Consider the following 69649-nt stretch of genomic DNA (forward strand, 5'->3'; position numbering starts at 1 on the left):
CCTCTGTCCATGGGATTCTCCAGGCAAGAATACTGGAGTGGGTGGCCATTTCCTTCTCCAGGGAATTGAACGCTGGCCTCTTACATCTCCCACATAGGCAGGCAAGTTCTTTACCACGAACACCACCTGGGAAGCCAAGACCTGATGCAGCCAAATAAATAAATAAAATTTTAAAAATTAAATAAATGAATTTCTGTTTGAATCGCCCAGTCTGTGTCACTTTGTTGGAACAGCCCTCACAAGCTAATGCGTAGGGATTATCCTCATTCTAGAGATGAGTAAAGCGAGACCTAGGAAGGAGAAGATACTTGCCTAAAATCACAGAGCTGACATACAACAAACTCAGGTTCAGGGTTTGGTTTATCTGCTGGGGGTTGCAACCACAACATTACAAATGGCTTGACATTCATGTCGGTGTTAAGCAAATGACTGGAGGAGGGAATGTAGACAGACCTTATCCTATTGGTCAGTAAGCAAACAAGTTTGGTCAATGAAATGCCTCCCAGTCTCACCCAGGTGAGAGGAAGGGAAAGCCAGATAGGCCTGGATCAACTTCCTTCACCTTCTGGCCCAGAACTCTTCTGGCAGTGGTGACCATAAGTGGTCAGTGACTGAAGATCGTTCTTGATTTCATTTAAAATGAGCAACAAATCCTGTCATTCTAAGAGGGCATTCTTTTTTTTTTCTCTTTATCTCCCACACCCAAATTCCCTCGATGGGCAGGATCCTTTATACTGTCTTGTAAATGTAGGGCTGGCTAGAGACCAAACATAGGGAAGCAAGTCAGCAAATAGAAGTTTGGATCACACACTTCACTTTTGATCTTGTGGAATGCCTGAGGGGTTGTGGTCCAGTGACCCACGGGCAATTGATAAAGACATTTAGACCAGATGTAGAATGTATGAATTATGAATTGACCCATTTGCTTACATCCCAATGAGGGTCACCATGTCTTATCAATTAATCGAGGTTATTTAACTTACCTGTCAAACCTTCAACCAGATGAGTGGGCGTGGTAGAGCCAGCATACGCACCGATCATATCTAGACACCTACCGCCACAGCAGGAATGCCTGTCATTCCTCCACTCTCCTGAGGCCCAGGCAGCAGCTGGAAAAAGAGGAGCTTCCATAATGGCACCCCACTCCAGTATTCTTGCCTGGAAAACCCCATGGATGGAGAAGCCTGGTGGGCTACAGTCCACAGAGTCGCAAAGAACTGGACAGGACTGAGCAACTTCACTTTCACTTTCCATAACTGCAAGGCAACTCATGGACCCAATAGAGGCTAAGATGCTATGGTCTATAACCTCATTCCAAAGAAGTGTGTGTAAATGTAAAGTGAATTAATGGAAATGTTAGTCTAGAATAGGTAGATTGGACATTTTATATTGGAAAATCTGTTGTTGTATTAAATAATCCTATAATAAAATCCGTAAGTTTTTTTCAAAGGCTACCTCTGATCTGTTTGCATTTTATATATTTCATATATTAAAGCCAATTGAGTGAATACAGAACAGTTCACTGCACAGACACTCTGTGGCTTTGACACCCTGGAGTTGTGGAGGCTGACTTTTCATTTCCCCTGAACATTTAAGAGACACACCTGAACTGTCTTTCTTGCTTCACTCCAAGTTCAAATGGAAGATTCCCTGGAGAAGGGAAAGGCTACCCACTCCTGTATTCTGGCCTGGAGAATACCATGGATGGTATAGTCCATGGGGTCGCAAGGAGTCAGACATGACTGAGCAACTTCACTTTCACTTTCTTCCAGGGAAAGGGAAGTGTTTGAAATTTTGAGCCACAAACATTGGGTGGGAAAGGAGGGTAGAGTTCTATTTAGATCTCTTGGGTTGTTTTGAGGGTTGCTATAGAAAATTGGATTTTATAGATAATTTAGTTAATAGCATATGTCAAAGTTATAATCTTGTTCCAAAGGAAAAGGCTTTTAGTAGGCCAAATAAAAATTTTGCTCCAGGGACTTCCTTAGTGGTCCAGTGTACTGGTGCAGGTTCCATCCCTGGTTGGGGAATAAGATCCCACATGCCCATGCTGCATGACCAAAAGATTTTTTAAAAAGATTTGCTCCATTATGGAAAAGAGAAAATGGATAGACAACCATTGTTTGATCAGATAGAGAAAAAAAAAAAGAGTTTCTAGACCCTTGATAGAAGACTCACAGATAGAAATCAGTTGGGTAGTGTGTGTGTGTTAGTCAATCAGTCATGTCTGATCCTTTGTGACCCCATGGACTGTAGCCTGCCAGGCTCCTCTGTCCATGGAATTCTCCTGATGAGAATACTAGAGTGAGTTGCCATTTCTTTCTCCAGAGGTACTTCCCGCCCCAGAAACTGAACCCTATCTTCTGCATTGCAGGCAGATTCTTTACTGACTGAGCTGTGAGGGAAGCCCTGTAAGTGCTCTCTGCAGAGTACATCAAGCAAAATGTCAGGCTGGATGAAGCGCAAGCTGGAATCAAATTTGCTGGGAGAAATATCAATAACCTCAGATGTGCAGATGATACCACCCTTATGGCAGAAAGCAAAGGGGAACTAAAGAGCCTCTTGATAAAAGTGAAAGAGGAGAGTGAAAAAGCTGGCTTAAAGCTCAACATTCAAAAAACTAAGATCATGGCATCTAGTCCCATCACTTCATGGCAAATAGATAGGGAAACAATGGAAACAGTGACAGACTTTATTTTCTTGGGCTCCAAAATCACTGCAGATGGTGACTGCAGCCATGAACTTAAAAGCCACTTGTTCCTTGGAAGAAAAGCTATGACCAACCTAGACACCACATTAAAAAAACAGAGACATTACTTTGCCAACAAAGGTCTGCATACTCAAAGCTAAGGTTTTTCCAATAATCACGTATGGATGTGAGAGCTGACCATAAAGGAGGTCACTCAGCTGTGTCTGACTCTTTGTGACCCCATGGACTGTAGCACACCAGGCTTCCCTGGTGTGAGCGCCAAAGGATTGATGCTTTTGAAATATGGCATTGGAGAAGACTCTTGAGAGTCCCTTAGACACCAAGGAGATCCAACCAGTCAATTCTAAAGGAAATCAACCCTGAATATTTATTGGAAGGACTGATGTTGAAGCTGAAGCTCCAATACTTTGGCTCCCTGATGCAAAGAGCTGACTCATTGGAAAAGACCCTGATGCTGGGAAAAATAGAAGGCAGGAGGAGAAGGGGATGACAGAGGATGAGATGGTTGGATGGCATCACCGGCTCAGTGGACACGAGTCTGAGCAGGCTTGGGGAGATTGTGAAGAACAGTAAAGCCTGGTGTGCTGCAGTCCATGGGGTTGCAAAGAGTCGGACACGAATGAATGACTGAACAACAACAAGAAACTAGTTTCCAGAATGTCTTGATCCCATTAAAATTCATCAGAAAATTGCTTTAAACTGTGTGCTCAGTTGCTCAGTCATGTCTGATTCTTTGTGAGCCATGGGCCCTCCCAGGCTCCTCTGTCCATAGGATTTCCCAGGCAAGAATACTGGAGTGGGTTGTCATGTCCTTCTCCAGATTTAAACATTGTCAACTACAAATTGGTACCTGCCAAAAGTGTTTGTCAACGACTGAACAGCAACAAGGCCATTTGCCATCTGACTCTGTGGAGACTGGATACTGTGCTGGTGCAGTTGTTGACCTTTGACATGCCCTGAAGGCAGTTTAGGGTGGAGAGTGAGGCATTCTGTGTTCTAGGGAAACTGGTGGAACAGGTCTTCGTTGTTTAGTTGCTAAGTTGTGTCGCACTCTTTGTGACCCCATGGACTGCAGCAGGCCAGACTTCCCTGTCCTTCACTATCTCCTGGAGTTTACTCAAACTCATGTCCATGAAGTCTGTGATGCCATCCAACCATCTCATCCTCTGTCACCCCCTTCTCCTCCTGCCCTCAATCTTTCCCAGCATCAGGGTCTTTTCCAATGAATTGGCCTTTCATATCAGGTGGCCAAAATATTGGAGCTTCAGCTTCAGTATGAGTCCTTCCAATGAATATTCAGGGTTGATATCCTTTAGGATTGACTGGTTTGATCTCCTTGCTGTCCAAGGGACTCTCAAGAGTCTGCTCCGGCACCATAGTTTGAAAGCATCAATTCTTTGGCACTCAGCTTTCTTGATGGTCTAACTCTCACATCCATACATGACTACTGGAAAAACGATAGCTTTGACTATACAGACCTTTATTGTCAAAGTGAGGTCTCTGCTTTCCAATATGCTGTCTAAGTTTGTCATAGCTTTTCTTCGAAGGAGCAATGGTCTTTTAATTTCATGGCTGCAGTCACTGTCTGCAGTGATTCTGGAGCTCAAGAAAATAAAATCTGCCATTGCTTTCAGAAACTGATTTCATGATCCCAATCCTTGTATCTCCTCTTATCTAGAAAAGTACTAAATCCTTTCATGGTAATCCCAGCTCCTCTTGACTAGTAGAAAACCTTTTGTAAGGCGCTTGATTGCACTGAACTCCCCCTTCACCAACATCTTACATGTTGACCTTCCCCCTCTGCCTCTTTGGAATAGTTCCTCAGAGTTGGCTGAGGTGCTGCAGTCTCCCAGGCTGCAGTTCTCATTCTGCCCCAAATAAAACTTAACTCTCACCCTGTGCACCTTTTTAGTCGACAACATGTTCTCAAAAATGTTGTTTTTGTTTTTCCTAGAGGGAAGCTGTGAATTAGATCCTACAAAAGCATTTTGCCCTAGATCAATTTGGGACAGTTTGTCTTTTACTCTGATTAAACACGTTTATATTCCTAAAATGTCTAGTATAGTTCTTGATATATAGAAAACTCTAGAAGTCTTCAAGAGAGAGAAAAAGAGAGGAAAGAAAAGAAGAAAGAGAGGGTGGCTCAGCGGTTAAAGCATCTGCCTGGAGTGCCGGAAACCCGGGTTCCACCCCTGGGTCGCGAAGATCCCCTGGAGAAGGAAATGGCAACCGACTCCAGTACTCTTGCCTGGAGAATCCCATGGAGGGAGGAGCCTGGTAGGCTACAGTCCATGGGGTCGCGAAGAGTCGGACACGACTGAGCGACTTCACTTTCTCTTTTTAAGCCTTAGGTCTTAACTTTTGTTAAGGAAAAACTACTCAAAGTTTGGAAATAGGCTAAAAGGAATTATTGCATTTCTTTTTAATATTTCGGGGCATTGCCTAGCAGGTCTTATCAGTGATTATCCAATTCTTTAGAGGAGTGTACTTTTATTTCATTTATTATTTAGAACATTTAAAAACTATGGGTTTCCCTGATAGCTCAGTTGATAAAGTATCCACCTGCAATGCTGGAAACTCCAGTTCGATTCCTGAGTCAGGAAGATCAGATGGCGGAGGGATAGGCTACCTACTCCGGTGCTCTTGGGCTTCCCTTGTGGCTCAGCTGGTAAAGAATCTGCCCGCAATGCGGATTATCCAATTCTTTAAAGAGGTGTTCTTTTATTTCACTTATTATTTACTATTGATGGCTGAGACGGTAAAGCGCCTGCCTGCAATTCAGGAGACCTGGGTTCGAGCCCTGGGTTGGGAAGATCCCCTGGAGAAGGAAATGGCAATCCACTCCAGTACCATTGCCTGGAAAATCCCAAGGACAGAGGAGCCTGGTAGGCTACAGTCTATGGGGTCGCAAAGTGTCGGACACGACTGAGCGACTTCACTTTTCATTGATCAAAACACTTAAAAAGTATGTAAGGCTAGATGTTAATTTGTAGAAGGCTGAGACTGAAACCGAGAGAAGGGCCGTGTTGGGATCCCAGGCATGGAAGGCTTTCTGATCCCCTTTTCTCGTAGGCAAGACTCCTGCCTCCGATCACCTTCCTTGATTTAGAAAGGGCTGATTTGAATAGTTGCTAATTAAGGGCTTCCTTAGTGACTCAGGAGTAAAGAATACCTCTGAGTCTCTTACTCTGTCTTGCATCGACAGGATTCTTTACACTAGCGCCACCTGGGAAACCCAAAAGTATCCTTCTTCCCACACCGGGAGTCGAACCCGGGCCGCCTGGGTGAAAACCAGGAATCCTAACCGCTAGACCATGTGGGAGAAAACAGAGGAGTAGCGGCCAAGAAGCTACTTGAGGTACGATGAAAGGGACCAGAGTTGTTCAAGTTCAGGAGAGGAACCACCCGATTGGAGGTTAAGGGAGTGCAAGCAGTTTCACACCCAATCTTGTCAAGTGGTGGTTTAGTCACTAAGTAGCGTCCAACTCTTGCGACACCATGGACTGTAGCCGCCCAGGGTCCTCTGTCCATGGGATTCTCTAGGCAAGAGTACTGGAGTGGGTTGCCACTTCCTTCAAAGACCCTACATTTGACCCACTGTTATAAAAACCATCATTAAGTTCTCTGGATTTGAGACACATAGGTTTTCGAGACAAAAGCCCCGTGTGTGTCTCCCTTCGTCCGGCAAAGCAATAAAGCTATCCTTTCCTGCTTCACCCAAAACTTCTGTCTCTGGGCTTTGATTCGGCAAGGGTGTACAGAGAGGCCGAGCTTTCGGGTAATATTAACCCAAATGCTTTCTGTCTAGAAAGAAAGAAAGTGAAGTCGCTCCAAGTCGCGTCCGACTTTTTGCGACCCCATGGACTGTGGCCCACCAGGCCCCTCTGTCCGTGGAATTTTTCAGGAAAGAATGCTGGAGTGGGTTGCCATTTCCTTCTGCAGGTGGTCTTAACCTAGGGATCGAACCTCGGTCTCCCGCATTGCGAGCAGACGCTTTACCATCTGAGCCACCACGGAAATCCCCTGCTACTCTGTCCAATAGCAATACAAAACATTTTTTTTTACTAGAAAAAGATAATTCCAGGGCTCTAGTTGCAGCTCAGTGGTAAAGAATCCTCCTGCCAATGCAGGAGACACGGGTTTGATCCCTAATCTGGGAAGATCCCACACGCCGAGGAGCAGCTAAACCCGTGCGTGCGTACTAAGTCGCTTCAGTCGTGTCTGACTCTTTGTGACCCCAGGGGACTGTAGCCCACCAGGCTCCTCTGTCCATGGGATTTCCCAGGCAAGAATACTGGAGTGGGCTGCCATTTCCTCCTCCTGGGGATCTTCCCAACCCAGGGATGGAACCAATGTCTCTTAGGTCTTCCTGAATTGGCAGGCGTCTTCTTCACCACTAGCGCCCCTTGGGAAGCTAAGCCCGTGAGCCGCAGCTATTGAGCCTGTGTTTTAGAGCCGGGGAGCCCCAACAACTGAGTCCACGTGTTGTAACTACTGAAGCTCGCCAACTCAACAGGAGAAGGCACTGCAATGAGAAACCTGCGCACCGCCACTATAGAGCAGCCCCCACACGCCGCAATTAGAGAAAAATCCTAGCAGCAATGAACACCCAGCGCAGCCAAAAATAAAATAAATTAAAAAAGAAAAAGACAACTCCAAAGATTATTGTGTTATTGCCCTTTGGGCATTAATTGGATTTTCTTCCTTTTTTTCCTTTTTGATTATCGATCATTCGTTCTCTCTGTTGAGACCGTATCCACTGATCTGTTTCCCCCTCCCCGTCCCAACACCATGCAGCTTTCAAGATTCCAGTTCCCCTGCCAGAGATTAAACCCGGGCAGGCCACAGCAGTGAATGCCTTGAATCCTAACCACTAGGCTACCAAGCAACTCCCATCTCCTGATCTGTTTTTATGTTCACTGATCATTTCCTTGGTTATATCCAACTTAATGTTAATCACACCCAAAGCATTTTTGACTGCAGATACAGCATTTTCAGTTTGGGGATTTCAACTTGGTTTTTCTTTTATAGTTTCCATCTCTCTCCTGAAATTTCCCATCTCTTCAGTCATGCAGATCTTCTGATAAATTCATCCATGTTATTTCAACTTTTTGCTAATTTCAACGTTTGAGTCATTTGTGGGTATCTTTAGATTGACTGATCGTTCTCCTCATTACAGATCACAGTTTCCTGTTTTGTTGAATGTCTAATCACTTTTAAAAATTAATTGATTATTTATCTTTGGCTGCGCTGGTCTTCATTGCTCTTTCCTCGGGCTTTCTCTCGTTGCAGCAAGTGGGGACTGCTCTTTGCCATGATACACAGGCTTCTCGCTGCAGTGGCTTCTCATCATGGAGCACAGGCTCTAGGTGCCCAGTGTTCAGGAGCTGCAGCGCCCGGGCTCATTAGTTGCTGCTCTTGGGCTCTGGAACGTGGGCTCAGCAGTTGTGATGCACGGGCTTAGCTGCTCCACAGCATGTGGAAGAAGAAGCCCTTCCCAGACCAGGGATCAAACCCACGTCCCCTGCATTGGCAGGCAAGTTCTTATCCTCTGCACCACCAGGGAAGTCTGAAAGTCTAATAATTTTATTATATACTTGACATTGTGGAAGATATGTCATAGAAACTAGATTCTGTTATCTTCCTCTGAAGAATATTTTTTATTCTAACCAGGACATGGAAGTAACCTAATGCTCATTGACAGATGAATGTGGTACATATATACAGTGAAATATTACTTAGCCATAAAAAGGAATGAAATTGGGTCATTTATGAAGATGTGAATGGACCTAGAGTTTGTCATACAGAGTGAAGTGAGTCCAAAAGAGAAAAACAAATATTGTATATTAATGCATATATGTGGAATCTAGAAAAATGGTACAGATGAACCTATTTGAATGGCCAGAATAGAGATGCCAACAGAGGACAGATGTGTGAACACGGGGAGGATGGGCGCGGGGTGCATTAGGAGATTGGGATTGATATATGTGCACTGTCGTGGATAAAAGAGATAGCTAGTGGAAACCTGCTGTATAGCGCAGGTTGCTCAACTTGGTGCCCTGTGGTGACCTAGGTGGCTGGGATGGTTGCTGGGGAGGAAGATCCATGAGGAAGTGGATAAATGTATACAGCTAGCTGAAGTGAATGGACATATTCACTTCATTGTACAGTGGAAATGAACACAACACTGTAAAGCAGCTATAACACAATTTAAAAAAAAAAAAGGAAATTTTACAAACACTTCAGAAAACAATTTGGCCTTACTGAAAAAATTAAAGATGTGCAAACTTTATGACCCAGCATTTCTACTCCAAACAGTTGTATGCATGTACCAAGAGACATGTTTAAAATATTCATAACAGTATTCTTTCTACTGTCAAAAACTTGAACCTAAACCTAAATGTCTGTCAGCAGGATAAGGGATAGATTGTAATATGTTTCCAAAGTGGGATATTTTGCAAAAAGAAACAGGATTAAGTACAGCTCCATTCAACAAAATAGATGAAACAGAAATCTAAAGTTGAGTTTAAAAAAACAAGTTGCAAAGACTTTCCTGGGGGCTCCAATGGTAAAGAATCTGCCTGCAATGTGGGAAACCCAGGTTCAGTCCCCAGGTAGGGAAGATCCCCTGGAGAAGGGAATGGCTAACCTCTCCATCATTCTTGCCTGGAGAATTCTTTGGAGAGAGGAGCCTGGCAGGGTATAGTCTGTGGAGTCGTAAAGAGTTGGACACGACTGAGAGGCTTTCACTTCAATTTCGCTTCACATGCACAATATGAGCTCATATATTAAAAGCTGAAAAAAACCCAGCAAAACTAAACAATGTATTATTTTAGGAAAGCACACGTTTATGACAAAATTATTTTTAAAGTGAGGAACATTCAGGAAAGTGGTTCGCTTATGGGCCGATGGTGGAGAATAGAAGATAAGATAGGGAAGGAGTGAGGAGGTAGATTATTAAACAGCGCTGGTAATGCTCCAACTCTTGAATTAGGGCATGTTCAGAGCCACTTTTTAGAAATGTTACTTCTTTTTTTTGGCTGCTCTAGCTCTTTGTTGAGGTACAGGGGCTTCTTCCAGTTGTGGCGCACAGGTTTAGTTGCTCCATGGCATGTGAGATCTTAGTTCCCTGACCAGGGATGGAACTCCTGTCTCCTGCATTGCAAGGTGGATTCTCAACCACTGGATCACCAGAAAAGTCCAAAAATGTTCCATATTTCACTTAGAAAAGAAAGAGAAGTCGCTTAGTCGTGTCCAACTCTTTGTGAGCCCATGGACTGTAACCTACCAGGCTCCTCTGTCCATGGAATTTTTCAGTCAAGAGTGCTGGAGTGGGTTGCCATTTCCTTCTCCAGGGGATCTTCCTGACCCTGGGATTGAACCTGGGTCTCCCTCATTGCAGGCAGACACTTTACCATCTGAGCCACCAGGGAAGCCCCCACATTCACACATTTCACTCGGTATTTTACAAATACAGCACAATGTGGCAGAGAAAAATTCCTGGCCATATTATATCATTGAACTCCCTAATAGCTGGGATGCAAAAGACTAATATTTTCAAAGTGCTGAAGGCAAAGAACTTTGGAACAAGAATTTTATCTCTAGTTATACTGTCATTTAAATACTCCAGGAAAATAAATATTTATTCAAGACCTCAGGAATGTTGCCATGAAAGACCTTCTTTGATATCCCTCCTAAAGTAAACACAGAGCAAGAAGAGAACTGAATCCAGGAGAAAGCGATGAGATATGGGGAATAAAGGAGAATATATGACTTAATAAATTTTATCAGTATCTAAATAGTGATTTCTCCCCTTCCTCCCCTCTCTCCCCTCAAAAAACAAAGCAAAACAAAAATAAACAAAAAAACCCCAAATATTGCAAAAGTCAGAACTTAAAACTCTATGAGCTCTTAGCTAGTAATCAGAGAAATCCAAATGAAAACAACACTTAGATAATATTTTATATCTGTCATAATGCCAAAAAGTAGAAACTCAAGGCAATTCAAACACCCAGTAAAGATACGGAGAAAACAGAATTTTCCACAAATTGCTGATGGAGGGAGGCATAAATTATGTGTGCTTTGTCCCAAAATGCTGTACATAGATAAGTATATCTATGTTTGTCCTGTGACTCACCAATTCTACTCCTGAGTATATATGCATATACCATCTCACTCCCTCCACTCCCCACCCCCCAAATACCAAAAAGACCTTTCACACATATTAATAAGGTGTAAGTTTCAGAAGGGAGAAGGCAATGGCCACCCACTGCAGTATTCTTGCCTGGAGAATCCCATGGATGGAGGAGCCTGGTAGGCTACAGTCCATGGGGTCATTAAGAGTCGGACACGACTGAGCGACTTCACTTTCACTTTTCACTTTCATGCACTGGAGAAGGCAATGGCAACCCACTCCAGTGTTCTTGCCTGGAGAATCCCAGGGAAAGAGGAGCCTATTGGGCTGCTGTCTATGGGGTCGCACAGAGTGGGACACGACTGATGCGACTTAGCAGCAGCAGCAATTGCAGAAGAGGGCGTACCTGGTGCTTCAGTGGAAAAGAATCTGCCTACCAATTCAGGAGACGTATGCTCAGTCCCTGCACTGGGAAGATCCCCTGGAGAAGGAAATGGCCACCCACTCCAGTATTCTTGCCTAGGAAATCCCATGAACACAGGAGCCTGACAGACTACAGTTCTTGGGGTCACAAAAGACCTGGACCCACACAAAAACATAATAGTAAAAAAGAAGAGTCAGACACGACTTAGTGAATTCAAACGACAATAAAGTTTCATGTTGTGTATGTAGCTGAAGCTGGAGGCAAACTGTGCGTCCACCATTAAGGAGACAGATGAGAAAATGTGGCCTTTGATGACACACTATACAGAGATCAAATTGCCAACATCCGCTGGATCATGGAAAAAGCAAGAGAGTTCGAGAAAAACATATATTTCTGCTTTATTGACTATGCCAAAGCCTTTGACTGTGATGAAAGTGAAAGTGGAGAGTAAAAAAGTTGGCTTAAAACTCAACATTCAGAAAACGAAGATCATGGCATCCGGTTCCATCACTTCATGGCAGATAGATGGGGAAACAGTGGAGACAGTGGCTGACTTTATTTTTGGGGGCTCCAAAATCACTGCAGATGGTGATTGCAGCCATGAAATTAAAAGACGTTTACTCCTTGGAAGAAAAGTTATGACCAATCTAGATAGCATATTCAAAAGCAGAGACATTACTTTGCCGACTAAGGTCCGTCTAGTCAAGGCTATGGTTTTTCCTGTGGTCATGTATGGATGTGAGAGTTGGACTGTGAAGAAGGCTGAGTGCCGAAGAATTGATGTTTTTGAACTGTGGTGTTGGAGAAGACTCTTGAGAGTCCCTGGGACTGCAAGGAGATCCAACCAGTCCATTCTGAAGGAGATCAACCCTGGGATTTATTTGGAGGGAATGAGGCTGAAGCTGAAACTCCAGTACTTTGACCACCTCATGCGAAGAGTTAACTCATTGGAAAAGACTCTGATGCTGGGAGGGATTGGGGGCAGAAGATGAAGGGGACGACCGAGGATGAGATGGCTGGATGGCATCACTGACTTGATGGACGTGAGTCTGAGTGAACTCCGAGGCCTGGCGTGCTGCGATTCATGGGGTCGCAAAGAGTCGGACACGACTGAGCGACTGAACTGATACAGTGGTTAGAAATGATGAACCGGATTTACAGTCAGCAGTATGGCTGTACCATAAATATGTTCAGTGAGAAGGTAAGAAGCAGAATACCTATACCACATTTTTGTAAACTTATGTACATTCAAAACATTTATTCTTAAATGAACACTATATTTTTCAAGACACATTCATTCACTCCATCACGTATTCAATAGCATTCTTCAGTACTTATTATGTGTCAGGCACCACTCCTGACATTGAGGATATGGTAGCAAACTAAGAAAATTGGGGTTTTATAGAACTTATATTCTACTAGAAGAAATGAGATGATAAAGAAAAATCAACGAGAAACACAAGATGGAGATCGTGGATGCAGGAGACGTGGTATCTTTTTTAAGAGACTCACTGTATTTTTCGCTTATTTATTTTTGGTCGCACGGTTCTTTGTTGCTGCATGTGGGCTTTCTCTAGTTGCAGCGAGCAGGGGCTACTCTTCGCTGTGGCTTCTCTTGTTGCGGAGCACGGGCTGTAGAGCACCCGGGCCTCACTAGTTGTGGCACTTGGGCTCAGTGGTCGTGGCGCATGGGCTTAGTTGCTCCGTGGCACGTGAAATCTTCATGGACCAGGGGTCCAGCCTGCATGAGAAGGCAGATTCTTATCCACTGTTCCACCAGAGAAGCCAGATATGTGCTATTTTGTAATACAGGGTGGCCATGGAAGTCCTCTGTGGTAAGGGAAACTCTGTAAGAGAAGGAACAAGATTGGCCACGTTGGGGAGGAGAACTCTGGGCAGAGAACAGCATGTGCAAAGGTCCTCATGTGGAAGTGCGTTTGGCATGTTTTAGAAACATTAAGGAGGCCAGTGTGTGGTCAGAGTGGAATGAGAAAGTGAGTTATAGGAAGTGAGAGGTGTGGTAGGCGAGGTCACACAGGACTTTACAGGCTGTGGTATGCACTTAGGGTTTTGCTTGGAGCAAAATGAGAGGCTTTTAGGGGAGGAGTGAAATGATCTGGCTTATTTTTAAGGAATCACCATGGTTTTTGTGCAGAGCTAAGACTGGGGAAGCATTAATGAGGGATTACAGTGATCCAGGACAAGGTGATGGTGATTTAGAAGAGGGTGGAACGAGAGGTGTGAAAGGCCAATCTTTGGAGAAAAAATGAAAAGCTACCAGAGAATATCTTTAAGGACTAGGGAAGGGGAATAAATACCTCAAACAAAATATTTTCAGAAGTGCTAAGCATAAAAGAAACAAATTTGACTACATTAAATGAAAAACATTTGTTCATCAACAGATAACACCAAGAGTAAAAGGACCAGCTGTAAACTGGGAGAAGAGAGAGGATTTTTAAAAAGAGTAGACAATTTATGAGCAAATGGGTGTTGAGGAAACTGGAGGTACCACGGATGTTCTTGAGGGTTTTGGCCTGGGCACTTGGAAGATTGGGAGAAAGACTGGGGAGGAGAGTAAGTTTAGGTGAAAAAACCAGGAGTTTGGTTTGGATGTTCAGGATGCCCATTAGACATCAAAGTGGAGATCCTAGGGGTCTATCGCCCATTTGTCTAGAATAGAATTCAGGGGAGAGGTCTGAGGTCACACTTTTGGAACCTGCAGTAGATAGAAGGTATTTAAAACATGGGATTATTATTTTTGGATACAGTATGTACTCTTGTATCTCACTTCTTCTTCTTTTTTTAGTATTTATTTATTTGACTGCACCAGCTCTTCGTTGTGGCACCTGGGACCCTCGAGCATCCTTGCGACATGTGGGGTCTTTAGCTGGGGCACACAGTGTCCCCAGCTGTAGCACACAAACTCCCAACCGCAGCATGTGGGATCCAGTTCCCTAGTCAGGGATGGGACCTGGGCCCTCTGCATGGGGAGTGAAGAGTCTCAGCCACGGGACCAGGAGGGAAGTCTCTAAATCAGGGGATTTTTTAAAAAAAGTTTATTTATTTATTTTTAAATGAAACAAAGATGAATATTTTTAATGATAAAAGGTACAATTCACAAAGAAGGTAGACATCTTAAACCATTAGACACTTTAACAACAAAGACACAAAGATACATAAAACAAAAATTAGAAGAAAAATATAAGGGAAAAGAAAACATATAATCATAGTGAGACACACTAACATTTCTCTGAGAATATTTTATCAAATGCAGAAAAAATAAGAATAGGAGCATCTTGACTGATGTCATTAATAATTTCAATATAATAGGTTTGTATTTAATTAATTTATATTAATCATACCCTACACAAAAGGTCAATGAATTAAATGAAGTCACCAAGGGATGAGCAAGAGAAACTGAGAACAAGCACAGAGACAATTCTTTATATAGAAGGAGGGAAGGTGGTGAGGAGCCAGCAAAGGGGGCTGGAAAGAAATGGTCGCTGAGGTTGGAAAAGAACCAAGAGAGGGGAGGGTTCTGGAAGGCAAGCAAGAAAGCATTTCCAGAAGGTAAGAGTGATAGACTGTGCCCAATTCTACTGATAAGTTGATAAAATGGGCCAGAACTAAATAGTTTTGGTAAAGTTAACTTAATGCAATGATGAAATTAAAAGCCTCACTAGAAAGGGCTTTAGAGAGATCAGGAGAAGTGGGTAAAGCAAGTAGAGATAGCACTTTGTGTGTGTGTGTGTAAGGGGTGTTGGAACACTTGAGAACTCTACTTCGAGTTACCACCTCTGCTCTCCATTCAAACAGTGATATAAAAAGAATACAAACACACACACTCACTCACACACACACACTCATATACAGATCAGGTCATGAGATTAGCAACTAATCCCTTACCTCCCCAGTCCTGGAGCAGGTCAAAGGTTTTTAAAAAATATTTATTAATTTATTTGGCTGCACCTGGTCTTAGGCGCCAAAGAAAGCTCAAACTACCGTACAATTGCACTCATCTCACATGCTAGTAAAGTGATGCTTAAAATTCTCCAAGCCAGGCTTCAGTAATACATGTACCGTGAACTCCCTGATGTTCAAGCTGGTTTTAGAAAAGGCAGAAGAACCAGAAATCAAATTGCCAACATCCACTGGATCATGGAAAAAGCAAGAGAGTTCCAGAAAATCATCTATTTCTGCTTTTTTGACTATGCCAAAACCTTTGACTGTGTGGATCACAATAAACTGTAGAAAATTCTGAAAGAGATGGGAATATCAGACCACCTGACCTGCCTCTTGAGAAACCTATATGCAGGTCAGGAAGCAATAGTTAGAACTGGACATGGAACAACAGACTGGTTCCATATAGGAAAAGGAGTACATCAAGACTGTATATTGCCACCCTGCTTATTTAACTTATGTGCAGAGTACATCACGAGAAATGCTGGGCTGGAAGAAGCACAAGCTGGAATCAAGATTGCCGGGAGAAATATCAATAACCTCAGATATGCAGATGACACCACTCTTATGGCAGAAAGTGAAGAAGAACTAAAGAGCCTCTTGACAAAGTGAAAGAGGAGAATGAAAAATTGGCTTAAAGCTCAACATTCAGAAAATGAAGATCATGGCATCCGGTCCCATCACTTCATGGCAGATAGATGGGGAAACAGTGGAAACAGTGGCTGACTTTATATTTCTGGGCTCCAAATTCACTGCAGATGGTGACTGCAGCCATGAAATTAAAAGACGCTTCCTCCTTGGAAGGAAAGTTATGACCAGCCTTGACAGCATATTATAAAGCGGAGACATTACTTTGTCAACAAAGGTCTGTCTAGTCAAGGCTATGGTTTTTCCAGTAGTCATGTATGGATGTGAGAGTTGGACTATAAAGAAAGCTGAGTGCTGAAGAATTGATGCTTTTGAACTGTGGTGTTGGAGAAGACTCTTGAGAGTCTCTTGGATTGCAAGGAGATCCAACCAGTCCATCCTAAAGGAGACCAGTCCTGGGTGTTCATTGGAAGGACTGATGTTGAAGCTGAAACTCCAATACTTTGGCCACCTGATGAGAAGAGCTGACTCATTTGAAAAGACCCTGATGTTGGGAAAGACTGAGGGCAGGAGGAGAAAGGGACAACAGAGGATGAGATGGTTGGATGGCATCACCGACTCAATGGATATGGGGCTGGGTGCACTCCGGGAGTTGGTGATGGACAGGGAGGCCTGGTGTGCTGCAATTCATAGGGTTGCAAAGAGTCGGACACGGCTGAGCGACTGAACTGAACTGAACTGGTCTCAGGTGCGGCCTTGCAGGATCTTCAATCTTTGTTGCAGCATTCAGGTTCTTTAGTAGAGACATGGGAACTTTGTTGCGGCAGGTGGGATCTAGTTCCCTGATCAGGGATGGAACCTGGGCCCCTGGCATTGGGAGCACAGAGTCTTAGCCACTGGACCATCAGGAAAGTCCCAAGTTTAACTGATGTTTATCCTCAGCTCCTTCTGCTTCCCTCTGTCTCCAGGGCTCTGGCTTTCCCTGAAGGCTGCACCATCAGGAGGGAAAAGAGATGCAGACCTTGGAAAAGCCTGTGTGTGGCAGCTTGGCCATCTGAGAACAGGTCAAGGGGCACACGGAGTGGGCTGCCATCCCCTCTCTCTCTTCCAGCCTTCTTCATGGCCCCAGGTACCCTGCCCCCCAAATCCAACGCCATGGCCAGCCCGTCTCCAAAGGCACCATCCCTCTGGCCTCTCAATTTCATCTCTACAGGCCCTGTAAGACTGCCAGACTCTAATGGTCCTTGTACCAAAGCCACTGCTTCCTTCAGATAAGGCTCCTTCCTTTAGCAGAGGTGCCTGGCCAGGTCCCCCAGCCTCCACAGACCCCTGACCTAGAGGAATCGGAGGCTAGAAGTTTGGGGCGGTTTATCCCAACTCTCACCTGAATGGACTGTCAGCACCATCATGCCAACCTGTCCCGGCATATTCCGAAGTGATTGCAATGGCGATGCCTCCTTCAACAGCTCAGGCCGCCCGCACACAGGGCAAAGTTGCTCCGTAGATGACGCGGTGAGTGGCAGAGCCCAGCTAGGATCCGAACCACCAGCACGTTACTGCCCAGGCCCCTCCTCGAGTGAGGAGGGCACAGGCTGTACCCACCGGAGCCCCTATTTCCAGACTGGAGCAACAAGGCAAAGTTCTCGACGCCATGGGGCACTTCCTGCAGCAGGACAATCCACTGTGGTCAGCCCTGGACTTCCAGACCATCTGCGAAGTTGGTGCCCCTGGGCATCCAGGTTCAGCCTAATGCTTGCAGGTCTGAACCTGATTTGTCCTCTGGGGCTGCGGGGTGTGCGGGCCCATCTTCGAGTCTTGTGCTCCTCCCTCTCCTCATCTGAGACCACCCAGCTCCCGCTTCCTTTGCTTCTTCCTCTGAGCTCTGCTGCTCCTTCAGGGGACTCCCCCACGTCTTCCATGCCTGTGACTTCCGCGTGTGATCCAGAGCCTGCGCTGATCCTTCTAACACGTCTCACAAAGAGGCGATGGTTCCCCTGAGGACCCGTTGTCTCGAGACACAGCAAGGACCTCCCGTGGTGCTCCAGAGGGTGGTGGGGATGAGGTTTCAGGAAAGGGGGAAGGCCATGGTGCCAGAAGACAGCTCCCCGGCGCCCACCCCAAGCAAAACCGAGTAAGATCGGGGGTGGAGAGCAATGCTGGGGGAAACTGGACTCCTTGGGGATAAGGAAGGGGAAGAAAATGCAGCTGCAGAGCAGAGATCAGCGCTGTGGCCCCAGTGCACAGGCTGTGCTCATGGTCATGTCCACGTGCTCTGTGGGAGAGGCGGTCACGGGAGTGGCCAGTGGGGGTGTGGGGCAAATCCTCCATGGTCGTGACGTGGGTGTTCCCGTGCTGATGCTCCTGTGAGTGTCCTGGGTGGAAAGCCACACCGGGGTGTCTAGCTGTGACCAGGGAAGTCCTCATGCAGGTCTCCCTGACCCTCATGTCTAGCCACCAGCAGCCCCAAGGCCACCCAGTGCAGACCCCCGGGCATCCAACCACCGAGCTGATCAGAGGGACAGAGACAGTGACCCCACTTAGCCTTCAGCTCTATACCTGTGCGGGGTCGGCCTTATTCCACTCAGGCGCTCTTCTGTGGGTCACTCCTCCATTTCTCTCTGTCCTCACCTGCATTGTTCCCAAGACTGTTCACAGAACTTTGGAAGAGTTTTGCTATCAGGGAAAGCAGAGATATGGCCCAGTGCCAGGAGGGACTTGTGTGATCAATGGAACATTTTTGCTCATTTGTTTTCAATGAGATAAATTTTAAAAATTAAAAGGAGTGTCTATGGTGAAGAAGAAAAGCAGGGGTGGGGATTCAGGGTGAAATTGCTACTGTTGTTAAGTTGTGTCCCACTCTTTGGGACCCCATGGACTGCGGCAGGCCAGGGTGAAGTGGAAAACACAAAGTGGAGGATGACAGAGCTATAATCTGGAGAGAATGGTGGCGCTGTCTCTGCAGGACGCCAGGCAGGGTGGAGAAGCAAACACACAGAAGGAAACAAAACAAAACAACACCCTCTCTTCCCCTCCTGTTCTTTACTATACACCGCAAACTGCCCAGTTCACAGTTCTTCCATTCAATGCTGTGAATCCTCAGACATTAATGTTTTCTGTCTCTTTTACTCCATATGCCTCCTAAGACAAGAACTGAAAAGCTAGAAAGAATGAATGAATTGGTTGCTCTGTTTCTCTGAGATCAATTAAGACACTGCAGCATCTTTAAAGAGCATCTGGGCTCCCAGGTACCATTCAATTCAAGAGACTGAGTTTGAGCCGGGAAGGGGCCCTTTCTGCTAATACCTGGGCTGTGATCAGACTGAGGATTTTATGTCACTAGAGACCTGAAGGTCATTTTTGTTTTTACCTGCTCCTTCCGAACGTGGGCAGACCATCAGAGTCCAGGACAGTAGTATCTGCTGAACCACAGTAATTCGTCTGTTCGCCAGGAAATTTTTTGTGCAGGGAATGGATGTCTGAGGACAAAGGGCTACAGAGCTGAGACAATGCCCCGCTGTGTGCTACCATCCAGTGGGCTCGAGACGATTCCTGGAGACATTTTTGTTGGGTTACTGCACACCCACAAATAGCTACTTAAAAACAAGGAAAAGAACAAAACTTCATAATTCGAGGGTTATTTAGAAAAGGCATTTAAAAATTAACAGACGCTCCTGTTGCTTCTTGCAATAGACTCAAAATTGTCCTCCCAGCCTCTGGTCTCTCCCACACCAACCCATTCTGCACACTGTAGCAGGATCCATCTCCTGAAAGCACAGCTCTGATCTGCTCACTTCCATGCTCCAACACCTTCCATGGCTCCACATTGCCTTTAAGACAGAGAAGCCCTGAAGATCCTTCATCCTGGAACCTCTTGTCTCTTTCCCTCACCCATCTCCCACTGCTTCCCTGAACACCTGCTCAGCTGCAGTTTCTTTCTCTTGGAGGACTTTCCTCTTCGTCTCTTCCTCTCCTCCTACCCTTCCCTGCTGACTCCCACTCAGTCTTTCTCTCTTCACATAGATGTTTCAACCGAGGAAACTTCTTCCCTATGTGCCAACCTCTGGGCTGAGCTAGGTGCCAGACAAGAGGCTTCCATAACACCCTGAACTTCCTTCTATCACGAGAATAATTGTTCCATATTGCAGGTGTTTGTTTAATTGTCTTTCTTGCTACACAGGAAGTTCGGTGATGTCAGGGGCCACGTCTATCCCACCCTCTTTGTCTCTCCAGTGCCTGTGAATGTGAGCCACAGAGAAGGAATAGGTGAACTCAACCCTCTTCTGGAATCTGATAGTGGTGATGGCTGTCCAACTCTGTGAAAATGCCAAAAGCCACTGAAGTGCATACTTTAAAAGGGTGAACTTGATGGAATGCAATTTATATATATAAACTGTTAGTTTTTAAAAAGGCAAGCCATAAGATGACAGAGGACTTATATCCAGAACAGATGTACAACTCCAGCAACTCAATGATAAAAAAGGAAACAACCAAATACAAACAATGGATGGACAAATGGAAAGGCAACTTTGTAAAAGAGGAAATCTAATGAAATTGAAATGGCCAATAAACATGAAAGTGATCAGTTCCACTCATCATCAGGGAATGCAAGTTAAAACCGTACTGACATGTTGATACATGGCAAAAACCAACACACTGTTGTAAAGCAGTTATCCTCCAATTAAAAATAAATAGGTTAAAAAGCACAATGAGGGACTTCCCTGGTGATCCGGTGATTAAGACTCTGCTCTTCCAATGAGTGGGATTAGGGGCATGGGGCCAAAATCCCACATGTTGCATGGTAAGGCCAAAAAAAAAAAAAAAGAAAAAAAATTAAACTTAATTTTTGTCACATGATGAAATACTACCACAATGAGAATTGATGTTCTTCAACTACAGGTGACAGGATGAACACATATTATAAACACCATGCTGTGCAAAACAATCCAGAAACAAGAGTCTACACTATAATTCTACTTACAGACACAGTTGTTCTCTGGTGGTACAGGTAGGATAGTGGGTATAGGACAGTGGGTACCCCTTGCGGGAGGTGAGTAGGGTGGGAGGAAAAGGTGGGAGGTGCTAGGGTGCTGGTAATACTTTACTTCTTCATTTGCATGCCAGTTACACAAGTGTGCTCAATTTGTGAACATTTTTTGAGCTGCATACACACATCGTGTGTGTGTGTGTGATATTTCAATTAAAAAATAACCTACCCATTCTTTCATGTACTTTAAAAATACTCCCTCAATAGCATTCAAAAAGTCACACAGTCTCTAGGTTAAGAGGAATTGATGGTAACTAAACCTCCTCTATGATCTCACAGCACTTTGGGATCCTTTGATCCCACACCTGGAAGCATCTGCATGGAAAGAGCAAGAGCTTTGGGGACCTGGGTTCTAGTGCCAGCTACTTCCCATGCGGGTGGCCATAGACAAGTCCCCCACAGCCACACGGTACTTAGCCACAAGCAGCAGGAAGTGACTCTTGATTTAAGCAGAAAAAGGAGTCAGGTAGTTGCCAGAATTCCTAGAAGGCCAGAAGCAGGCTCAGAGGCATAATACCCAGCATAATGCTTAAAATTACACTACAGAACCAGTCCGGCACAGATCCCATGGCTGTGGTGGTCAGGTAGAGCTCACACAGCCAGTTCCAGTGGGCACTGGGGCTGGACTCCAGGATGCCCCCTGGGACTTTCCTGGTGGTCCAGTTGTTGAGAATCTGCCTGTTCAGGGGATTCTATGCAGGGAACATGGGTGCAATCTCTGTTCTGGGAACTAAGATTCCACATGCCTTGGGCCAGCTAAGCCCGTGCACCACAAATACTGAAGCCTGTGCACCTAGGGTCTATGCTCTGCAACAAAAGAAACCACAAGGAGAAGCCCACGCATCACAATGAAAAGGAGCTCCCGATCGCTGCAACTAGAGAAAGCCCACACACAGCAACGAAGACCCAGCACAGCCAAAACTAAAATTAATTAATTAATAAAACAAAGAAAAAAAGAAAATGCCTGCTGTGGCGGCTTGAATCCCCGACGTGGCTGCCCCTGTGTAGGGTGCCAGCACCTGCCACTGGAGCAGATTCTGCACAGTTCCTATCCCTTGATGCTGCCAACTCTAGATTCAAAGTCCACAGCAGGAGTGTCTGATTAGCAGAGCCTAGGTCATGTGACCTCCCCCTAGCTGCAAGGGACTCCGAGGAAAGAAGCGTCTGGCCTTTCGAGCTTTTACAACAGGAGGTGGCCTGATGCCTCTATTTAAGTAGAAGATTTCCCAAACATAAGAATGGTCACTGTTGGTGCTCAGAGTAGCCTGCCCCAAGCTACACCGCAATGGCATCTTGATTATTTTGAATTAAGGTTGCTTGAGAAACAGCTGGTGGAAAAAAAAAATGATACTTATAAAAACCTAACAGCCCTTTCTCTCCTTGATAGTGGGAAATAAATCTCCTATGTGAAGGTATCCTCCCTGTACCAGGAAGAGAGAGAGCATCCTTATCAGCAGAGTTAGGGAAGTCAAGGCTAATAAGACTGTATAAACAAATGTTGTCACTTCTTCACTCATCTGTTACTCTAAGCCGAAGCCTCTTTGTTTCATTCTTGTTGCTGTTGTTTAGTCGCTCAGTCACATCTCATGTCTGACTCTTTTGCGACCCCATGGACTGTAGCCCACCATGCTCCTCTGTCCATGGGATTTTCCAGGTTAAGAATACTGGAGTGGGTTGCCATTTTCTTATCCAGGGGATCTTCCTGACCCAGGGTTCAAACCAGGGTCTCCTGCATTGCAGACAGACTCTTTATCATCTGAGCCACCAAGGAATCCCCTCACGATGAACCAAAAATGATATTGCATAAACATCCTGCTTTGTTCAATTCAGAGGTCTCATTTCTGACCTCTGTGCATATGAATTAATCTTTTTCTCCTGTTAATCTGTCTTGTGTCGATTTAATCATTAGACCAGCCAAATGAACTCAACATCACCTAAAGGACAAATGTCAATGATACTGAGACTGTTCACCTCAGCTTAGGACTTGAATTCATGTGCGGGGGCTCAAATCCAGCCAAAATCCATGATCTTCCAACTGAGATCACACACCTGGTTTTAGGACTTAAAGAAGCTCAGGTTCTTGATGTCTCATGGCAGAAAGAATTCAATGAGAGCCAAAGTAATAGGTAAGAAGTGGATTTATTTAGAGAGAGAGGAACAGATTCCGCACAGAGGATGTGAGTCATCTCAGAAGGCTAGAGTGGCATCGAAATACGGTGTGGCTAGCTTTTATGGGCTGGGTAATTTCATAGGCTAACGTGTGGAAGAAGTATTCCAGCTCTTTTGGGGAAGGGGTGGAGATTTCCAGAAATTGGACCATCGACCACTTTTTGACCTTTAAAGTCTGCCTGGGAATTGTCGTGGCACCTTTGAGTGTGTCATTTAGCTTGCTGATGTGTTATAATGAATGCACACTGAGGTTCCAGGTTTAGTGGAAGTTGAAAAATCCACCATCTTGAACCTATTTAGTTCTGATAAGTTTACCTCGTGTCCTTGGACTATACTGTTCTTTTAAAGGTTGTGCCCTGCCCCCTTCCTTCCTGTTTCACTTGCACCTGTTTCCTCATCCAAAAAATAGAAATAATGCTCACCCTTTGCATGGGAGCTGTAATGGCTAAAGGAGCTAGTGGGTAGAGGGGACTCATCCTATGCCTGGCACACAGAAGAGTTTAATTCACGATAAACATCATAATTGGTGATTTGGGTTCCATTCTAATGTCTCCTCCACTCCTAGCGGTCTCCAGACTTTGGCATCTCAGCCTACTGTGAAATGGAATTCCCTTTGTAATATTTAATGAAGTTAACAAGTTTTCTGGCTCACAGAACAGTCCATCTTTTCCACCATCCTTTAGAACTGAGAGTGCAATGTTTGAAACAGCTCTGGCCTTCCCTCAGGATCCTGTTTACATTGTCAAGGAAAGGAAGTTTCCAGAAAAGGCATTTGTTAGCTCCGAATTGAAATCAACTCAACAAATATTTGATTTAAACATTTTTTTATTTTTAGACATGTAAGCATTTAATATCTTTCATTGATTCAGTGGCCAAATAAGGCACCATCTGCTCAGTGCGGAGAGGCACCTGTCAGAAACAAAATGCAACTGTGTTGCAAGACGCCTGTCTCAGGAGGCCAGCTGCAGCCTCCCTGAGAGCAGGCACCATGCTTACTGTGTGTAGTAGCTCCTCAACTGGCTCACAGGAGCCCTAAGGACGTTTCTTGAGTTCATCAGTGAAAACCAAAACACAACAATCCTTTTTCCTTTGCCTCCCCTTCACCTCTCTACCTTCCTTTTCCATTTCCAAACTTTCATTTATACTAGAGGAATATGCTTTTCTTTCTTGGAAGATTCCACTGTGGGCAGAAGAGTTTGGTTTTAGAGTTGTTTTTCTTGTTCAGCTGCTAAGTCGTGTCTGACCCTTTGCAACTCCATAGACTGCAGCACACAGTCCTTCACTATCTCCCAGTGTTTGCTCAAATTCATGTCCATTGAGTCAGTGATGCCATCCAGCCATCTCATCGTCTGAGGTCCCCTTCTCTTACCTTCAATCTTCCCCAGCATCAGGGTCTTTTCCAATGAATCAGCTCTTCACATCAGGTGGCCAAAGTACTGGAGTTTCAGCTTCAGCATCAGTCCTTCCAATGAACACCCAGGACTGATCTCCTTCAGAATGGACTGGTTGGATCTCCTTGCAGTCCAAGGACTCTCAAGAGTCTTCTCCAACACCACAGTTCAAAAGAATCAGTCCTTTGGTGCTTAGCCTTCTTTATAGTCCAACTTTTTTTTTTTTTTTTTTAAAGCAAAGTACTTTGGGGAAACACATCTGTGTGGGCTTGAGCCTTAAATGGCTTTGCCCTGCTTTGAGGCATCTCATGCCTTGCTCCTTGAGACTAAGTGGTAGGGGGAATGAAGCAGGACTCCTTAGAGCTTGGATGGACTTGGAAAAGGCCCCCTTGGGTACAGAAGCCCAAAGAAGCTACCAAAGTGAATTTACTCCACTTTTGTTGTGGAAGCTAGACCCTGACCTCCACTCAGACACGTGAATAAGCCTGTCCTCCTCTTGTTGAACAGAAGAATCCACATTCTTTGAGCCAGGATGTTAGGGAAGAATGTGACACAGCACAAAAATGGACGTTGGAGTCAAAGAGAACTGGATCTGAGTCTTGTCTTTGCAACTTTAGCTGTGAGACTTTTGGCAAGTACTTTTTCTCTTTGAGTTTGAAATTCTCAATGGCAAATGGAAAAAATAATATCTCCCAGGGTAACTGGGAAAGATAAATCCCAGGAGAAAACTTACATGAAAGCTCCTTGCAAAGTGTCTGGTGGATATTTAAACACAGGATGGAGAAGAGATGTCTGGGAAGAAAGAATTTGCCAGTGTTTCTCCAGACATATTCTTGTGTGTGTGTGTGTGTGTGTGTGTGTGTGTGTGTGTGTGTGTATGTGTGTCTGTGTCTGTTTGGCCACATGGCCCTCAGGGATTGTAGTTCTCTGACCAGGGATCAAACCTATGCCCCCCTGCACTGGGAGTGTGAAGTATTAACCACTGGGCTGCCAGGAAAGTCCCTCTCCAGACACACCGCAGTGAGCATTTTTATAGTGGGATGACAGGAGCTGTATAGTCTTCCTACCTCCAAGATCCTCAGTTTTCCCTCAAAAGGGATATCTGACTACAAGGAGAGACTCCTAGAATTTAAGATTAAATGTCAGAATGTGTCACTTTCTGCAACAGAATACAGATTTATTATCTTGTTTCCAAGATGTTGTCAATTATAAAATGTACAATTGGTTAAAAAACAGCTTTTTGAGAGGGAAAAAAATACAACTTTGTTAATGGACCCATCAATTTTAAAACATATTCTGACTTCAGAATCATTAAAATGGGAACAAGTGTATGTCTTGCAATGGAAGAAATTCATGATAATAATGGTGGTTCCCATTTGGAAAGCATCTGTTGGGTGCCAGGCACCACCTGAGTGACTTGTTATAGTCACCCAGTGGGGCAGACATTATTCCACTTCATGTTAGGAAACAGAATAGGGAGGAGTCAAGTCACTCTCCCAAGGTCTCACGACCAGGAAGTGGGGCTTAGAAAACAGGTCACTTTAATCCCAAATTCTTTCCCTTTTCAACTCTTCTCCAGGCTAAGGAGTCAAAGAGATAAGTTCTGTCCAGGGGAATGGTTTGTGAATACGGTACTTTGAATATATCCAGAATCTTTGTAAAGTGACCAGGAAGGGTAGCTGCTACTGCTGCTAAGTCGCTTCAGTCATGTCTGACTCTGTGCGACCCCATAGATGGCAGCCCATCAGGCTCCCCTATCCCTGGGATTCTTCAGGCAAGAATACTGGAATGGGTTGCCATTTCTTTCTCCAATGCATGAAAGTGAAAAGTCAAAGTGAAGTCACTCAGTCGTGTCTGACTCTTAGCGACCCCACGGACTGCAGCCTACCAGGCTCCTCCGTCCATGGGATTTTCCAGGCAAGAGTACTGGAGTGGGGTGCCATTGCCTTCTCCAAGGAAGGGTAGTGGTAACATAAATAGAGTTGTAATCTAATCAGTCTCTAAATACCTGACCTTGGAGGGAAGGTGGTAACTGGAGAGTGAGGACTGCTCAGAATCCAGATAGAGGCAGCCAAGAAATGACCCCGAGTCCAGGTTAACCCAGCCACACCACCCCCTGGGGTGGGAAGGGCCCTCACCCTGGCCAGTCTCCAGGCTCATTCTTGGCGTGGACACTCCAATACACTTTCATCCCAGAGGCCAGTCTTCCCATGTTTTCCTAAGGTCATCCTGTGTCCTTGACTTTGACTCTTTGCTAAAGATGTAGACACCTTTGGAGAATTCAGTTTTTTCTATAACCTTTCTTAGAGATGGAGAAATATGCAGATCAGTTGTCAGAAGCTAGCTAGCGTTCATTTAGTCCTAGAACAAGTTATATATGAACAAGTTGAGTTTTGGTTAGTTAGTCCCAGTTAGTTCCCCTGTGCCTGATTACGGGATCAAGTATTTTGGGCTGCAAAGCTATGGATAGGGCCCTTCCTCTGATATGACCTCAGCAGACCCTCTCAGGAGCATGCCCTGACTCCTGACTCCTAACCAGAAGAGGCCTGGGCTATCTGCTTGCCTGCCTACCTGTCTGTCTGTTTAGCTGTTGCGTTTAGAAGAGACAGCTAAACCCACATCAGTGGATTCCCAAAGTTAGCAGAGCTTTTAGGAAGGGTGGTGGCAGGGATACGGATGAAGCTGGGCTGGGGCCTGGCAGGATGGGGCTGGGGGTCGCCAGAAGCATAAGGGATGGAGTAAGAGATGCCCCCGTCAACCTGATCAGAAGGGACTCATCGTGAAGCTGCCAGAGAAAAATGTGCTTCTTAGTCTTGACCGAAGGCTCTTTGGACAGTGGCCAAGACAACACTAGCGTGGGAGTCACCGAGTCTCCATGTGGACATCAACAGGGCTGAAGGTCACCGTTGCAGGCTGTTGGCTGCTATTGCTGTTTGCGCCCAGGGCAGAAGGGGAAGCTGGCTTGGGGCCCTTGGGTTCCAGCTCCCGTCTCGTTCTCATTTTCCTGTAATGAGATACCAACACAGGGCTGAGTCTTCCTCGTTGTGTGCCCTGCGGAACAGGCTGTGTAACCACAGCTCCAGCGAGGAGATTAATGTACTGATACCGAATATAGTTTCCTGTGCTATACAGTAGGACCTTGTTGTTTATCTATTTTATATATAGTATCTGCTAACCCCAAACTTCTAATTTATTCCTCTCCCCCAACCCCCACCTTTTCCCTTTGGTAACCATAGGTTTGTTTTTTATGTCTGTGAGTCTGTTTCACTTTTATCTTATTTACTTACTTCATTTTTGGCCACACTGCCAAAAAGAATCCCTGACCAGGGATCAGATGGGCACATCCTGCACTGGAAGTGTGGCCTCTTAGCTACACTTAGGGAAAGCCTCTGTTTCTGTTTTATAAATAAGTTCATTTGTATCAGATTTTAGATCCCATATGCAAGTGATGTGTGTGTGTTAGTCATTCAGTCAGTGTCCAACTCTTTGCGACCCCATGGACTGTAGCCCGCCAGGCTCCTCTGTCCATGGGATTCGCCAGGCAAGAATACTGCATTGGATTGCCATTCCCTTCTCCAGAGGATCTTCCTGACCCAGGGATCAAACTCTGGTCTCCTGCATTGCAAGCAGATTCTTTACCATTTGTGCTACAGGGAAGTCCTTATATAAATGATATCATGTGTGATATTTGTCTCTTTCTGACTTACTTCACTTAGTAAGATAACCTCTAGGTGCATTCATGTCCTGCAAATAGCATTATTCCATTCTTTTTCATGGATGGGTATATTCCATTCTGTGCGCATACCATATCTTCCTCATCCATTCATCTGCTGGTGGACATTTAGCCTGTTTGCATGTCTCGCTGTTGTTAAGTAGCGCTGCTCTGAACATTGGGGCACATGTGTCTTTTTGAAGTATGGTTTTTCTCTGGATATATGCCCAGGAGTGGAACTCCTAGTTCATATGAACATCAGCCCTGAATACTCATTAGAAGGACTGATGCTGAAGCTGAAACTCCAATAGTTTGGCCACTTGATGTGAAGAACTGACTCATTGGAAAAGACCCTGATGCTGGGAAAGACTGAAGGCAGGAGGAGAAAGGGATGACAGAGGATGAGATGGTTGAATGGATTCACCGACTCGATGGACATGAGTTTGAGCAAGGTCCAGGAGTTGGTGGTGGACAGGGAAGCCTGGTGTGCTGCAGTCTGTGGGGTCGCAAATGATTGGACATGACTGAGCGACTGAACTGAACAGATGGAAATGGCAACCCACTCTAGTTTTCTTGCCTGGAGAATCCCATGGACAGAGGAGCCTGGTGGGCTATAGTTCATAGGGTTGCAAAGAGCTGGACACAACTGAAGCAACTTAGCACTCACGCATGGATACTCTCACTTTAAGATTTTAAAGAAACCTCCATACTGGTCTCCACAGTGGCTGCACCATTTGCATTCCCACCCACAGTGCAGGAGGGTTCCCTTTTCTCCACACCCTCTCTAGCATTTATTATTTGCAGATTAAAAAAAATTTTTTTTTCTAAAAAATATATGTGTATTTTTTCATTCCACACACTGAACATGTTTCTCTTGTCCAATTTAATCTGTGTAGAGTTTAACTTCGGAGAAGGCGATGGCACCCCACTCCAGTACTCTTGCCTGGAAAATCCCATGGACGGAGGAGCCTGGTAGGCTGCAGTCCATGGGGTCGCTGGGAGTCAGACACGACTGAGTGACTTCACTTTCACTTTTCATTTTCATGCATTGGAGAAGGAAATGGCAACCCACTCCAGTGTTCTTGCCTGGAGAATCCCGGGGACGGGGGAGCCTGATGGGCTGCCGTCTATGGGGTTGCACAGAGTCGGACACGACTGAAACAACTTAGCAGCAGCAGCAGAGTTTAACTTACAGTGCCTGGAGGAAGCAACATGACGTGGTACTGGGCCAGCACATTTTTAAAGGGAAATTGCTATTTTTCCTTAAAAGTACTTTTAATTAAAGATATTCAAAAATACAAATGGGACCACTAAACTATAATGATCAGTATGAGGTGATACCTCATTATAGGTGTTTTTTTTCTTCACATTTTTATTGGAATATAGTTGTCTTACAATACTGCGTTAATTTTAGTTGTACAGCAAAGTGAATCAGCTATATATATACATATACCCACTCTTTTAGACTCTTTTCCCATATAGGTCATTACAGAGTACTGAGCACAGCTCCCTATGCTATACAGTGGGTTGTTTTTTTTTAATTAATTATCTCTTTTATATAGAATAGTATTTATGTCAGTCCCAATCTTCCAATTTGTCCCTCTCTCCTTACTAACTGGCAATCCTAAGTATATTTAACACATCTGTAACTCGACCTCATTATAGCTTTGATTTGCATTTCTCTAATAGTCAGTCATGTTGAGTGTGGCCATCTGTGTGTTTTCTTTGGAGCAATGCCTATTTAGAGATATTTCCACTCTAAAGATGATAAAATCAAGGCATGGAGAGCTTCCGTAACTTGACTGCTTTTGACAGACTTAAGACCAAATCCAGGTGTCTCAGTTCCCAGCTCAGGCATCATTGTAAATAGGATGGGCTGAGCGGAGCCTCCATCTCGATTTTAACCTAGAAAGGGGCTCAGAGTTCCAGCAATGATAGAGAAGAATGATAGGTAGACCGTAGGGTTGGATGCAACTTGGTTTGAAATATACCCAAATTGTAAATATTTTTTAATATATGAAATATTATTATTATTATTATTATATGTGTACTGGTGGGAATATTTTCTCTGAAACAAGATGGATGAGTTCGAATCCCAACTCTATCAACTAGGGTTGAGTAAACTTGGACATGTCATTTAATCTTCCCCTGCCTGTTTCAAACGTATAAAACTGGGGATATAGAATACCCACTTTCTGACACTGTTATGAAGACTAACTGAGTTAACACATGTAAAGAGCTTAGAATTGTCCCAGCACATAGTAAGCTTCCCTGGTGGCTCAGCTGGTAAAGAATTCGCCTGCAATACAGGAGACCTGGGTTCAATTCCTGGGCTGGGAAGATCCCCTGGAGAAGGAAGGTTACCCACTCCAGTATTCTGACCTGGAGAATTCTATCAAGTGTATAGTCCATGGGGTCACAAAGAGTTGGACACGACTGAGCGACTTTCACTTATAGTAAGAGATCAATATATGTTAGCTACCTTTACAAATAACATTGTCATTATAAAAACAATGCAGATATCAAGAAGCACACCCCCTGACCATGCAAAAGCCAACCTACCAACTAACCTACTAGCAATTCCATTATGCAGACATACCGGTTGTTAATACCTTGCTGTGTATTATTTGAACTTTTCCTGGGTGTGTGAGTGCAACCCATGTATATGATCATGATATACCTACTGCCTTGCAAATTTTGACAGTATGTTGTAAACAGTTTTTCTCATCAATAAATACATTTCTACAAAATCTTTTTTTTTTAATGGCTTCTAGGTCTTCTATGGTGTAATTGAATGCAGTTTTTTAATTTTGATTTCTTCCCTCACAAGAACAACCTTCTAGCAAAGTTGTGACTAGAGGTGATAACACAACATTTATTCTTTTTGCAATCAATCTATATTATTTCCTCTTATTTGATGCCAGAAAATAAAGTCACAGGTATGTACATTTCAGTGTTTGTCACACCAACTACTTACATGGGCCACTCAGTATAACCTCACAGAGGGCTCTCCAACAGAAGAGGATTGAAACACCACTTTACTATCTGTAAATTACACATGAGTTTATCACAGAGCTCAAGATCATTATCATGGGACTTCCCTGGCAGTCCAGTGGTTAAGACTCTATGCTCCCAATGCAGGAGGCACGGGTTTGATCCCTGGTTAGGCTAAGATCATGTATGTCATACAGGGTGGCCAAAAAAAAGAAAAAAAAGTCATTATCATTATTGTATACCAAAAATCCTTCTCCAAATATAAAAATCTACGGTCACTATGAAGTTCTTCCAGTAGTGAAAGTGAAAGTGAAGTCGCTCAGTTATGTCTGACTTTGCAACCCCATGGACTGTAGCCTACCAGGCTCCTCCATCCATGGAATTTTCCAGGCAAGAGTACTGGAATGGGTTGCCATTTCCTTCTCCAGGGGATCTTCCCGACCCAGGGATCGAACCTGGGTCTCCCACATCACAGGCAGACGCTTTACCGTCCAAGCCACCACACAAGTTTATTCTTCCAGTAGACTAAACATCAAAAAAGGACCCACAAAAGGTAAGAGCATTTGAAAATGGACTCAAAGATACTGCTGTGCACATAACAGGCAACTACAAACACTAGCTTCCATTCATTCTAGCATCACTGAAGGGACCAGATGGTTCTAAAGCCCAGGGCATCCCGTACCTGTTGTACATCTTCAGTAAGATCAGAACCACGGTGAAGATGATGATGACAACCACCACAACAGCAGCAATGATGGCGCCAGAACCTACGAGGAAGAGAAGAGTGGAGATGGCCAGTGTGCAGTGAAAGTGTTAGTTGCTCACTCACATGCAGCTCTTGGTGACCCCATGGACTGTAGCGCACCAGGGAATTTCCAGGCAGGAATACTGGAGTGGGTAGCCATTCCCTTCTCCAGAGGATCTTCTCTACCCAAGGATGGAGCCTGGGTCTCCAGCATGGCAGGCAGAGTCTCTGCAGTCTGAACCACCAGGGAAGCCCAGGCTAGTGTGCAAACGGAGTCCAAAAAGGATTCAGAAGATGGGAGCGGGACCCACGTGGCGGCACCCTGCGCCCCCCCCGGGTCAAGGAGAAGAGAGAACGCCACACTCACTGCTGGAACACTCACTGTGGACCCCAGGGGAGAATCGCTCTAGAGCAGCAGAGCACCTCTACCCGCTGTGTGTGTGAGGGCCCTCAGCACACTACCTGCCAGAATTCTGCCGTAGGTCCAGTCCCGCTTTTATCATCCCCAACATACTTCAAACTGGTTGCATGAAACAAAACATCCTTGCTTCTTTTTGATAATACAAGAGTAATATGCAATTTTTGTATATTTATATATATATTTGACTGTACCACACGGCATGTAGGATCTTAGTTCCCTGGCCAGGGATTGAATCCATGCTTTTGCATTCAAAGTGTGAAGTCTTAACCACTGGACTGCCAGAGAAGCCCCTGTAGATAATTTGGAAATATAAACAAACACAAGCCAAAAAGGAGGGGAGGATAAGACCTCCTTGCCCCGAGAACCACTGAGAGTCTACATATGTATACATTCACCAATGTGATCATATTTTTGCATATATACATATTAAATATCCACACCTTTTGAATAATTTAATAATCCTATGTCTGAAAATCTATCTTAAGAAAATATTTATAAATATGGAAAAATATGTATTTGATAAAAATGGAACCATGTTCCATAAACTTTTATAACAAAATATCCTGATTATATTGCTATACAGGTATATGTTTCTCTTCATGACTTTTGAAGGCTGTATAGTACTCCATTGTTTGGCTGGCCATAATTTATTTGCCAATTCTTTACTGAGGATATTTATGTTGCATTCAATTTTACACTATTAAAAACAAGGCTATAATGAATGTCCTTGTAGCTTAATATCTCAGATTCTACTTTCAATATCAGCACCCAGTCCTAATGTCAATTTCTAATTTTAGGTTCAAGATCAATATCTTTGCCAGAATTGATATTGAAAGTATCAACAATCATAAAAAAGCTTCACACTTTAAACAAATCTATTCGATTTTGGATAATTGATCATAGGCAGTAATCCCTAATAAAGAAAAAGCTGTATAAATGAAAATGCTTATTACATTCTGAATATTCTAAATATGCAAAAGGTTAAAAAGATATGGTATACTTATCCCTTGAAGTATTATACAGTAATTAAAATAATGATTATGAAGACTCTGGTACATGGAACACTTCTGATGATTTAAAAGTGGAAAATAGAATATGATACTATACACATACCCACGTATACATATATACACATTATATTGCAACCATTAAAATATGTACACACAAACATAACGTTAAGCAAAAGAAGTCAGATACAAAACATACAGATACATGATTCCATGTATACAAAGTTCAAAACCAGGGTAGAATTAATCTACGGTGGTAGAAATTAGAAAAATGTGGGTTCCCTTGAGTGGGCGGGGGCTAATGCTTGCAAGGAGCACTGGAACTTCCGGGACCCTGATGGCAGTCTGCTCCTTCATCTGGGTGCTGGTTACACAGCTGTGTGCACTCTGTGGAAATTCATCCAGCTGTTTGCATGTATGTAATGCTCTTATCGGAGGAGGCAATGGCACCCCACTCCAGCACTCTTGCCTCGAAAATCCCATGGACAGAGGAGCCTGGTGGGCTGCAGTCCATGGGGTCGCAAAGAGCTGGACATGACTGAGCGACTTCACTTTCACTTTTCACTTTCATGCATTGGAGAAGGTAATGGCAACCCACTCCAGTGTTCTTGCCTGGAGAATCCCAGGGACGGGGTAGCCTGGTGGGCTGCTGTCTATGGGGTTGCACAGAGTCGGACACGACTGAAGCGACTTAGCAGCAGCAATGCTTTTATAAAAAGTTTACTTTTGGACTTTCTTCCTGAAAGTCTAGGGGTTAAGACTCTGCGCTTCCACTGCAGGGGGCACAGGTTTGATCCCTGGTCAAGGAATTAGGATCCCGCATGCCTCCCACACCATGGCCAAAAAAAAGTTTACTTAAACAAAAAAAAGACCTGTGCAATTATTCATAGGAAGAAAGACTGGGAGGGACAAAAGGAGGGGGTGGGAAATCCATCACAGAGTTTTCCTTTCCTTCCTGGGGAGTCCAGTGGGTTTTTCAACCAGTGCCTGGATAATTCTTTGTCATGGGGACAAAACACCTCTGTACTGCAGTGTGTTCGGCAGTATCCCTGGCTTATACTCACTAGATACCAGGAGCACTTCTCCCCACACACCCCCAGTTGGAATAACCAAAAATGTCTTCAGGCATTGCCAAATATCCCTGGTGATAGAGTTGCCAGATATAATATAGGATACCCATGTATATTAGAATATCTGATAAATAATGACAAATTTCAAAATGCATCTGAAATATTACACAATATATCCATTATTCTAAAAATCTATTAATTGTTTATCTTATATTCAAATTTAATTGGTAACTTGTATTTTTATTTGTTCATTCTGGCAATTCTATTTAGGGGGCAAAATTGACTGGTTGAGAACCATGAAACAGTATTATTCCCACCTTGCTGACAGTAATTCTATCTGCTTTGCATTTCCCTTTAGAACTGTTTTGAGACATTCCTCAGCAGGCCTTTGTAGGTCTCTGCACCCAGCAAAGAGCAGGCTAACACATGAGACCCCCTCCCAAGAGTGACTCTCTCTGGGTCTCCATGTAAGAGACACACCCTGCCACGAATCCAGCTCCCTGCCAGTACCACAGTCTGGAGCCGATTATCACTGCTCATCACTGCCCCGCGTGTGTTGGGAGGCCTGTTCCATCCTCAGAGGTATGAACCAAAGAGAGGGGCTTCCCAGGTGGCGATAGTGGTAAAGACTCTGCCTGCCAATGCAGGAGATGAAAGAGATGTGGGTTCAATCCCTGGGCTGGGAAGACCCCCTGGAGGAGGGCATGGCGACCCACTCCAGCATTCTTGCCTGGAGAATCCCATGGACAGAGGAGCCTGGCAGAATACAGTCCACAGGGTGGCAGAGTCAGACATGAGAGAAATGACTTAGCACACATGCACGTACAAAGTGGACCCAAACTCCACCTAATACAATCAGTTGGTTTTCTGAGGAGTGGTCCTCACTTTTCTCCTGGGGGCCTCTTGTTCCTGGCAAAGGTCTCTCCAGGACTAGCTCTTCCCACCTACATCTGTTGACTTCTTTGCAAATTGACAGGATGTTTTTGCTTTCCAAAGAAAATATGAAAGTAGTTGCATTTTAAGGTGACTTGTAAGGGCCTTTTAAAAGTCATTTTAAGGTGACTCATTAGGGCCATTTTAAAAAATATTTATTTTTTTATTTGGCTGCGTTACATCTTAGTTGTGGCATATGAGCTTAGGTTGCCCCATGGCATGTGGAATCTTAGTTCTCTGACCAGGGACTGGGCCCCATTACCTACATTGGAAGGTGGATTTTTAAGCACTGGACCACCAGGGAAGTCCCATGCAGGGCTATCTTACAAGAGATTCAAATTTCCATCGCCCTCTAAGCCCCCAAACTCCATAATGAAAATAAAAGTAATAGTAGTAATAATAATAATAATAATACTCATTAAGTACTTAGGTGGGCTTCCCTGGTGGCTCAGGGGTAAAGAATCCACCTGCCAATGCAGGAGACATGGGTTCGATCCCTGGGTCAGGAAGATTCCCTGGAGAAGGAAATGGCAATCCACTACAGTATTCTTGACTGGGAAAGCCCATGGACGGAGGAACCTGGTAAGCCACAGTCCATCAGGCCACGGCTTAGTGACTAAACAACATGGTTCATAGGCATGGAGGCTATTCTAAGTTCTTCAAATGGATCATCACTTGTAGCCCTCACACCTACCTGTGTGGCAGATCATTAATCCTCCCACTGTACAGATGAGGAAGGGCTTCCCTGGCGGCTCAGGGGTAAAGAATCTGCCTGCCAATGCAGGAGACTTGGGTTTGATCCTTGGCTCAGAAAGATTCCCTGGGGAAGGAAAGGGCAATCCACTACAGTATTCTTGACTGGGAAATCCCATGGACAGAGGAGCCTGGCAGGCTATGGTCCACAGGGTCACAAAAGAGTCAGACACGAGTTAGCAAGTAAACAACCACAGCAACACAGATGATGAAACAAGCCGAGAGCAGTGAAGTCATGTGCTCAGGTTCATGCAGTTGGCAAACGGCATTACTGAGACCCAAGCACTTTGTCTGCAGAGGCCACGCTCTTGACCTTGACACCAGGAGCTAAAGACAGATCCTGTCCCGCCCTCGATCCCCTGGCCGCCAAACCAAGTTGACCTTACTCTTGTACAGAAAGTCTTCTCCTCTGGTGGTCATGTTCAGTGAGAAGATGGTGTTACCCCCCAACGGGGTGGCTGTGGTCATCTCGATGTGCTGAAAAGGAAGATGAGATTTTGGTTACAACCAGTTATTTTATAATCCCTGTGTGATGCCTCTTTTGGTCTTCATCTGGGTGACTGGAGGAAATATTTAAGCATGTAGTTTCTCTTCAGTCAGTTCAGTTCAGTTGCTCAGTTGTGTTCGACTCTTTGCGACCCCATGGACTGCAGCAAGCCAGGCCTCCCTGTCCATCACCAACTCCCGGAGTTTACTCAAACTCATGCCCATTGAGTTGGTGATGCCATCCAACCATCTCATCCTCTGTCGTCCCCTTTTCCCCCCACCTTCAATATTTCCCAGCATCAGGGTCTTTTCAAATGAGTCAGCTCTTCGCATCAGGTGCCCAAAGTATTGGAGTTTCAGCTTCAGCATCAGTCCTTCCAATGAATATTCAGGACTGATTTCCTTTAGGATGGACTGGTTGGATCTCCTTGCAATCCAAGAGACTCTCAAGAGTCTTCTCCAACACCACAGTTCAAAAGCATCAATTCTTCGGCGCTCAGCTTTCTTTATAGTCCAGCTCTCACATCCATACTTGACTACTGGAAAAACCATAGCCTTGACTAGACAGACCTTCGGTGGCAAGTTTCTCTTAGCAGCAAGTAAACATCAGGCCTTTTACTATATACTATGGGGGGTCCATGGAGAAGGCAATGGCAACCCACTCCAGTACTCTTGCCTGGAAAATCCCATGGACAGAGGAATCTGGTAGGCTGCAGTCCATGAGGTCGCTACGAGTCGGACACAGCTGAGCGACTTCACTTTCACTTTTCATTTTTATGCATTGGAGAAGGAAATAGCAACCCACTCCAGGGTTCTTGCCTGGAGAATCCCAGGGACAGGGGAGCCTGGTGGGCTGCCGTCTATGGGGTCACACAGAGTCGGACACGACTGACACGACTTAGCAACAGCAGCAGCAGCATGGGAGTTCCAACTCATTGGAAAAGACCCTGATGCTGGGAAACATTGAAGACAAAAAGAGAAGCTGGCAGAGGATGATATGGTTGGATAGCAACACCGATTTAATGGATCTGAACATGAGCAAACTCCGGGAAATAGTGGAGGACAGGGAAGGCTGGTGTTCTGCAGTACATGGGGCTGCAAAGAGTTGGACACAAATTGGCAACTGAACAATGAACAATGGGGAGTTAAAAATAAGGTTTGACATTTTTAAAGATTCCATTTTTCAAAGCAGTTTCAATTCATTCAACAATATTTATTCAACTCTTCCTATGTTTCACACCAAGTATCTAAATTGATCTAGAAAATGTGTGAGGAAGGTTACTGTTGCCATTTTACTGATGAAACTGAAGCCCCCCAATACCACATGGAGCCCCAAGTTACCCAGGAGAACTGAACCCAGGGCACCTATTGCCCGTGCTCGTGAGACTTTGACCACCCTACGACAGTGCCTGAAATGCTGTTCCTGGTTTCAAAATCTTTACAATATAAGATGGGGGTGTGGGGAAGCAGCTAAAAAAACTAGCTATGATATATGATTATTAAGCAGTCAGTGAGATGAGCTATTGGGTTGTGAAGAGTGACTTCAAGAAGATTAATCTGAATGGGGCTTGAAGGACGGGTGTGGTTTGGTCTGGGGGTGGGGCGAGAGGCAACTGAAGTTGTGCGAAACCCTCCAAGCAAAGAGGGCGTCTTCTTTGCACAAGGCTGCCGTAGGTGCCCTCATATGTGACATCTGTCAGCTCATTTAATGCTCTCAATCATTGCATTTTGCTGCTGGGAAGCTAACTGAGGCTCGGTGTGGCTGAGTGACTCGACCACAGTCCCCCAGCTAGGGAGATGTGGAACTTGGCCCAAAGGCCAACTCCTTGCCTCCAGAAGCTCACATTCTGGTGAGAGAGACCCTAGGTTTGATCATGGCATTCCCAGGCTCAAAAAACAAGTCATCTCCCCTGTACCCACACCTGAATGTCTGGCAGTGAAAGCCCTTCACTGGCTGTTTCCAACCTCCTTTTCAGCCTCTTGGCTCCCCACACCAACCTCTGTCAAATTGTTGGGACAATGGGCCACTCCGTCCTCCCACGTCACTCCCGGTCTTTGCTGTCTCTGAGCTGCGGCCCCAGGCTGTGGCTCCCCCCAGGTCCCCTACCTGTGCCAGCTCGTGATGGAAACAGGGTCCAGCACCCCTTCCATTGGGGTCACCTGCAGCCAGGCTGGTGGCTCTGGAGGCGACGACCTGTTCCCAGCCAGCCCTCCCATTCTCAACTGCAGAATGACCCCGTGTGGCCGGGCCTGCTGATCCACAGGATGGGCTCTGCCTTCACCGTCTCCGCCCCTCCTTTAAGCCTTGAAGTCCTGCCTCAGTCACAGACCCAAGCCCCACTTTGTCTGTCCCTTCCTCCCCTGAACCAGATCCTCAGGACTTGGATGACTCAGGCTCCCTGAAGGACCCCTCTGCAGCACTGTCTGGCATCCCCACACTGGCCAACCTTCTGGCCTGGCTGAACTTCCTGTCTCCCGACCACCTTAGACAGGCCTGGGTTGCCAGCCATGCTCCGCTGCCCACTCCCCCTCCAAAAGGAACCTTCCAGATTCAGCCCAGTCACCTCCAGGAAGACTTCCCGCCAGACGGAACCAACCCCCCTGCCCTCTGCTCTCCCACAGCAGCACTTGGCAAAGCTGCACCGCAATGGCCTGTGCCTGGCAGTCAACTTTCTGCGTCCATTGTCAGGCCCTTCAGTTAGAAACTGCTTTTGGCTCTTTTCCCACATCTTTCTGCCTCCTTCAGATAAAAAGAGTCTGGCTCTCCTCACCTTTGTGGGTGGTAGGACCTGGGTGAGTGGTTGGACTTCTAGCTGGGTTTGCTCTTCGTAAAAGGAGGCAGCTTTTCCCAAGGGAACTGAGGGTTCAAGGTTAAGTATGGAAAGTGCTTTTAAGTGCTCAGTAAAGGGTATCCCTTAGGATTTCAGCAGGTATTAGTGAATACTGGCTGAACTAATTAGAGAAAGTGAAAGCGAAGTCGTTCAGTCGTGTCTGACTCTTTGCGACCACATGGTCTGTAGCCTACCAGGCTCCTCCATCCATGGGATTTTCCAGGCAAGAGTACGGGAGTGGGTGCCATTTCCTTCTCCAGGGGATCTTCCTGACCTAGGGATTGAACCCAAGTCTCCCGCACTGTAGGCAGATGCTTTTACCATCTGAGCCACCAGGGAAGTCCGAACTAATTAGAGACAGGGGCTCAAAACAGGAAAAAAAAAAAAAATTCTTTCTATAAAAACAAGTATGGACCAATAAGAGAACATGGAGTAAAAGTCTCCCCCAACCTTCCACCCCCAACTCCTACTCCCAGGGAGAGGTAGCTGAACTGCTCCCTCCCGCAACACACATGCCCTATCTTGGCACATAAAGACTTCTAAAATGCATTTACCTAAACTCTGCTTCTGTCTCCACCAATATCAAGCTGAGAACACTCACCAGTAATGCTTTCTCACAATTCCCTTTTTTTTGGCTGCACCTTGTGGGTTGCAGGATCTAAGTTTCCCAATCGGGGACTGAACCCAGGCCCATGACAGCGAAAGCGCCGAGTGCTAACCACTAGACCACTAGGGAATTACCCACAACTCCTTTCAAAAATAGAAAAAAGAGGCAAATACACGGCCGTTGACCAAAGGTCACCTAAGGAGAGAGAGATGGCATGATCACTAGATAAACTAAACCCTGTCATGGACTCGTTCCCCATTAAACCAACAAGCACAGAATTGACCGAAGCCATCATCTGAGTGTCCACCATGTGCGAAGACCTTGTGCCAGATATTTTTTTATCCATCCTCTGATTTAATTAGCGAATGCCATGTAAACTAGGTCTTCCTTTCCCCTTGTTTCAAATGAGGACCCTGAGACTTTCCATATGGCCTGAATGCTGCAGGCTGGGCAAATGAACCCAGCACCGCAAATTCAAAGCCTGTATCCTTCCCTCCGCACCACCCGACCCTGGCACACACCCGGGGTGGGGGCAGGGGCTCCAGACCAGTCACTGCAGGAACCCGCACGCGTGCACACAGACACATACTGACCAGTAACGGAGCCGCCCAGGGCCACCAGGGCGCAGGCTCCTCCGCAGGTCCTTCAGGGTGACCTCCTGGGTGCTGGGTTCCAGGAGGGACTCCCTTTCAGATGGGCCCGGCTGCTCCTCTTTCTGAGAGAAGAATGAGTAATCCCAGAGCATATCTTGCCTCATCTAAGGGCCAAGGGCTCTCAATTACATCTCTGTTCCTACCACATCAGAGAAGGTGGGAGGGAGGGTGGTGGAGCATTGATAGCCAAGGGTGTGGGTGTTTTCATGTGTGGGGCCCCTGTGATTCTTGTTAACCAAGTGAGGTCCAGCAGGGAGATGTCAGTATCAAATATGTCCATGACCAGGGCCCATGGCCACAGAAAATGGGGGAGTGTACAGGGAGGTGAGGCTGATCTTTATGGACAGAGGTTAATTTAATAATAATAATATACCATGTGGCCCAGGCACTGTACTCAGTGATTTATGTGAGAGGTCTCATTGAATCCTCATATCTGCCTGATTAGGAGAATATAGTCACTGTGCCCATTCTACAGATGGGGAAACTGAGACTCAGATCAGAGAAGATAGCAATCTAATTTCACAAGGCTAATATGTAGCTATGCTAGGATGCAAGCTAGGGTTTGTCTAATTTCATCGCCCCTTCTCCATAAACTCTTACTAGACTGATCCCCAAAGAATGAATAAGGTGTAATGGCCAGCATCTGGGATCCAAATCAATGTAGGGCTTTAATGAGAAGACTCTCACAGGCTGTGGAAGAGAGAGAGGGCATAGCTCTTGATCTAACCCTGACCCAGACTGGTCCCTGACCTTGCCTATACTCTGAACCTTTGTCTCCAGCAGAGCCTTAATCACATTTACAGAATCTACAAGGAGATGTTGTTTCCTTGGGTTGTTTACACATGGCCCCATGTGGGAGGTCAGTTTGGGAAGAGATGGAGAGTCAAGACCATTTACTCACTGAACCATCCTTTTCTGTTCCTTGGTCAAGTATAAGGTCATAGTGAGTGAAGTTGCTCAGTTGTGTCCGACTCTTTGTGGCCCCATGGACTGTAGCCCACCAGGCTCTTCCATCCGTGGGATTTTCCAGGCAAGAATACTGGAGTGGGTTGCTATTTCCTTCTCCAGGAGATCTTCCCAACCCAGGGACTGAAGCCGGGTCTCCCACATTTTAGGCGGATGCTTTACCATCTGAGAAGTCCATAAGGTCATAACTTGAGGATCACTGTTGCCAGACCCCACTTGTCCAGAATATCCCCCTCCCTTCTGCTCTGCCTACACGGTATCCTCCTTCTGTCTGGCCTAGCCTAGACGTTCCTCCCTGCATAAGAAAACCCAGATGCTATCAAGCCTGGCAGACCCCTACCCAAATGGCCAACTGTAACTCAGAATAGGGAAGCCATGAGTGCTGAGACCCGCCAAGACACTGGGACTGATTTCTCTCATTCATCTGCGAGATGGGAGATTCAGCATGACTTGGTTTCTTCCACAGACAAAAACCTAACTACTCCCAAGCTGTCCCTTAGGTTAGTGGGATGGTTTAATTGTCAGAAAAGTACCTTTCATTTTGGAACCAAAATCTCTTCCCTTGTGATTTTAACCCATTGGTCCTAATTCTCTTCCGACAGAGGTAACCTGTTACCTTTTACACACGACAATGGTTATGTTTAAAAGTACAGAGTTAGGGTTCTATGAATGCAACCGTGATGGTAGCTGAAATCAGCATGTCATTTTTACCTTCCACCAGTAGGTGGCAACAGCAGTTGGCTGTAATATGCCCCTTTTGAACTTAACCAGCAAATGGTTGGTAAATGTCCAGAGGGGCTTCCCAGGCGGCTCAGTGGCAAAGACTCGCCTGCGAATGCAGGTGACGGGGGTTCAGCCCCTGGGTTTGATAGATCCCCTGGCATAGGAAATGGTTACCTGCTCCAGTATTGTTGCCTGGAAAATTCCATGGACAGAGGAGCCTGGAGGCTTACAGTCCACGGGGTTGCCAAGTGTTAGACATGACTGAGAATGTACAAATATCCCATGAATCCAACCTGTTTCTAAGTAGAGATCCTTTCTGCCCTTGAAAACAGCAACTATATGTCCTCTGATGATTTTATTCTCCAGGATAAATATTCTCAGCCTCTTCAAACAGTCTTTAGTATCCCTCATGAATAGGTTCCTCGTTTCTCTACGTGTCAGTATCTTCCTTAAATAAAATACCCCAAAGCGGATGCTTGACTCCAAAGGGGACCTGGACTGTCATTTTTCTTGACAATGATCAGACCTGAGCTTGAATTCAGTTATTTACTAGCTGCGTGACCTTGGTCAACTTTCTTCACGTCTTAGTTTTCTGATCTGTAAAATAAGAATTATAGACTCCATGGGGTCATGTGAGAATTAAATGAGATAAAACATGTGATGCATTTAGCACAGGGACTGGGCACAAAACTATTGATATTACACTGGATTAATGCAAACCAACAGCTCAGTAGCTTTTCAGGCAGCCACAGCCCACTGCTCCACACACCCTGTTGAGACACCACCCCCAAACCTTTTCTTGATTTATCTCATGCTTGTTTATGGTCAGTCAAAGCCTAGGACTTTCTACACTCAGAGTCCTTTGGAACTAAAAGGCAATGGCAGCTGTATTACACTTGGTGATCCTATGATGAGCTGTGGTCTAGTAACCAGACCTCCACGACACTCTTGTGCAGTTGTCTTTTTGAACTTATGTGCAGGACTTTGCGCTGATTTCTGTTAGCCTTGACCTCGTTGATTGGGTCCTTAGGAGAGAAACTCCAGCTCCTGGTGGTGGTTTGAGAACTCTTGATGTTACTGTGACAAAGCATGTGGTCTGGGAGCTCCGGACCTGGCAGGGGCTTTGGGGTCAGGGAGTCCTGGGTTTTAATCTTGGGATCCCTGCTGACCAACTCTACAAGCCAAGCCACTTCTCTAGGCCTCAGCATTCTCACTTGTAAAACAGGAAAAACAGTCTCATTTATAAAATATTCCCTATCTTGTGGGGTTCTGAGAATAAATGAGATGTTATACCTGCCCAGCACAGTGCCTGCAGGAGGAGAAGGGGGTGACAGAGGATAAGCTGGTTGGATGGCATCACTGACTCCATGGACATGACTTTGAGCAAACTCCAGGAGATAGCGAAGGACAGGGAAGCCTGTGTGCTGCAGTGCATGGGGCTGCAAAGAGTCAGATACTGAGCAACGGAACAAGAATGAACAGTGCCTGCTGGATGGTGGGTGGTCGGTGAATGCTCATCTGAGCTCCTCTTCTCTTCCCTCCTGTCTCCCAGCCTGTGTTCCCCCTGCTCTTCTTGGAGCCCCCAGTTCTCCATCTGATGTAGTGTTTGCTGTGCTTGGTCGAGCTCAAGTATGAACAAAGAAGTCAGGGAGCCAGACTGTGAAGGCTGATATCCCAAGGAAGGGATCTGAGGAGGGACTCAGCAGAACATCCAGAACACTGACCTTCTCCTCCATCTCCACCGAGGGTAGAGACAGAGGAAAGAGTGAAACCAACCCCAAGCAGGCAAAAGTCCTAATAGGACTGGTAGGGCCTGGGGGCTGCTGGGTGTGCAGGGAAAAAGCATTATAGAATTCTTAACCCGGGGTGAGAATCAGGAGACATGGGTTTCCTTTTATTACTCACTTGCCGTAACACTTTGGAAAGTCATCGTCTTCCCTAGACCTTGATTTTCCCACCTGCAAAATGGCCTAGTTTGGAGATGATCTCTAATGGCCTTTCCAACCTGTGGTTCTAGGGTATGGACCAGCCATTCATAGCTGATCTCAAGAACCTGTGTCTTCCTAAAGCTCATCTTTCTTTGTAGCTATCGACTCGGGGGATATTGGATGAGGGAAGATGGTGTGTACAATTCAGGACGGAAGGCAGGAATCCTTCCTGGAAGGTAGTTGAGACTGGAATAAAACAAGAAGAACTCTACAGAGGGATTTGACTTGGCAGCAGATTGCATATTGGCCCCTTAGGAACCTCCAAATGCTTTGTTGAGTACATAGTGATCCCAGTCTGCCTGAATCCAGACTGGCTCCCTCCTAAACCCTCCATTCCTGTTGGGTTCCATGTCATCTCCCCCTACTCTAATTGTTCCGCCTGTACTTGGCTCTGTCCCCTTGTGTGTCAGAGCTCCCAAAGGTGGGGGCTGAGTTGGCATAATGCTACCTTGAACTTAGTGCCCCCTCAACCCACAATTACATACTGAATATGTTCCTTGCTGTTGGTTCTCAGAAATTAGGAAGCCCATTTCTTGTTCCATTTATCCATCTACTCTTCCGTCCTCCCATCCACTCATCCACCCACCCACCCACTGTGCACACATTCATTCTCCTACCTGTTCTGTCCACTTTCCATCATTCATTCAACCAGCACCCACCATGTACACAGCTCTGAGACGATTCAAAGAGGGGCCATGGGGATCATGTCTCTACAGCTCAGGCGAAGAGGATGAGACTATTTCTTTTAAGAAAATTTCCTTCTATCAGTAGTTAGTGGGGGTCATCCCCCTCATGCCTGGTCCAGCCTTGATCATAGAGAGGTGGCTGATTAACATCATATTGAAGTCCTTTGGAAAAGGCAGTGGCCTGTGGATCTGGAAGTCTGGGTTCTAGGTCTCCCACATCTATTAAGTTTTTTTACCTACCTGTCAATTTCAGGCGTGAACATTCTGTGTTTCTGATTTTTGTGGCCCACATTGTATAGAAAGATGCCTCAAGGAGCTTCCCACCCAAGACCTGCAAGTCTAAGTTTCATGTACAAAATTGCAGATAGAAATCCCAGACGAAAGTGGTCACAAGGCAGACTTATGCCTGGTGCCAAATGGGAGGCATAGGGTGTGCCAGGAGTCAGTGGGAGGAGGAGACCAGTGGGCGTCCTGGTTGAGACTGACCAAGAGCCAGAATGTGACCTGTGCCTTCCATTTACCCCTCAGTCTTTGGGCTCAAGCCAAGGGCCAGCTTCCAAGGGTCCTCAAATATAGCTGAGCTTCTATATAAATCTTTAGGTATCCCACTGTCCCCAAGGGAAAAAAGGCACAAGGGTAAAGAGTTGATGGCATGTGGAATATGTCAGAGGAAAATAATTCGACTCCAACATTCTGATCAGGAAGGAAAGGAAACTAACATTTAAGGGGATGCTAATGAAGTGTCAGGCTCTATGTATTCACGTGTTTTCTCACTTAATCAATATGACAAGGTGGGTCTTTTATCTCCACTCTCCTGAAAAGGAATGGAGGCTCAGAGAGGTTAAGCGACTTGCCTAAAGTCTTAGAGCAAATGAGCGGAAATGCTGAATCTCAAATTCAGATCTACTTCCAAACTGGGGTGGCTGCCTAGTCTTCCAGGAGGTAAGTGATTTTCCTGGGGCTACTCAGAGGGTCAGTGGCCCTGCCGGGGCAGGACTCTGCTCAGTATTTTTACTATGTGTGGGGAGAGAGCAAATTAGCCAAGATGGCATGTTCAGGCTCTCTCACCAAGAAAAGTTATGACCAACCTAGATAGTATATTCAAAAGCAGAGACATTGCTTTGCCAACAAACGTCCGTCTAGTCAAGGCTATGGTTTTTCCTGTGGTCATGTATGGATGTGAGAGTTGGACTGTGAAGAAAGCTGAGCACCAAAGAATTGATGCTTTTGAACTGTGGTGTTGCAGAAGACTCTTGAGAGTCCCTTGGACTGCAAGGAGAGCCAACCAGTCCATTCTAAAGGAGATCAGCCCTGGGATTTCTTTAGAGGGAATGTTGCTGAAGCTGAAACTCCAGTATTTTGGCCACCTCATGCGAAGAGTTGACTCATTGGAAAAGACTCTGATGCTGGGAGGGATTGGGGGCAGGAGGAGAAGGGGACGACAGAGGCTGAGATGGCTGGATGGCATCACGGACTCGATGGACGTGAGTCTGAGTGAACTCCGGGAGCTGGTGAGGCCTGGCGTGCTGCGATTCACGGGGTTGCAAAGAGTCGGACACGACTGAGCGACTAAACTCAACTGAGCTGAACAGCCGAGAGCATTAAAGCACTGCACACGTGCATCACGAGATACTTGATGCCAGGGGAGGAGAGAATGTAGCATGTCTGCTGCTATGGCCGCTGTGCCAGCCAGGAGAGAAAACCCCATCAGCAGTTCCTACAGCTGCTTGAGTTTTCTTCCAGCTTCCCCACTTGGCACCTTGTCTACCAAGGGTTCAGTGAACAGTGCGCCTAAGTGAGATACAGCAAGACAACTGGCGTCACTAACAGTGCGAACAGCGACACAGTATATGTTGATATTTTGAGCCCGGGAGGTACCACAGAACCTCAGAGAATGGCAGGGTTTCTCAGCCTTGGCACTGTATACCCTTGGGCCACAGCATTCTTTGTTGGAGGCATCTTGTGCATTGCAGGACTGGCCTTCACAACCAGATGCCAGTAGCATCCTCCACCTATGACAACCAAAAATGTCTCCAGACGTTTTCCAGTGTCTTCTGGGAGGCAAAATCGCCCCTGGTTGAGAACTGCTGAAGGAGAGCTATAGGCCTGTCTCATAACAGCTTCCTATCCTTTCTATTCAAAAAGGTCTAGACAAACAGGAACATGTCCAATCTATACTGACATCTGTGGGTAGACCACCAGTAACATCAAGGGTGAGGGTGATGACGATGGTGGCCACAAACACAGCAGCTGTCATTTAGCAAGTGACTACCGTGTGTCAGTTACCACGCTAAATACTTGTATGTATCTTCTCACCTATTAGCTATATTAGGATTCCCTGGTGGCTCAGACAATAAAAACATCTGCCTGCCATGAGGGAGACCTGGGTTTGATCCTCGGGTCGGGAAGATACCCTGGAGAAGGAAATGGCAACCCACTCCAGTACTCTTGCCTAGAAAATTCCATGGATGGAGGAGCCTGGTGGGCTACAGTCCATTGGGTCGCAAAGAGTCGGACACAACTGAGCGACTTCACTCTCTCTCTCACCTACATTATCACTATTTTCCAGATAAAAAAGCCCTGAAGTTCAGAAAGATTAAGTGACCCATCCAAGGTCTCAGTGCTAGTATATAGCGGAGCTAGGATGCTTTACTTTCCTACGGCCGCTATAGCAAAGTTACAACTTATACAAATTTGGACTTTCCTGGTGGAGCAGTGGATAGGAGTCCACCTGCCAATGCTGGGGACGCAGGTTCGATCCCCAGTCCGGGAAGATTCCCCATGCCGAGGAACTACAACTAGAGAGTCTGAGCACCTAGAGCCTGTGCTCCAGAACAAGAGAAGCAACTGCAGTGAGAAGCCTGCGCACGGCAACAAAGAGCAGCTTCTGGTCGCCTCAGTTAGAGAAAGTCCTTGCAAAGCAACAGAGACCCAGAGCAGCCGGAAGTACATACAATTTTAAAAATAGCACAAACTTATTTTCTTATTGTTTAGAGGTCCAAAGCCTAAAATCAGTCTCACTGGGCTAAAATCAAAACATTGGCAGGACCATGCTCCTCTTTTTTTTTGTTTGTTTGTTTTTTGGCCACCTGGGGATCGGGATGCGGATATCTTTGAGGGGGCCATTACTTAGCCTCACAGATAGGATTCAGACCCATATCTGTCGGACTTCAATTCACACCTGTTTCCTCGGCCCCGTCCTGCCTGAATTGACACATCCCACAGGCCAGGTGCTGCGGGAGATGCAGAGGTTGATCAGACACGCCCAGGGAGTAGCAGGTACGAGGTACGCTGAGTACAGGAGAGCTGCTGTGAGAGGAGCAGAGAAGGGGTTCTAGACACACTGGGCAGGCAGGGCAGGGGCGTGGGGAGTGGGCTCAAGAGGCAACTGGGCAGACCTGATTCTGTCCCTGCCGCACGAGCTAAGTTCACATCTCAGCACCTACTTCCAACCTAACTACAAATACATCTGCAGCTCACCCTGTCCTGAAGGACCACCCTGCTCTAGCCCGTGCCTGCCAGGATTCGATCCCATCGGTGGGATTTATTTGCCCAGTTTGGTCCCATCAATTCAGTTCAGTTCAGTCGCTCAGTGGTGTCTGACTCTTTGTGACCCCATGAACTACAGCACACCAGGCCTCCCTGTCCATCATCAACTCCCGGAGTCCACCCAAACCCATGTCCATTGTGTCGGTGATGCCATCCAACCATCTCGTCCTCTGTCGTCCACTTCTCCTCCTGCCCTCAATCTTTCCCAGCATCAGGGTCTTTTCAAATGAGTCAGCTCTTCGCATGAGGTGGCCAAAGTATTGGAGTTTCAGCTTCAACATCAGTCCCTCCAATGAACACCCAGGACTGATCTCCTTTAGGATAGACTGGTTGGATCTCCTTGCAGTCCAAGGGACTCTCAAGAGTCTTCTCCAACACCACAGTTCAAAAGCATCAATTCTTCGGCACTCAGCTTTCCTTATAGTCCAACTTTCACGTCCATACATGACCACTAGAAAAACCATAGCCTTGACTAGATGGACCTTTGTTGGCAAAGTAATGTTTCTGCTTTTTAATACACTCTCTAGGTTGGTCATAATTTTCCTTCCAAGGAGTAAGCGTCTTTTAATTAAAATTAAAAACTAAAAAAAACAGAGCAGATGGAATATAATTATCTTTGCTTCCTCTTGAAACTCACCCCACAGCCCACAAATGGCAGTAAAGGAGTTCAGACATATGACTCCACGAGGTCAAAGGGAAAGGAGAGATGACAGCCACATTGGAGAGAGTCCAGTCCAGGTTTGAAAGCTGGGAAAGCTGAAGGCTGAGTGTGACTTAGCAGCCTGGCAAAGATTGAGGCTCAAACCTGCAGACTGGGGAAACCAACAAAAGCTGAAAGCAGAGAATAAACCCCAGAAAGATTCTGTGGATACTACCAAAAGCCAGGGTATGAAATGGGGCTGGAAAGAGGAATTTGCAGCTCAAATCCATCCCTTCCTTTGGTCTTCCCTGCCAATAAAATAACATAAAAAGTATAGCAAACAGAGACAATGCAACGGGCATAAGAAAACGTCAGCATCCTCAGAAAGATGAGATACTACATCTATAAAACAAGAACAGAATGCTATAAGAAAAGAATATTCTAAGAACAAGAAAGAGTGCTAGGAATTTAAAATATGACCCCCAAAATGTAAAAGTTCAAGAGAAGCGTTCGAAGACAGTTGAGAACATGTCTCATAAAGTGGAACCAAAAAAGACTGAGAGAGAAAAGAGGCAAAAACAAATTCCTCCCGGAGGTCCAACATTCTAATGATAAAAATTTCAGAAGTGATTAAGTGGAACAAAAATCAAGGGGACGCAATTATCAAAGAATACCTGGAAATGTCCCAGAAATGAATGACATGAATGAGAAGACTGTGGACCCACCAGGAAAGTGAATAAAAAAAATGCACAATGGGGCTCATCATCATTGCCTCCCAGAACGCAGGGTGTAAAGAGAGTGTCCCACACATTTATCAGTTATAAAAAATAGCAAGGCCAAATATCCAGAAAAGGATCAACACTCAGATGAAACCAGAACGTCTGTGGATTTGACAGCAGCAGTCCTGAAGCTCTGAGCTAACTCTCCAAAATTCTAAGGGAAAATTATCTGCAGCCTAGAAGTGGACAGAAGCCAAACTAAATATTGAGTGGAAGGGTAGAAGAACAACATTTAGGGGCACAAGCAGCTTCATACAAGAAATCCAGCCTGCCCCATGCACCTTTTCCTGGAGGATCTGCCCCGTGAAAGTGGAGGAGTGAACTGCGTGAGACACTCAAAGGACCCAGGGACGAGGGGGCGCCTGGGTGATGCCAGGGGTAGCCAGTCTGACTAGGAGGAGGAGGGAAGTGCAGGAGAATTCTGCCAGCCAAGAAAACAGTGAAACTGGTCGATTTTCTATGTGTTTGTCCAGAGTGAAAGGAGATGCACTCTTCTGCTGGAGAGTTTGGGGGATGAACTTATGATGGAAAATCCAGCTCCTCCAAAAGGCACCTCCCTTCCACTCCCCTTCCCACAAACTTTCCTTCCCTGGTTCTGCACACCTTCTGTGGTGATGCTAGGAGGCAGCGCCTGTGATCAGTGGACTTGGTGGAAGCCGCCCTGAAAACTCTCTTTACAAACGAGAAAGCTAGGGGCCAGCGAGGGGCCCGGGGCACACAGACAGGAAGGTGCGTTGGTCATTCACTGGCTACTCTTTCCAGAACTCCTTTCTGATTCATTCAAGACAAGATCAGAAACAACAATAGCAAGAACCAAAGACAACCAGAAGGAACCCTGGCCGGTGAGCGCAATGAGGTCCCACCTGGCCCAGTGTTCCCCCCTCAGCTTTGCCCTCGGCCCCCCCTGCCTGGTAACTGCTACATTTCTAAAGCACACCAACTGAGGCTTCTGCGTTACTTTTCATTGCCGCCACTGAAGCAAGGACACAGAGATATAACTGAGTGGGTAGACCGTCGGCAGGCCACTGTGAACCTCCGAAGGAAAATAAACTGGGCTTGGGAGTGCAGAGAAGAAACCAAACCCAAGTCTCTTCAGAACCAGGCGCCCTGACCCCCAGTGCCCCTAGCTAGCTTCTTCTTATTTGAGAACCCAGGCCAGTGCCGTCCTACAAAATCCAATAATCTGAGGTTACCCCTGATGTTGACTTTTCAGAGGTCTCCCTTTGATTCGCGGTCTCCCCTCCACCTTTTGCGAGGGCTTGGCTAACCTCTGAGTCTCTGTCATGAAGGAGTTAGGGGTGAACGCTGCCTGCAGCATCTGCCCTTGACTACAGAACGAGGGGAAACCTGGCGCTGTGCAGCCGTTACATGACGTTCTCCCTTTGCGGCTCAATGTCCCAGGCTGTGGCGCTCACCACCCCACCGGTTCAGCAGGCTCACCACCCACACCCCAGCGTGAGGCCTGATGTGGGAGGGCAGGGACCCTGGGCTGGAAGTTAGGAGTCCAGGGTTTGAGTCTTACCTCTGTTACTGCCGTGCTGTGGGACCTTGGGCAAGTCACCTGTCCTGTCTGCACCTCAGTTTGCTCTCCTGCAAAGGGCGCGGGCTGGGACGGTGACCTCTCTCTCATGCTCCCTCCATCCTGTGACTCTCCCGCCTCCCCAGCTTGGTCCAGGACACAGCGCGCCGCACCCCCTCCACGGCTCGCCTGCCTCCCACACCTTCCATTCCAGAAGGAACGGCCCTCCCCTTTCCTGTCTGTGCGGGTGGTGGTGGGGGAGCTGGCAGGCGCTGGGCAGCAGACAGGCACAGGAGTTGCGGGAACAATCCCGGCCATTCAAGCCGCCCGTCCGCAGGGAGCGCTGGCCCGCAGCCAGTCACCACGGCCCAAGATACAGAGGGGCGTTTGTCTGGGGGACCCAGGTTTGCCTCTAAACCTTCGCGCTCTCCTCTCCCCCACTCTCAGGTGGCAGCTTTGCTAGGAGGTGGGATGTGGGCAGCTCCTCTATGGGCTGGGAAACCGGACAGGAGGAGGGAGGCGGGAAGAAGGGCAGGCGAGCCACGTGGACAGGGTGCCCACAGTGAGGGCAGCGGGTGGGCACCGTGAGGGGTGCAGGAAAGGGCTTTGGACCGGATAGGGGCCATACGTAGGGAGGGGCGCGGCACGGGGGGGCTCATTCCCCACCCTCACTGACTACGAGGAAAGGACCCGGTGAGCAAGGGGGTCCCCTTCGCCTCAGGCCTGTTTCCTCCACTTTCATATGGGGTCAGATGACTTCTCTGGTGCGGGTGTGGGTTGGATGCCCCGTAGAGGAACTAAGATCCCTCATGCCTTGTGGCCAAAAAACCAGAACATCAAACAGAAGCAATATTGTAACACATTCAATAAAGACTTTAAGAATGGTCCACATTTAAAAAAAAAAAAAACCTTAGAAAATAAATTGGGGTTGAAAATTCCCTGGCAGTCCAGTGGTGAGGCGTCCACACTTCTACTGCTGCGGGTGTGGGTTTGATCCCTGATCAGAGAACCAAGATCCCATAAGCTGAATGGTGCAGCCAAAAACAAAAAACAAAGCAAAACAAACTTGGGGCTGATTATCCCACCTTATGCTATAAATCAAATAAGATGATGAACTTGCAAAGGGCGTGGTCTAGGGAAGAAAAACATTTGGACTCAGGCAGACCTGGGTTCAAATCCCACCTTTGTCACGTCTAAGTTGTAGGCAAATTATTTACCCTCCAGGAGCCTCATCTTCCTCATCTCAGGGAGAAAAATGATGTGTGTGCTGCCAGACAAGATCATAAGGATCAAATAAGAACCAACAGGAAGTACCCTGCCCAGGATATGCGGTTGAATGAATGATGACGCGGTCAGGGCTGCGGTGTGGCTTTTGCAGGCTGTTTCCACCGTAATAAAGTTTCATGGGCTTAAAACATTTTATTTTTTCTGAAGTGAGATTTGCTTCTGCCCTAAAATGGATTCCCATCCCCCTCTCGATTTTAAAAGAAATTAAAACATTTAGATGGCCTTGTGTCTGCTCTGCCCAGTGGGTAAGTCGGCCTGGTGTTGGGTCAGGGTCCTGGCAGGGCTGCCCTGTCCCGGGAAGGGCCTCCAGTGCCATCTCTGAAGCAGCTCTAGTGGGTCACTGACGCCTACACCCCACCCCCTAGAGCTGAGCCCACGGGCGTTTGTTTTTGCCATTATCTTTGTTTCAAAGCCATATGAACCCTTTTGCCCATGGTTGACGGGCTCCAGGAGCTCAGCAGGTGTGGCGGCAGGGAGAGTCCAGAGGCCCTGGGTGTGTAGGTCAGCCTGGCTTTCAAGGAGCTGGGGTTGGGGGTGATGGGCACTTACCACTCACAGTCACCACTGCTCCCTTTTGGGACCGTCTCTGTGTCTAGCCAGAGAAGACAATGGCACCCCACTCCAATACTCTTGCCTGGAAAATCCCATGGACAGAGGAGTCTGGTAGGCTGCAGTCCATAGGGTCGCTAAGATTCAGACAGGACTGAGCGACTTCACTTTAACTTTTCACTTTCATGCATTGGAGAAGGAAATGGCAACCCACTCCAGCGTTTTTGCCTGGAGAATCCCAGGGACCGGGGAGCCTGGTGGGCTGCCATCTATGGGGTCGCACAGAGTTGGACACGACTGAAATGACTTAGCAGCAGCAGCTGTGTCTAGCACTGTACTTGGGGCTTCACATTCATAATCTCCTTTACCCCTCATTGCACCCATTCTGCTTGATAGCCAAGGAAACTGAGGCTCAGAGAGGTCAAGCAATTCACCCAAAGTCACAGAGCAGGGTAAGGATCCAGTCTTCAACTTCCCAAACCAGGGGCCTCCTGGTACCTACCCCGCCATCTTTGAAGACTCAACAGAAACACGGAAGAGGCTTGGACGGTGTGCAGAACATGGCAAGGCAGTGTGAGTCTGGGGTCCAGGAAAATACGAAAATGAGCAGGAGAGCAGTGCCGGGAAGGGTGTGACGGTGTGTCAGGGGTTGAGTGTGCCAGGGACACCTCCCGGGGGTGGTGGGCAGAGCAGGGGAAGGAGGCAGGGCCAGCGTGCCAGCTTTTGCCTCCGTGTTTATTTCTTGAGCTAGCAAGAAACTCTGCCAGGTGGGGCTACTGCAAGACATGCCTGTAGGCACTTTGTTTTATCACTGAACTACGGAGGGCTGCACCTGTTTCTGCACACACGGCGGCAGATCTGTTCAGAGAGCACCTCCCCTGAAAGAGGAGCTCAGAGTCACCGAGGAGGATTGCACACTGGGGGCTCCAGCCCTGACGTTCGCCAGAGGTGGGAGATTTCTGCTGGGAGCAGAGTGCCTGTCTCCACCCAGTCACACCACAGCCAGGGGATGGGGTACGCCCTCAGTGTGACCTTTCTACCCAGAGTGGACAGGTTGGAGAGGGCCCACTCCACTCGAAAACCATCAGCTAGGGACTTCCCTGGTGGTCCAGTGGTTAAGACTCTTTGCTCCCAATGCACAGGGCACAGGTTTGATCCCAGGGCAAGGAACTGAGATCCTACATGCCACATAGCACAACCAGGATAAAAGAAAAAGAAAAAAGCTTCATGGCCACCCCAGAGAGCAAGCTTTCTAGAAACAAATCTGACCCTGGTCACCTCTGCCTAGACCTTGAGTGACATTTCACCAGCTAAGATGAATGAAGTCCAAACCCCTCAGCATGTAGACCTGTGCTCAAAAATGTGGTAGCCACTGGCTTCAGGTGGCTATGGAGTCCTTGAAATGTGGCTGGTCTGAATCGAGATGTGTTGTACATGTAACACGGGCTTCCCTGGTGGCTCAGAGGTTAAAGCGTCTGCCTGGAATGCAGGAGACCCGGGTTCGATCCCTGGGTCGGGAAGATCCCCGGGAGAAGGGAATGGCAACCCACTCCAGTACTCTTGCCTGGAGAATCCCATGGAGGGAGGAGCCTGGTAGGCTACAGTCCATGGGGTTGCAAAGAGTCGGACACAACTGAGCGACTTCACTTGGGACCTCAAAGACTTAGCACATAGTAAAAGAGCTAAGTAATTTACATCTTGCTTATCTTAGTAAGTTAAAAAAATATCAATTAGATGTTTGATAATATTGGGATTGTTGCTGTTCAGGCGCTAGGTTGCGTCCCACGGTTTGGACCCCACGGACTGCGGCACGCCAGGCTCCTGTGTCCTCCACTATCTCCTGGAGTTTGCTCAAATTCATGTCCATTGAGTCGGTGATGCTATCTAACCATCTCATCCTCTGTCACCCCTTTCTCCTTTTGCCTTCAGTCTTCCCCAATGAGTCATAGGCCCTTCGCATATATTGGGTCAAATAAAATATATTATCAAAATTTAATCTGTTTCTTTTTACTTTTTTAATGTAGCTACATTTAAAATTACGTATGTGGCTTTTAATGTACTGAACAACACTTATTTATACTCTGTCCTTTCTTTGCTGCCTCTCCTACCCACATTAGCTTATTCATCTGTTCCTTTTTTTTCCTTCTTTCTTTGGCTATGCCACATTGGTTGTTAGTTCCCCAACCAGGGATTGAACCTGGGACCTTGGCAGTGAAAGTGTGGAATCTTAACCAGTGGACCACCAGGGGAGTCCCCATTTGTTCATTTCTTCATGCATGTATTCATTCAGTAAATATTCACTAATCATCTGCTATATGCTAAACACTAGAGGCAATGAGGAAACGATACAGGCCTGGCATTTGCTCACATGGAGCTCATGAACTATACTTGTGATCTACACACTGTTGAGAGTCCCTTGGACTGCAAGGAGCTCAAACCAGTCCATCCTAAACGAAATCAACCCTGAATATTCATTGGAAGGACTGATGCTGAAGCTGAAGCTCCAATACTTTGGCCACCTGATGGGAAGGGTTGACTCATTAGAAAAGACCCTGATGCTGGGAAAGATTGAAGGCAGGAAGGGAAGGAGACCATAGAGGATGAGATGGTTGGATGGCATCACTGACTCAAGGGACATGAGTTTGAGCAAGCTCTGGGAGATGGGAAAGGACAGGGAAGCCTGGCGTGCTGCATGGGATCGCAAAGACTCTGACACGACTGAATGACTGAACAATAACTCACATATATCCCGTAGCGTTACATGCTGCTGCTCATATTCATGCTTCTCTGTAAAATGACTTCTTAATCCTGTCTACCTGGTGAACTCCTATTTATACTTCAAAGCCCAAACCTTCCAACACTTTAAGCACTTATGTCAAATGTTTCAGTTAAAAAAAATTACCTCATACAGTTTTTTCACTCCTACCCCCAATCCCTGCTGGGGATCTGAACTGTTAACTGTGACTGTGCAATTTTACCAGTGTGTCAGTTTAAATGTCTTCACTCTAAGATGCTCACTTTCCCCAACCCCTGGAACTGTCTCACTCTTTAACCTTATTACATCAACCACCAGCAGAAACTATCTCGTTTGTGACCCATCCAACCCTCCAGACCCTAAGATCTGTGAGAGCAGGCACTTGTTTTGTTGTTCAGAGATAACATCCCAGTGCCTAGTACAGTCCTTGGCACTTAGTAAGCACTTAGATAATGAAGATGGGACTTTCCTGGTGGTCAAGAATCCACCTTCCAATGCAGGGGACTCGGGTTCCATCCCTGATCTGGGAATTAAAATCCCACATGCTGGAATGCAAATTGGTACAGTCACTACGGAAAACAGAGTGGTGATTCCTTAAAACACAGGGAACCAGACTGCCATACGGCCCAGCAATCCCACTGCTGGGCACACACACAGAGGAAACCAGAACTGAAAAAGACACGTGTACTCCAGTGTTCACCGTGGCACTGTTTACAACAGCCAGGACATGGAAGCCACCCAGATGTCCATCGGCAGATGAATGGATAAGGAAGCTGTGGTGCATATACACAGTGGAATATTACTCAGCTATAAAGGAACACATTTGAGTCAGTTCTAACGAGGTGGATGAAACTGGAGCCTATTATACAGAGTGAAGTCAGAAAGAGAAACACAAATACTGTATATTAATGCATACAAATGGAATTTAGAAAGACAGTAACGACAATCCTATATGCAAGGCAACAAAAGAAACACAGATGTTAAGGAGCAGACTTTTGGACTCTGTGGGAGAAGGCAAGGGTGGGATGATTTGAGAGAATAGCATTGAAACATGTATATTACCATATGTAAAATAGACGACCAGTGCAAGTTCGATGCATGAAGCAGGGCACTCAAAACCGGGCTCTGGGACAACCCAGAGGGATGGGGTGGGGAGGGAGGTGGGAGGGAGGCCCAGGATGGGGAGACACATGTGCATCTGTGGCTGATTCATGTCGATGTGTGGCAAAACCAGCATAGTATTGTAAAGTAATTACCCTCCAATTAAAATAAATAAATTAATTAATTTTCAAAAAAAGATCCCACATGCTTCAGGGCAACTAAACCCATGTGCCGCAACAAAGACCCAGCACAGCCAAAAGGAAAAAAAAAAAACAAAAGGAAAATGAAGATGATGGCCTGTTGGCTATATGGTGCAGGGTGTTACAACAAAGGTTCTGGAGTTGGACCACTGGGTTCAAATCCTGCACTCAGTTAGCCACTGTGGTCACCATCATGATCATCATTATACGTCTGCTTTCCCCCTCCTGAGGGCCTGGGCAGCGTCTTGGGCTTGGTCATGCCCCAGCGCTTCACAGAATCTAGTCTCTTCCAGAGTTCCCCAAGGCAGGAAATGTCACTGCCATCCACATAGCCTCTGAGGCCAGAAGCCCACTAAGGTCACCACCTGTCAGCAGTCTGCCATGCCCATCACCAAGCCCTTTCAGAGCTACCTTCATTTCCTACACATCTCCTTACCAGTCTCCTCGAGCATCCCTACCCCTGCTGGGGTCCAGGCTTCTGTCTTCTCTCACCTGGATGCTGCCGTCGCTGCCCAGCGGGCCAGGGCTGCCTCTGCTCTGGGTCCCTGCAGTCCTCCACAGCAGCTGCAGCGATCTTTCAAAACCCCATTCTACTTCACACGAGAATTTTACGATGGTTAGCAAGTCCTCTGCACAGGATCTGGATTCTGCAGACCCCTCCAGTCTCCTCCCTGTCTGAATTCTGCCCTGTCCCTCTGTCCCGTTGTGGCCACCGGACCTTTGCATACGCCAGAGCCCTCTTTCCTCACCTCCTGGCACTTCTGATACTTCAACTCAAACATCACTTCAAATTCCCATGCTGTGCACCCTCACAGCACTTGGTGTTTAATAACTGCTGGCTGAACCAAAGTATCGAGCAAGGACCAAGCACAGGTCATAGGGCTTGAGTCTTTCCACTACAAGGGGCCACCAGTAATGAGACACTAAGACACAGACAGGCTGTGAATGCTATGGAGCTCAGTGTGGGCAAGGGTGCTGAGCAGGGGACGAGAGAAAAGGGCAAGCTGCGCAGAGAGGGAAAAGCTGAGTGGCGCCATGTGGTCATTAAACAAGTGTTAGTCACTCAGTTGTGTCTGACTCTGTGACCCCATGGACTGCTTTGTCCATGGAATTCTCCAGGCAGGAATACTGGAGTGGGTTGCCATTCCCTTCTCCAGGGGGTCTTCCCAACCTAGGGATCAAACCCGGGTCTCCTGCATGGCAGGCAGATTCTTTACCATCTGAGCCACCAGGGAAGCTAAACAAGGGTTTAATTAACATTAAACAAGGGTTTAATTAAATAAGGGCTTTGAGATCTGTATCTGAACCCCCGTATTTACCTGTCACTAAGTGCCAAGGCCTCTGGCACTCTAAGTCTATTTGACTGTCTCCTCCACCCTAAGTGGAAAGCACATTGCTGTTGAATTATTTTTTTTTACAGAGGAAACCATGGCCCAGAGAGATTAACTAACTGGTCTAAGGTCACCAACCAAGGTGGGCTGTGAACTCAAGCAAGCTGACTTCAGAGTCTGCTCCACATTTCAAAGGGTTGACCATCAGAAAGAGCGTTTGATCACTTACTGGGTGCCAAGAACTTTCCTAAGAAATTCACAAAGAAGCTTTTATTTGTATCTTTTTTATTTTTAGAACTCATTTCATCCCATTTTTCCTCCTTCTTCCAGGTCAGCTGGGTATCACTATCTCCATCTTACAAGGGAAGAAACGGTAGTGCAGAAAGGTTAACTAACTTGCCTGAGGTCACACAGCCTGCAAAAGTGATGAAACTAGCTGGAGTTTCATTCTTTTAACTCTTTCCAGAGTTCATTCTTTTAACCACTCCACTCCACACCTTCTGCTCTATGAAGGTGCATTATTGTTGTTATTTTACTAGGATTTTGTCAGGTGGAGAAAGGAGGCGGGACACTGTAGCTGGGAGAACAGTGGGCATGAAGACTGGGAGATGGGGGTGAGGATGAACACTTTAGAAAGGGAAGTGTGAGACCAGGGAGGGGTTGGGGCAGCGAGCGGGGCGGGGCTGTGAGGGTCCCCACACAGCAGAGCTGAGTGTTCAGGGAAGGTCGGAGTGGAGAGTGAATGTGAGGGATGTTTGGGATTAAGCTATGAAAGAATGTCCTGCACAGGCAGATGCTAGCACACTTTACTCTCTCCAAAATCCCTACGTCGCAGATTCCACGTGAGCTGTTTGAAAACTAGGAGCCTCAGAGCTCCTGGCCTGGCTCTGCTGAGCACCCTTTGGGAAGTTACTGAACCTGTCTGAGCCTCCATCCCTTTCCCGCACCATGGAGGTAATAAACAGCCTTCTTCATGAGGCAAAAACAAGGTTATGAATATAAAGCCCCTGGCAGAGTGCTTGGAATAAAGCAGCCCTTTGAGATCTCATTTCTCTCCCTTCTCCAGCCCCTAGGAAGGTCTCCTCAAAGCCCCAGGCTCACCCGAAATGAGGCTAAAATCGGCTGACTGAGAACCACCAAGGTCCCCCTGGAGGCCCCAGGTCAGTACAATGAGGAAGAAGAGAGGTATCCAAAGTGTCAAGCTATCCAAAGCGCGTCCGAGACTGCGGAAAAATGAGTAATTAAAATTTATGTCCTTCTCCTTCCTGCTGTGTCAACTCGGGGTTATATAACTGAACTTCTCTGTGAGGGAGCCCTTGGGGGCCTCCAGGAGGCAGGGTTGGCGGTGACATAAATAAATATTTCTCTGCTCTCTGCCCCGGGCTTGGGCTCTGAGCAAACACCACAGCCTGAAAGGGAGGCCGTGACAAGGAGGAAGCTGGGGGAGGTGAGTTCAGGGCTGCGAGTCAGGAGACCTGTGTTCCAGGCCCAGTCCTGACTGGGAGGACGTGGGCATCAGGCGACTAGTGAGCTGGGAGGAGAGATCACGGTGTGATCTGGGGAATGCTGGGACCCTCGGGCAGGTCTTTCCAGCCTGCTCCCTGCATCCCGGCCTGGCATTTGAAGCCCTTCCCATCTCTCTCCTGTCTCCTCCCCCATTCCCTCTTGGCACCCACATACAGCTAACCTTGGTTCTCTGGGACTACTGAGTCCCCCACAACCCCACAGGATTTGTCCCTCTCCTGGAAAGTCCTCCACTTCCTGTGACATGGTGGTGTGGTGAAGGCGACAGAGGTGGGGGTTTAGAGTTAGACATGAGCTTGAAGGAGAAGAGGGAGACGGAGGGTGAGATGGATGGCATCCCGGATGCAATGGACATGACCTTGGGCAAACTCCGGAAGAGGGTGAAGGACAGGGAAGCTTGGCACGCTGCAGTCCATGGGGTTGCAAAGAGTCAGACACGACTTGATAACTGAACAACAATGGGCTTGAATCCTGACCTGAGTGTCTTTAGGCTTGTGACTTAAGCTCTCTGAGCCTGTTTCCTCATCTGTAAACTAGACTTGGTGATTCCTGTCTCTTTCCTGGTTGCAATAATCAAATGAGATAATCATTGCTAACAATAATCGGACTCATCTCTTCCATGCAGCCTCTATGTGTGCATGAATTCATTTCCCAAGGAGCTCCTAAAATAGAAGGGAAGACAGACCTGTTTGCTAATTATAACACTTTCATGTGATAAGTGCTATAAGCAAAGTACCTATGAGGTGCTGGGAATTCTCAGAAAAGATCAACCTACTTGAGATTCAGGGTAGACTTTGGACAGATCCTGGAGGAGGAAACTAGTATTTATTAATGCCCACTATGCCTCAGGCTGAAGCTCCAATACTTTGGCCACTTGATGTGAAGGCCAATTCATTGGAAAAGACCCTGATGCTGGGAAAAACTGAAGGCCAAAGGAGAAGGGGGTGGCAGAGGATGAGCTGGTTAGATAACATCACCAACTCAATGGACATGAATTGGAGCAAACTCTGGGAGACAGTAAAGGACAGAGGAGACTGGCATGCTGCAGTCCATGGGGTCACAAAGAGTCAGACACGACTTGGCAACTGAAAAACAACAAGCATCAGTCACTCTCCTAGAGGCTTGAAAAGCATTGCTAAACGCCTTATGCAAGCAAAACCCTCACAAATGCCTGATTTATTTATACAATAAGGCTAAATAATTGCACCTGCACTCGCACCACAATTTTTTAGTCAAAACTCAGGACACTTGTCCTCAGTTCAGTTCAGTCGCTAGTCGTGTCCGACTCTTTGCGACCCCACAGACTGCAGCACACCAGGCCTCCCTGTCCATCCCCAACTCCCAGAGTTTACTCAAACTCATTTCCGTCGAGTCTGTGATGCCATCCAACCATCTCATCCTCTGGTGTCCCCTTCTCCGCTCGCTTTCGATCTTTCCCAGCATCAGGGTCTTGAGTCAGTTCTTCACATCAAGTGGCCAAAGTTTTGGAGTTTCAGCTTCAGCATCAGTCCTTCCAATGAATATTCAGGACTGATTTCCTTTAGGATGGACTGGTTGGATCTCCTTGCAGTCCAAGGGACTCTCAAGAGTCTTCTCCAACACCACAGTTCAAAAGCATCAACTCTTCGATGTTCACCTTTCTTTATAGCCCAACTCTCACATCCATACATGACTACTGGAAAAACCATAGCTTTGACCAGAAGGACCTTTGTTGGCAAAGTAATGTCTTTGCTTTTTAATATGCTGTCTAGGTTGGTCACAGCTTTTCTTCCAAGGAGAAAGCATCTTTTCATTTCATAGCTGCAGTCACCATCTGCAGTGATTTTGGAGCCCCCCAAAATAAAGTCTCTCACTGTTTCCCCATCTATTTGCCATGAAGTGATGTGACCAGATGCCATGATCTTAGTTTTCTGAATGTTGAAGTATAGGCCAACTTTTTCACCCTCCTCTTTTACTTTCATCAAGAGGCTCTTTAGTTTTTCTTTGCTTTCTGCCATAAGGGTGGTGTCATCTGCATATCTGAGGTTATTGATATTTCTCCCAGAAAACTTGATTCCAGCTTGTGCTTTATCTAGCCTGGCATTTCGCATGATGTACTCTGCATGTAAGTTAAATAAGCAGGGTGACAATATACAGGCTTGACATACTCCTTTCCCGATTTGGAACCAGTCTGTTGTTCCATGTCCAATTCTAACTGTTGCTTCTTGACCTGCATACGGATTTCTTAGGAGGCAGGTCAGGTGGTCTGGCATTCCCACCTGTTTCAGAATTTTCCACAGTTTATTGTGATCCATGCAGTCAAAGGCTTTGGCATAGTCAATAAAGCAGAAGTAGATGTTTTTCTGGAACTCTCTTGCTTTTTCGATGATCCAACAGATGTGGGCAATTTGATCTCTGGTTCCTCTGCCTTTTCTAAAACCAGCTTGGCCATCTGGAAGTTCACAGTTCACCTGGCTTCAGTTCGCCTGAAGCCTGGCTTGGAGAATTTTGCTAGTGTGTGAGATGAGTGCCATTGTGTGGTAGTTTGAACATTCTTTGGCATTTGCCTTTCTTTGGGATTCGAATGAAAACTGACCTTTTCCAGTCCTGTGGCCATTGCTGAATTTTCCAAATTTGCTGGCATGTTGAGTGCAGCACTTTGACAGCATCATCTTTTAGGATTTGAAGTAGCTCAGCTGGAATTCCATCACCTCCACTAGCTTTGCTCGTAGTGATGCTTCCTAAGGCCCACTTGACTTCACATTCCAGGATGTCTGGCTCTAGGTAAGTGATCACACCATTGTGGTTATCTGGGTCATGAAGATCTTTTTTGTATAGTTCTTCTGTGTATTTCTGCCACCTCTTCTTAATATCTTCTGCTTCTGTTAGGTCCCTATCATTTTTGTCCTTTATTGTGCTCATCGTTGCATGAAATGTTCCCTTGGTATCTCTAATTTTGTTGAAGAGATCTCTAGTCTTTCCCATTCTATTGTTTTCCTCTATTTCTTTGCATTGATCACTGAGGAAGGCTTTCTTATCTCTCCTTGCTATTCTCCGGAACTCTGCATTCAAATGAGTATATCTTTGCTTTTGTCCTTTGCCTTTTGGTTCTCTTCTTTCCTCAGCCATTTCTAAGGCCTCCTCAGACAACCATTTTGCCTTTTTCTTGAGGACGGTCTTGATCGCTGCCTCCTGTACAATGTCACAAACCTCTGTCCATAGTTCATCAGGCACTCTGTCTATTAGATCTATTCCCTTGAGTCTATTTCTCACTTCCACCGTATAATCATAAGAGAGATGATTTAGGTCATACCTGAATGGTCTAGTGGTTTTCCCTACTTTCTTCAAATTAAGTCTGAATCTGGCAATAAGGAGTTCATGATCTGAGCCACAATCTGCTCCCGGTCTTGTTTTTGCTGACTGTATAGAGCTTCTCCATCTTTGGCTGCAAAGAATATAATCAGTCTGAAATCAGTATTGACCATCTGATGACGTCCATGTGTAGAGTCTTCTCTTGTGTTGTTGGAAGAGGGTGTTTGCTACGACCATTGTGTTCTCTTGGCAAAATTCTGTTAGCCTTTGACCCGCTTTGTTTTGTACTCCAAAGCCAAATTTGTTGTTACTCCAGGTATCTCTTGACTTCCTACTTTTGCATTCCAGTCCCTTACAATGAAAAGGACATCTTTTTTGGGTGTTAGTTCTAGAAGGTCTTGTAGGTCTTCATAGAACCGTTCAACTTCAGCTTCTTCAGCATTGCTGGTTGGGGCATAGACTTGGATTACTGTGATATTGAATGGTTTGGCTTGGAAATGAACAGAGATCATTCTGTCATTTTTGAGATTGCATCCAAGTACTGCATTTGGGACTCTTTTGTTGACCATGATGGCTACTCCATTTCTTTTAAGGAATTCCTGCCCACAGTAGTGGATATAATGGTCATCTGAATTAAATTCACCCATTCTAGTCCATTTTAGTTCACTGATTCCTAAAATGTCGATGTTCACTCTTGCCATCTCCTGTTTGACCACTTCCAATTTGCCTTGATTTATGGACCTAACATTCCAGGTTTCTATGCAATATTGCTCTTTACAGCATCGGACTTTACTTGCATCACCAGTCACATCCTCAACTGGGTGTTGTTTTTGCTTTGGCTCTGTCTCTTCATTCTTTCTGGAGTTAGTTCTCCACTGATCTCCAGTAGTATATTGGGCACCTACTCACCTGGAGAATTCATCTTTCAGTGTCCTATCTTTTTGCCTTTTCATTGTCCTAGCAAAGGATTTGGGGTCCACGAGGAGTCCAAGAGGAGAACTAGAAGCTATAGAATGAATGTAGAAACACCAGAATTTGCAGGATAGCCCAGCGGTTTCTGAATCGCAGACTTCTCTCCACAGTGCCTGGTCTGGCCATGCACTTGCCATACAATAATTGTCTAACAAGTGCTTAGTGGATTGAGGGCAGTGTGTGTGTGTGTCTTCCACTCCTTCATGCTGCTGGGATATTCTACTGTAAATGAAAAGAAGCTACTAGCTGTCTTCCCTAAGGATCCTTTGTTGGAGAAAAAATTGCTGAGACCTTGGCCTTCTGCATGGTGTCTCTCTTTTATTCCAATACCATCCATTTACTTCTGGCTGGTCACAGGATAAAGCCATCATTCTTTGTTTTATCATCCAAAATCTTCCATGAACCTTTTCCAGTTTTATCCACCAGCACCTGTCTCCTCCCCTTCTTCCCAACCCTAGGCAGGGAATGAGCGACTTCCTGTCTCCTTAAACTTACCCATGCCTCACCTGTGCCTCCCACACTGGGAAGCTATTACTAGCTGCACAGTTATCTCCCCACTGAAGAGGTGGAGCCTGTTTCTCCACTCCCTTGAATCTAGGTGGGCCCCGTGACTGCTGGGACCACTAGGATATGGCAGAAGCAACAGTGGCTGCTGGGGTTAAAGCCCTTCAGGGAAGCTTCCGCGTCCTGCGTCTCAGAATGCTCGCTCCTTCTTGGAACCCAGCTGACATGCTCTGAGAAGCCCCAAGCTTGTGCAGAGGTCACGGGTAGATATGCTAGTTGACAGCCCCAGCTGTACTCCCAACTGACAGCCACGTGTCGCTAAGCTGCCACATGAGTGAGCCACCACAGACACCCAGACCAGCTGAGCCTTGGGATGTGAATGTCAGGCAGAAACCACGTGTCAGACCCCAAGCAAGGGCCTCTCCACTGAGTCTGCTCAACCTATGGAGCCATCAGGCCACTAAGTCTTGGAGCACTTGGATACACAGGGACGGATAATCAGGACATTGGCCTTTTCCCCAGTGCCGTCTTCCCAGTGCTACCCCAGTCTAAGCCTTCCTCGGTCATGACGCCCGACTGTCTTCTCCTCCCCAGGACACCTCTTCCACCTCTGATTACTTATAATAATTGTTTGCACCAATCATGATGGCTTGAGATCCCTGGACCGACTTTTCTTTTAAAACATTAAAAAATCACCTGTAAACAGAAATGTTCTATTGTTTCTGAAAATGGAAAACTTGCCATCGATAGAAAGCAACAAAATAAATTCGATGAAACAGATCAATGTCATTCTAGCTGGACAGTGTTACCTCCCAAAGTGTCTGGGCCCAAGGCAGGTCTTCTGTTTAAAAAATGGAGTGGGTGTGGTAGCCAGACTCTGAGATTCAGAATCCAGGTAGTTACAGCAGACGAGCGTCTGGATCCCTGGATCACATGACCGTGGTCATGTATCCTTCAATTCAATACTTCCACGAAGCTTCGTGATTCCTTCACCTTCCTGACTATGGCAGGTGCCAGAGCTCTCCAGTCTGCAGTGTTTTGGAAGCCTCCAGCCTTTCCAAGATCTTAAAAGAATCGGGTGCATAAAATCCCTTCCTACCAAAAATGTTGAGTTCTATTTCTGTTTCTTGCATTGACCCCGGACTTAAACACCCTGACTTCTGACAGCTCCTGCAGCAGCTCCTGGGTTTGTTTCTTTTATTATTCAAGTAGTTCCTTCAGAGTATTTTCAATGTGGGTCTTGGTGTATTCCACCTTCTAAGGCTTTATTTGTCTAAGAATATTTTTAGTATGACCTCATATTTGAATGATGATTTGGCTGCCTTTAAAATTCTGGATTGAAAGGGTTGTCTTCTTTCAATTCTTATAATAACATTATTCCTTGACTTCCTTGATCAAGTGTTGTTATTGAGATGTATAACATCAGTCTAAATCTTGGTGCTTTGTAAGGGAGGCTATTTCTCCCTGCCCTTCCTCTTTGTATTTCAGATTTTCGATTTTATCATGATATTGTGTGTGGATTTTTCTGCTGTTGGCGACTCCATGAGTCCTTTCAGTCTGATTTCATTCATTTTCCTTTAATCCTGGAACGTTTAATCTCTATTATTTCTTCAGTTCTTCCTTATTCTCCATTTTTTCATCTCCTCTCCTTTCAGGACACCTACTTCTACTCTCCTCCTCTCTTTGATTTTCTTTTTCATTTGTTGTCTCTTTATTTTTTCCTGCTTCCTTCTGGGACAGCTCTCAATCTGATTCTCCTCTTTACTGCATGTATGCGTGCTAAGTCACTTCAGTTGTGTCCGACTCTTTGTGACGCTATGGACCATAGCCTGGTCAGGATTCTCTGTCCATGAGGAATACTGACGTGGGTTGCCATGCCCTCCTCCAAGGGATCTTCCTGACCCAGGGATCGAACCCACGTACGTCTCTTATGTCTCCTGCATTGGCAGGCAGGCTCTTTGCCACTAGCACCACCTGGGAAATGTTAATTTAATTGTATCCAACCTGATATTTTAACCATCTATTGTGTCCTTTTTTTTTTTTTCACCACAAATTTGTTTTATTTTCTTTTGTGCCAGAGCCTGATTCAGAGTTGATTTGACAGCCATATTGGCCCAAAACATATAATGAGGCAATGTGAAGCATTTCTGAAGAAAGAAGTGGAGAAAGGAACAGGCTGAAAGACGGCAATGTCTCTTTCATCGCTGGGGCACAGGGTCCAGCTGGATTGCAGAGCTCTGTCCTGTTTACAGACCGTGAGAACAGAGCGCCTTCCTCTGTGGCGCTTCTGACCTGAGGCCAAGTAGAGGGCAGGCTAGGACTTCTGCCAGGTGTGTCCTTTATTTTAAATAGTGTATCTTCCATGGGCTTCCCTGGTGGTGCACGGGTAAAGAATCCGCCTGCCGAGCAGGCATCACAGTTTGATCCCTGGGTCAGGAAGATCCCCTGGAGGAGGCAATGGCAATCCATTCCAGTCTTCTTGCCTAGAAAGTCCCATTGACAAAGGATCCTGGGGGCTGCAGTCCATGGGGTAGCAAAGGAGTGGGACACCACTTGGCAACTAACCAACAACAATGGCAAGTTTCACGGCTAATCTTGTGCTTTCGTTGTCTCCTAGGACTTCTTGTCCTTGTATTATTCTGCAAAGCTCTTCCCTTATCTTTTTAAGTATTAATAAAATTATCATGCTTTGCTTCAAGATCCTGGTCCATCTCCTTCGATCATTCTGCTCCAGATGACATAAGCTGCTTGATTTGCTATCTTTTATAACAGTTGTTGTACTTCTTAGGCATCTAATTATTTTGGTGAGTAAATTCAAGTTCCCCTGGGGGTACTTGCTCTCAGCCTGGTAATGTGCCCTGTGGAAGAGCCAGAGGCACTTGGAAAAGAAAAAATGAGCCCAGGGGCAGAGAGACACAGACTCCGTCAGCCACTCTCTTCTGGTTGGCACGCTGCCTGTGTGTCTGCCAGGCTTCATCTCTGAGTTCCAGGGAGCAGCAGCCTTGGTAGGAGGTCAACTCCTTCGGTGGGATTCTACAGACTGGGGTGGGGGCTGAGGTTGGAAGGGCATCAATGGGCAAGTGAATGCCTGAGCCTCGGTCTGATTTGACTGATTCCTCATCTCAGCAGGGCTTGGAGCTGCTCCAAGGGCTTCCGTGGTGCTCAGTGGTAAAGAACTTGCCTGCCAGCGTAGGAGACTCAAGATTCGATCCCTGGGTCAAGAAGATCCCCTGGAGAAGGAAATAGCATCCCACTCCAGCATTCTTGCCTGGGAAACCCCACGGACAGAGAAGCCTGGTGGGTTGCAGTCCATGGGGTGACAAAACAGTCAGACATGTCTCAGCGACTGAAACAACAACAGACTCCCCCAGGGCTGTAGCTGCCAACCTCGGCACTACAGGGACAGGAAGCAGTGACTGTCCCAAGACAAGCAGCAGGGACCCAAAGCGGGTAGGTGTCTTTAGAGGACAGTGCAGAGGCCAGTCACTCATTCCACACTGGAAGCGTGTGTACCACGGCACTGTGCCAGATGATGGGGGAGACCGTGGGATATGGTCCCTGTCCTCACGGGGTTCACACTCTGACAACAGACTAACAGACTTAGCCCAGTTCCCTACTAAGGCCCCTATCCTCGTCCTGCCTTTCAAGCATCTCACTTAGTCTTCTAAGCCTCAGTTTCTTCATCTGCAAAATGGAGATGATAAAAATAGCATCTTGCTTTTCTTTAATCGACATACCTCATGCTTAAGGATAGCTGAATTTGTCAACCTTGATTCGAGATTCACATTCTGCCACCTTTTCTTCTGGAGGACTGACAAGCTTTCTCATTTTCTCCCCACTCTCCCATAGGGTTAGGTTTTCAGGAGACAGTTCATGCCAAGTGATTACAAATGATTAGCAAATGCCCAGCACACGCAGCGCTCTCAAAAATATGAATTGCTGTTGTTATTATTACTATGATCAATGACATCATTTCTGGGGATTAGGTAGGAACATGGAGTTGCTTCTGTACAATAAACAAATCCTCTTTTGTCCTCTGGGCAAACCACTTACCGTTAAGGTCTGAGACTGGAGCGAAGACCAACGTAGGGCATCTACAGTTTCCACAAAAGAGAACAGAGTGGACTTGGCTCTTGGAAAAGTTTTGGTCAAGAAATAGTGAGAAAGGGGTTAGGAGTTGAGGGAGAGGTGAGGAAATAAACCAAGTGACATTTTCCAGAAAGGACTGCTAATACCACCACAGGCATTAGGAGTTTGGCTAATTAGTCCCTTTTCTGCAGTTTCTTGCCTGTTCTTTTTTTTTTTTTCTTAATTGCTGAAGGGCAGTACAGGGAGGAGGTTAGGACTTCCTAGAATCTCAGCCTAGCTTCTGCCTAGCCTCAGGGCCTGTGTCTCTCCAGGACCCAGGAGACCAAGTGCCTAGGGCTCACAAGACTTTTGGGGGCTCACAAAAAATGTTTCTTATTTCTTTCAAAATCAGAAGAAAACAGGAACTTTTAGGATGAATAAAATGTTTTAATGTACCAATACAGTTATTAAGATAACTGAATATGTGTTATGGAGGAAGGGGCCCATGAAGGCAAACTGGCGTCCTGGGTTAGCTCTGTGACCGCCAGCCCTCTGTGAACCTCAGCAGGGAGCGAGGGGAAACTA

The 69649-nt window shown here is 46.3% G+C and overlaps 1 protein-coding gene and 2 non-coding genes across 4 annotated transcripts; 1 reads left to right on the top strand and 2 right to left on the bottom strand.

The window, feature by feature from the left end:
• Positions 1 to 5960: 5960 nt before the first annotated feature.
• TRNAE-UUC (transfer RNA glutamic acid (anticodon UUC)) lies at positions 5961 to 6032 on the bottom strand. The gene has a single exon. It is a non-coding gene; the product is annotated as a tRNA-Glu (tRNA).
• Positions 6033 to 27282: 21250 nt separating this feature from the next.
• NCMAP (non-compact myelin associated protein) lies at positions 27283 to 51582 on the bottom strand. Of its 2 annotated transcripts, none has more exons than XM_052636266.1 (4): positions 51486 to 51582; positions 36442 to 36532; positions 31809 to 31893; positions 27283 to 27424 (listed from the first exon to the last, which is right to left on the bottom strand). In XM_052636266.1, the coding sequence occupies exons 2-4, from the start codon at positions 36521 to 36523 to the stop codon at positions 27283 to 27285; spliced, it is 309 nt and encodes a 102-aa protein (XP_052492226.1). In that variant the 5' UTR covers positions 36524 to 36532; positions 51486 to 51582. The 2 variants fall into 2 exon arrangements, with proteins under 2 accessions (XP_052492226.1, XP_052492227.1); XM_052636267.1 differs by lacking the exon at positions 51486 to 51582 and adding an exon at positions 40573 to 40695.
• Positions 51583 to 54766: 3184 nt separating this feature from the next.
• Positions 54767 to 54838, top strand: TRNAS-GGA (transfer RNA serine (anticodon GGA)). Its single transcript has one exon. It is a non-coding gene; the product is annotated as a tRNA-Ser (tRNA).
• The last annotated feature ends 14811 nt before the right edge of the window (positions 54839 to 69649 follow it).

Source organism: Budorcas taxicolor, chromosome 2 (genome assembly GCF_023091745.1).
Source record: "Budorcas taxicolor isolate Tak-1 chromosome 2, Takin1.1, whole genome shotgun sequence".
NCBI lineage: Eukaryota > Metazoa > Chordata > Mammalia > Artiodactyla > Bovidae > Budorcas > Budorcas taxicolor.

Excerpts from the sequence above, each read along its gene's own strand:
- NCMAP (XM_052636266.1), bottom strand. The coding sequence starts at position 36,523 with ATGACCACAGCCACCCCGTTGGGGGGTAACACCATCTTCTCACTGAAC. Across the intron at positions 31,894-36,441 it reads AGAAGACTTTCTGTACAAGA|GTTCTGGCGCCATCATTGCT; the intron begins GTAAGGTCAACT and ends TCTTCCTCGTAG. Across the intron at positions 27,425-31,808 it reads TTACTGAAGATGTACAACAG|GAAAATGAGAACGAGACGGG; the intron begins GTACGGGATGCC and ends ATCTCATTACAG.